General features: G+C 43.2%; 7 protein-coding genes across 15 annotated transcripts; 6 read left to right on the top strand and 1 right to left on the bottom strand.

The window, feature by feature from the left end:
* Window positions 1–234: 234 nt before the first annotated feature.
* rad54l2 (RAD54 like 2) lies at window positions 235–14,995 on the top strand. Of its 8 annotated transcripts, XM_031568369.2 has the most exons (23): window positions 235–384; window positions 830–896; window positions 2,123–2,351; window positions 2,674–3,037; window positions 3,903–4,156; window positions 4,892–5,047; window positions 5,351–5,622; window positions 5,971–6,153; window positions 6,664–6,797; window positions 7,103–7,299; window positions 7,810–8,152; window positions 8,583–8,760; window positions 9,080–9,304; window positions 10,464–10,582; window positions 10,935–11,053; window positions 11,295–11,394; window positions 11,682–11,887; window positions 12,048–12,223; window positions 12,433–12,629; window positions 12,942–13,126; window positions 13,385–13,474; window positions 13,705–13,797; window positions 14,023–14,995. In XM_031568369.2, the coding sequence occupies exons 3-23, from the start codon at window positions 2,180–2,182 to the stop codon at window positions 14,937–14,939; spliced, it is 4,680 nt and encodes a 1,559-aa protein (XP_031424229.1). In that variant the 5' UTR covers window positions 235–384; window positions 830–896; window positions 2,123–2,179; the 3' UTR covers window positions 14,940–14,995. The 8 variants fall into 8 exon arrangements, with proteins under 8 accessions (XP_031424229.1, XP_031424232.1, XP_031424234.1 ...); XM_031568372.2 differs by lacking the exon at window positions 830–896 and having other exon boundaries at window positions 3,903–4,147; XM_031568374.2 differs by lacking the exon at window positions 830–896 and having other exon boundaries at window positions 5,390–5,622.
* Window positions 14,996–15,625: 630 nt separating this feature from the next.
* On the bottom strand, window positions 15,626–18,917 carry LOC105903399 (transmembrane reductase CYB561D2). The gene is made up of 3 exons (XM_012831153.3): window positions 18,425–18,917; window positions 17,980–18,017; window positions 15,626–17,836 (listed from the first exon to the last, which is right to left on the bottom strand). Exons 1-3 carry the CDS (start codon window positions 18,549–18,551, stop codon window positions 17,333–17,335), a joined length of 669 nt encoding a protein of 222 aa, XP_012686607.1. The 5' UTR covers window positions 18,552–18,917; the 3' UTR covers window positions 15,626–17,332.
* Window positions 18,918–22,475: 3,558 nt separating this feature from the next.
* Window positions 22,476–29,283, top strand: rassf1 (Ras association domain family member 1). The gene is made up of 7 exons (XM_012831154.3): window positions 22,476–22,962; window positions 23,673–24,450; window positions 25,118–25,242; window positions 27,361–27,465; window positions 27,667–27,958; window positions 28,288–28,403; window positions 28,535–29,283. Exons 2-7 carry the CDS (start codon window positions 24,141–24,143, stop codon window positions 28,682–28,684), a joined length of 1,098 nt encoding a protein of 365 aa, XP_012686608.2. The 5' UTR covers window positions 22,476–22,962; window positions 23,673–24,140; the 3' UTR covers window positions 28,685–29,283.
* A 1,948-nt stretch (window positions 29,284–31,231) lies between these two features.
* tusc2b (tumor suppressor 2, mitochondrial calcium regulator b) lies at window positions 31,232–33,279 on the top strand. Its single transcript, XM_012831159.2, has 3 exons — window positions 31,232–31,480; window positions 31,714–31,834; window positions 32,128–33,279. Exons 1-3 carry the CDS (start codon window positions 31,332–31,334, stop codon window positions 32,191–32,193), a joined length of 336 nt encoding a protein of 111 aa, XP_012686613.1. The 5' UTR covers window positions 31,232–31,331; the 3' UTR covers window positions 32,194–33,279.
* A 6,311-nt stretch (window positions 33,280–39,590) lies between these two features.
* Window positions 39,591–48,863, top strand: hyal2b (hyaluronidase 2b). The gene is made up of 4 exons (XM_012831156.2): window positions 39,591–39,860; window positions 40,497–41,478; window positions 45,451–45,540; window positions 46,688–48,863. Exons 2-4 carry the CDS (start codon window positions 40,534–40,536, stop codon window positions 47,075–47,077), a joined length of 1,425 nt encoding a protein of 474 aa, XP_012686610.1. The 5' UTR covers window positions 39,591–39,860; window positions 40,497–40,533; the 3' UTR covers window positions 47,078–48,863.
* A 1,016-nt stretch (window positions 48,864–49,879) lies between these two features.
* Window positions 49,880–53,065, top strand: abhd14a (abhydrolase domain containing 14A). The gene is made up of 5 exons (XM_012831158.3): window positions 49,880–50,026; window positions 50,517–50,795; window positions 50,936–51,051; window positions 51,415–51,650; window positions 51,950–53,065. The coding sequence occupies exons 2-5, from the start codon at window positions 50,533–50,535 to the stop codon at window positions 52,130–52,132; spliced, it is 798 nt and encodes a 265-aa protein (XP_012686612.1). The 5' UTR covers window positions 49,880–50,026; window positions 50,517–50,532; the 3' UTR covers window positions 52,133–53,065.
* Window positions 53,066–53,155: 90 nt separating this feature from the next.
* Window positions 53,156–60,186, top strand: LOC105903408 (aminoacylase-1A). 2 transcript variants are annotated; one of them, XM_012831160.3, is made up of 15 exons: window positions 53,156–53,283; window positions 53,747–53,890; window positions 54,404–54,468; window positions 54,659–54,763; window positions 54,864–54,958; window positions 55,148–55,224; window positions 55,458–55,547; window positions 55,940–55,996; window positions 56,140–56,213; window positions 56,637–56,686; window positions 56,868–57,012; window positions 57,265–57,333; window positions 57,838–57,917; window positions 58,616–58,676; window positions 59,120–60,186. In XM_012831160.3, the coding sequence occupies exons 2-15, from the start codon at window positions 53,761–53,763 to the stop codon at window positions 59,282–59,284; spliced, it is 1,263 nt and encodes a 420-aa protein (XP_012686614.2). In that variant the 5' UTR covers window positions 53,156–53,283; window positions 53,747–53,760; the 3' UTR covers window positions 59,285–60,186. The 2 variants fall into 2 exon arrangements, with proteins under 2 accessions (XP_012686614.2, XP_031424256.1); XM_031568396.2 differs by lacking the exon at window positions 53,747–53,890.
* The last annotated feature ends 762 nt before the right edge of the window (window positions 60,187–60,948 follow it).

Here is a 60,948-nt window from a genome sequence, read left to right as displayed (position 1 = left end):
TCTGCTTGCTCTTATTTTCTTATCATTAAGGGAGGTTTTTTTTTATTAGTTAGGCCTGTTGTAAGTAGATTTGGAATACTGTTAAGGCTTCTCCAGATATCTGGGAATAGAACAGAGAGCCAGATCTGAGGAAATATGAAACTACAATATAGGCTATTATTGTATTAAAAATCCCTGGAGCGTTGTAGCCTGCCATGTGTCACACCTAAATTGTCCCTCGTCCTCCGGAACCTTACTGCTGAGTGTGACATGTATGCAGGGGACAATTGTTACTGACGACCCTGGAAAAAAAAAACTGAAGGAAATTTCAGAATCCAGTGATTATTAAAAAATTGACTAATGATCAACATAGAATAATCAGACTCTTCAAAGGGAGTGCAAAAGGTAGGGGTTCCGCATATCACGTTGTCGGTTTAACCAGGTAACATTACAGCAAATATAATATAGTTAGCTAGGCTAGTATGTCTGTTTTTCAAGAGAGCCATCATTCTCTCAACTGTGGACAATAGACGATAGCTAGTTAACAAGGTAGCTATGCTAGGTAGCCAGCTAGTTAGCTGAACTCCAGAGCTGCATCGATGCATTTACGCGGCTTGCAAACAGCTTGCGTCGACTGAGTGGTGGTTTTTGCCAGAATATTGCCCTTCACTATTACTCAGTATTGATTTCCAACGGATAATCCTGCTTTTCCTCTGAGACTGTTAGCATGATGCTAGTGAGTGATGACATTAACGTTAGCTATATGCTGTGTATAATGTAAGCTAGCGTTTGTTATGTAAAAGACTGGCTCTCTTTAATTCCGGATGCAATGTTTACGTTCATCACTTAGGTTAGCGTGACACCAGTGGCACATTGTATGGACCTAAATTAGCATCCAACAAAAATAAATGAAAGAGGTTAGTGATTTTCAAATATAATTTATTCCTTTGCCTCCGCCAGGCAGTAGCCTTGCACCCAGGGTCTCATTTGCTGATTACATATAGGCAGTTATGAAACCGCTCTAAATAACTTGATGTTCACGAGAATTCATATTTTCTCCCGTAATGCCCTCTTCCTCCGCCTATTTCACCCAACTGTAAGTGTTCTAGCAAAGACTTAGTAATGGCCAATGAACTCATAGTTGTAAAAAACGCTTCGATTTGTGAAATAATCAGAGAAAAATTACACTGACAAAATGTAGACACGGATACTGATGCGTGCACACATGACCAATGATTTTTTTCGTGAGAATGAAAACATTTTCAGTTGGGTTATCAATTTAATCTCGATATATAGCTGCATCAATTATGATCTCGAGAAAATGACTTTGAATGCCAAGAATAGAATGCAGGTAACATGTAATTTAAGGTACTCTTCACCCCTCGCCAACCCTCCGCCTCAGCCTCACTGCTTAATGCAAGTCCTCAGTGTAGCATATGTATATTTCATGAGTAGTTGTGCAGGAATGACTGAATAATTAATGGTGGACATTCATTTATTATAGACTCCCATCCCCCACTCTGTCTGTGTACAACAGGAGTCACTATTTTGTAAGAACTTCAGGAATGAAGCCTAGACCAAGAGTGTAGGAAGCTGCACAATACTGTACATTTCTGTATGACCGCACATTCAGTAACGGGCCCTGACACTTTTTTGGCCCACAATCCTAGATGGCAGAAACTCCCAAAACTATGGGAAATTCTGAAAGATTCATGTGTTGGATTAAAAAAAAAAAAACCATGTAATATTATTAGTGATTATTAGGTCTGATCCTGATTTCTCCTCACTGAGATGGAGGAGGAGTTACCGTAGTAACAGAGGAGCCCTTATTCAGCCAGCATGGCTACCGCTTAGTATCACACCTAGATGATATGAGGATTGATGAATAGGGAGCACAGGTCATAGGCACAGCTGCTTCTGTGAGTGTGTGAGTGTTTAAACAAGTTGCTCCTCTCTCTTTGAAAGCATGCATGTTTGATTAGCAACGAATAGGTACTTCGTTTGATGGGTGAAGAATGTGAGATCAGCCCTTTTGACAGTAATGAAGAACACGTTCTCACCAGGTTCCATTCATTTTTTTTGTGTGCTGCTGACCCCGTCGTAGGTGTTTTAGTCTTACTGAACTTCTCTCTTTTCTCTGCAGTGCAGGTAATCCATGGGAGGATGTGCAGGTAATGCTCTGTGAGCTCTGTGAGACACCATGTCTGAAGAGGCAAACTCAGGCAGCGACCTGGAGCCTGGCCTCAACAGTGAAGAGGAAGATATGGAAGAGGAGGAGGAGGAGGATAATGATGATGATGACGAGGAGGAGGTGAATGAGACGGATGAGGAAGATGATGAGAATGACGGGGACGATGAGGAAGATTCAGCTGGTAAGTGGAGAGATATGCAGAGGGTAACTAAGACAAGACCAGACAGACATTTACCTACATGTTTCTGTAGGTGTTCCTGCAGTGCTCAACATTTCTGTGTTTTGGGGTTTAGTTTGACACTAGTGCTGCAGAAGGAGGGATGAACCAAATGTTGTGGTTGTCTAAAACGAACTCTGCTTTGTTAAGATCAGACTCACAGCTTTGTCTATATTTCCCATATATTACAAAGGGAGTTTGTGGTAATGTTTTTCTCAGTCGCTAGTCTTTTCTCAGACTCTCTTGTCCTGTCTGTCTGTCTGTCTGTCTATTCATCTCTCTGTAGATCGGCCCGGCAGTGCCAAAATTGACAATGAGGAAACTCAGCAGAGGGCCACCCAGGGCACCCCTCCACCTACCTCACCACACGGGAGCTCTTCCTCCAGCCCTCACTCTCAGCCCCCGTCTCAGCCCCCGTCTCGGCCGTCCTCCAGGCCCCCGTCTCGGCCGTCATCCAGGCCCACGTCTCGGCCGTCCTCCAGGCCTGCGTCCCCGCCCTCATCCAGGTCCTCGTCGCGCCCCCCCTCAGCGTCAGGCTCCCAGTCCCCCTCCAGCCCAGAGAGCCGCTCTGGCACCCCGACCCCCAGCGAAGACACCAAGAAGAGCGCCTCCAAGCTCTCCAAGCCTGCTCACATGAGGAGGAACATCAGGTAACGCATACATCTGAATGTTTGCATCTAAAATGCCATGCCACACCTCAGGACATAATAGTTGTACCTGGTGAACATTGAGGGGGGAATGCCAAGTTATGGAATAGGGTGATTTCGATCTAGTCATGGAGAAATTACTGCACTTTCTAACATTGTGCCATGAAGTTGCACAATGCTTAGAAACTGCTTTTCTTCTGCACCGAGTATCAGAAATCAGTAGTTTGCCTGTATGTTTCATACCCATTTCCCCCGTGTTTGTGCGGTCAGGAAGCTGTATGTTTCACTCCCATTTCCCCCGTGTTTGTGCGGTCAGGAAGCTGTATGTTTCATACCCATTTCCCCCGTGTTTGTGCGGTCAGGAAGCTGTATGTTTCATACCCATTTCCCCCGTGTTTGTGCGGTCAGGAAGCTGTATGTTTCACTCCCATTTCCCCCGTGTTTGTGCGGTCAGGAAGCTGTATGTTTCACTCCCATTTCCCCCGTGTTTGTGCGGTCAGGAAGCTGTATGTTTCACTCCTATTCCCCCCGTGTTTGTGCGGTCAGGAAGCTGTATGTTTCACTCCTATTCCCCCCGTGTTTGTGCGGTCAGGAAGCTGTATGTTTCATACCCATTTCCCCTGTGTTTGTGCGGTCAGGAAGCTGTATGTTTCATACCCATTTCCCCTGTGTTTGTGCGGTCAGGAAGCTGTATGTTTCACACCCATTTCCCCTGTGTTTGTGCGGTCAGGAAGCTGTATGTTTCACTCCTATTCCCCCCGTGTTTGTGCGGTCAGGAAGCTGTATGTTTCATACCCATTTCCCCTGTGTTTGTGCGGTCAGGAAGCTGTATGTTTCACACCCATTTCCCCTGTGTTTGTGCGGTCAGGAAGCTCCTGAAGGAGCACCAGCTGGAGGCCGTGACGCAGGCGGCCCAGCAGGAGGAGATGGAGAGGCGGCGGCGGCTGGAGCAGCTGAGGAAGGACTTCCCCATGGCGCCCGTGCCCGGCGAGCCCCCCACCAGTGAGCCTACCCTCCACCAGTCACACACACACACAGTCCCTTCAGTCAACGCAGCGGCTCCACCACAGCTCACAGACCCACTTTACACCAGCTCCGTCCTCCCCGTAGAGGGTATGTCTTGTAAGTGTGGTTCATGGCTCATTTTCTCTCCGAGCGTCCTGTGAAACGGCTGTCTGAGAGCCTTTTTTACTTTAGCTGGATAGGTTGTAGCTTCAGCTAACCGAAGCACAGGGTTAGGCAAGTGAACACTCCGTTAGAACATCTAACATTTAAATGCCTCACACATCACATATTATAACGTTTCTTTCACACACCAAATAGATATGTTGACTTTGTCAAGGAAAAAAAAAAAAGAAGTTTGTTTTCCAATCTATAGATAAATATCCATGATGTTCTATTCTTGAAAAATATCTCAACTTACATCTACACTCCATGTGAAATTGGAGGCAGGTTAGAATGGCACCTGAGCAGCGTTGCCATATTTGAGCAGCGTTGCCATATTTGAGCAGTGTAAACAGAAGAGCTCATATGGTTTGTAACAGATAATGGAAACTCATACTTTGACTACTGGCCGAAAATTGAAGTCACCTTGTAGAACATATTGTAGACAAACATAGGTGAGGCTATTCTTCCCCTAGTTTAACGCGCTGCTTTGATGTTCCACCTGTGTTGTTCCAGTATCGCCACGGACACCACACCTTAGCACAGACTCCAACTCCACTCCTTTTGTCCATATCTTTGTAAGTTTCCTTGCTTTACCCATGAGCCTGTTGGCTAACTATCTCTCTCTCTCTCTCTCTCTCTCTCTCTCTCTCTCTGTCTCTCTGTCTCTCTCTCTGTGTGTGTGCCCTCCAGCTGAAAGCTTGTCTCAAAACAGTGAAGCCCCTAGACCATTGTCTGCTGCCCGAGGGGAGGTGATCTGTCTGGACAGCAGTGGAGACGAGGGGGACGTGCCACCTCCCCCCCAACCCTCTCTGCCGCTCCCCATCCTCCTCCCCAAGCCTAGAGATGGTGAGATACATTCATGCTCAAGAACACCTGCCTGTCATAGTCAATGCCTCGAGGACCCACGTGTCTGAGGAGTTCTCTGAAAGCCATGCCGTCTGTTGATCGGTATTATACAGTTATGCACGTTTGTAAAAATGCAGTCTGCCTGGCAGTGTGAAAGTGTAGCTCTGGATGTCTGCTCACTCATGGATCTTTTGGAAACGTTTCGTAAAAATAATGTTTTTGTGGACTACAGCACTTCAGACACTTTCGCTAATGGAAAACTGCACACCCTAACGCCACGGTCTGTTTCTGCTCTTCTCTCAGTCTTCTTGCCGTCTCTTGTCCATCCCTACCCCTCCTCAGACGTGATCGAGTTGAGCTCGGACGAGGACGACGCCCTGCAGATCAGCAGCGAGTCGGACGACGAGGAGCGCTCCGGCACGCCACCTCCGGACGAGAGCAGCGGAGCGCACGCCAACGACGCGCACAACCAGCCCGACCCCCAGGGCAACGTGCTGGTCAACATGAACCACCCGCCCGAGGAGGCGGACCTGTACCTGGCACCACAGTTGGCCCGCGCTGTCAAACCCCACCAGGTGACCACAACCCGTCCTCACAGTATGGTGGTAGCGGAACTAATAATGGCCAAACACTGGGGGCCCCTAATTTCATTGACGGGATCTTGCTCATGGTATTAAATTAGCTTTAGTTCATGTGCAGTGGACTTTGCTTGTTGCTCGTGGCTCGTTGCCTTGTGTCTTGCCAGTCGCCCATTAATGAAATTGGTGTGTTTTGTGCCATCCCTTTAACCTTTCACTTGACTTTTGTTCTCTTTCAATTACTCTTTCCCCCTCTCTTTTACTCGTTCCTCTGTCCCCTCTCGGGACATTCTTAATCTCTCCTTTTTTCCTCCGCTCTCCTTCCTCCCTCGCTCCCTCTCTCAGATTGGTGGGATCCGGTTTCTGTATGATAACCTGGTGGAGTCGGTGGAGCGCTACAAGAGCAGCAGTGGCTTCGGCTGCATCCTGGCGCACAGCATGGGCCTGGGCAAAACCCTGCAGGTCATCTCCTTCGTCGACATCCTGCTGCGCTACACCGGAGCCCACACTGTGCTCACCATTGTGCCTGTGAGTGAGCAGGCCACGTGTGTGTGTGTGTGTGTGTGTGTGTGTGTGTGTGTGTGTGTGTGTGTGTGTGTGTGTGTGTGTGTGTGTGTGTGTGTGAGCTTACCACAAGTGTGTGTGTGTGTGTTTTTTGTGAAGTTTTTAGTTTGAGTGCGTTAGAGATTCTGAGTGTGTGAGTAATTGTTTAATATGACGATTGTGGTGAGTCATTTGTAATGGCATGGCAGGAATTTCAAAGATAGTGACTGTTCCTGTTCCCATAGTAACATGATTGGCCCCAGCCTTCTCAGCTGTCTTTCTCATTTCTGTCTGACTTTTCCCCTCCCTCTTCCTCTTCCTCTTCCTGGCTTCCCCTTTTTCTCCTGGTCACTCTCCATGTCTCTCTATTCTTTCTTTACATCTCTCTTTCATTTGATCTCTCTGGCTCATTCCCTTTTCCCTTGCTCTTCCTCTTGTTCCTATTTCCTCCTCCTCCTCCTCCTCCTCCTCCTCCTCTTCCTCTCTCCACTGCAGGTGAACACACTACAGAACTGGCTGGCTGAGTTTAACCTCTGGCTGCCGACCCAAGAGAACCTACCCCCTGACACAGACGAAAGCTACATAGCCCCTCGCGCCTTCCGAGTGTTCATCCTCAACGACGAGCACAAGTAAGGCATCAGCACACACTCACACATGTACACATTCCATGACTACTTTGTGTTGCATTAATTCGCCATTGCCACTACTTAGCACTGACTAGTTTCAGTTACATCTAGCAGAGCAGGGACAGATGGGAAATATGTATAGTGTAACTCACAGTTTGACCCTCAAAGTTCCCATAATCATTTGTTTCTTATTTTGTTTTTTTTTCTTATCATGCGATCACCAAATGCCAATATGTAATATGTACATTTACAGCTGACAAAAGAAACGTTTTGGTTTGTAATTTGTATTCTCTTCTTTGTCCTGTAAGAACCACTGTTGCTCGGGCGAAGGTGGTGGAGGACTGGAGTCGTGACGGAGGCGTGCTGCTGATGGGCTACGAGATGTACCGCCTGCTGTCCCTCAAGAAGAGTTTCGTGACCGGGCGCAAGAGGAAGACTAAGAAGCCAACCGGGCCGGTCATCATCGACCTGGATGAGGAAGACCGCCAGCAGGAGCTCCTCAAAGGTCAGCGCAACAATCGCTCGCCGCATCTGTGTCCGATCAGTTCAGTCGGGCGACACTGTAATGTTTCATTCAAATTTCATCACACAAAAGACTCCCCACAAACCTTTACATTTAGTTATTAGTGTTAATAATTAACATTTAACTAGTAGTGATGAAGTATTTATACAAATGTATGGAAAAGTACTAATATTAAAATATTCTGATTGTATGCCTGATGTGATGTGTTCATCCCATTGTATTGGCACCTACTACTCAGGACACCTCTTGTGTTCTACACAAGTCTGTCTTCTACAACTGTCCACCAATCATAGTCATTAGAGAGGTCTTGTCTTCAACTGTTCACCAATCACAGTCATTAGAGAGGGCTTGCCTTCAACTGTCCACCAATCACAGTCATTAGATAGGGCTTGTCTTCAACTGTTCACCAATCATAGTCATTAGAGAGGTCTTGTCTTCAACTGTTCACCAATCACAGTCATTAGAGAGGGCTTGTCTTCTCCCCACCTGCAGGCATTGAGAAGGCCCTCTCACGGCCCGGGCCTGACGTGGTGATCTGTGACGAGGGCCACCGCATCAAGAACTGCCACGCCAGCACGTCCCAGGCGCTGAAGAACATCCGTTCGCGGCGGCGGGTGGTGCTCACGGGCTACCCGCTGCAGAACAACCTGATCGAGTACTGGTGCATGGTGGACTTTGTGCGGCCCGACTTCCTGGGCACGCGGCAGGAGTTCAGCAACATGTTCGAGCGGCCCATCCTCAACGGTCAGTGCATGGACAGCACGCCGCAGGACTGCAGGCTCATGCGCTACCGCAGCCACGTGCTGCACAGCCTCCTGGAGGGCTTCGTGCAGAGGTGGGTGATACGCTGCGCCGCACCGCACCGCACCGCACCGCACCACAAGAACACATGCCTGAGGACACTAAAAGTAAAAACGCTGTCAAAAAGCAGCACTCACCCACTAACATCGTTACTTTGAGCTTTGGAACTTAGGGCACTGGAAAATAGTAACTTGTGGATCAAATGATTGATTAGCTGAACCCCTGACACATATCGTAATATTGGCAAGACTAGTCATGACACACACACACACAGCTCCAAAATAAACAACTTGATTGTTTTTTTTTAATGTTATGTTCTCTCGTGTCAGGTACTTGAACACATATAACACTTCTCCTTTCCTTGTCATTAAAAAAAAATCATCCTGTTCATTCAGTCATTGCAAAATATCCACTATGTGTACCATTGTGGGATTGTCTTTTTTATGTGTTTTTTTTGGCGCCAGGCGGGGCCACGATGTGCTGAGGAATCAGCTGCCGGACAAAGAGGAGCATGTGATCATGGTGCGTCTGTGCCCCCTGCAGAGGGCGCTCTACATGGAGTTCATGAACCGCTTCAGGGACGCGGGCAACAGCGGCTGGCTGGGCCTCAACCCCCTCAAGGCCTTCTGTGTCTGTTGCAAGGTGAGTGCCCTTTGTCCCTTTCTGCTGCCAATTAGGCCATTTGGAGTTCACTTGTATAAACGTGGATGGGTTGGACATGGCTTTCAAAGTGCTCCAACAGCATGGTTCACTTTTTTCAAACTTTGTTTCCCTTTGTAACCATCATGCATTTTTAATAATGAACCAGCATGAAGTCTGGCAATGCTGTGGGTTCATGTTTCCTGTTAATACCAATATGCTAATTCAAATATGCTAGTTTATTCAGTAGAGCTTCAAGGTAGCCCTGATATCTTTTGCTGTATTTTACCAACCTGGTCTTACGGCTGTTCTCTGTCTTCAGATATGGAACCATCCAGATGTTCTGTACGAGACACTGCAGAAAGAGAGCCTTGCTAATGAGCACGACCTGGACTTGGACGATGTCAGTTCCCCTGGTAACGCCCGATGTGCTGCCCCTGGTCTGAAGGGCAAGTCTGGTGACTCCGCTCAAAGCAAAGGGGGCTTGCCTGTGCTGGGCATAAACCCAATACAGGAGAGAGCCAATCAGGTCGTCACCTATGAATGGGTAAGAATCACTTGGACCAATTAGGAAGGTGTTGAAGTTGACTGGTTGTCAGGTTAGCATTCTCAGTTCTCAGAACAATTCTTTTGCTAAACCATTTCTGGGGTATTGTTATTGTTTGTAGCAGAACATTAAGCTGCAACAATGCCAGTATGGCTATGTTCACACTGCAATTCTTAGTGCTCAATTTGGATTTATTGTTCAGATCCGATTTTATTTCGTTTGGCTGTTCACATTGTTTTTTAAATGTGGCCAATGTCAGATTCAAGTGTGGGCTGGTCATGGTCTTGATCTGACCCGCATGCGCGAAAGAAACAATATCGCCAAAGACGTCAGACGTCAGCATTTTGTCCTATGGGAAAATGGAGGCCACTGAATTTAACGGTTACGGGTTCATTTGTAAGTTGATTTGCAGTGGAAACCAGCACATTTGTGAGCAAATGATTACGAGGAGGATGAGAAAAATGGCTTTTTGTGGGGCAGTGGCTGCTACTTCTGTACGGAGGTGTTTCTGTACGGAGGTGTTTGTGGACGACCTCCATCGCAGCTGTTGTTTGTATTTATCGTGTGACTCCCACCAGCGCAGAATTGAGGCGGATGTCGATCTAGAGTGACGTTAAAGTCGCATGAATTCCGAAATGACTGAATGTTCAGACTGAGGTTGCATTGCAATTGGAAGTGGCCCAAGATCAGATTCAATGTGATTTGTGCTGTTCACACTGATGTGTGGCTATGAGCGTGGACATATGTAGACAGCACTAAATGCAAGATAAGGATTTCTTATATGAAAATGTTTTGTTATGCTATGGTTTATTTTGCCATTTTAATTGTGTGTTATGTATTGCCTTGGGTGAGGTATTGCTGTAAAATATTTTCATTACAAACACATTTGTTTTGGATAGTCTTCATCATTAGAATAAAGCTAAGTTTGAAATGCGAACCATCAAAGCCAGGTGTGGCTAATTTGCTCCGTCAGACAAATGTGTAGAGTTGAAGGGTTTTTTTATGATAAAAACGAAATATGTTATTTTGTGTATAATCAATGCCAGGAGAGGAACTTTCATGTAAGCTGGAGGGGGTGTATATTGACTTAAAAACCACATGAAGGTCTCATCAAAAACATCACCGCAGGTTGCTAATCTTTCGTCCTTCACACCCATAGGCAAAAGACATCATGTCAAATTACCAGCCAGGTATCCTGGAAAATTCTGCAAAGATGGTGCTGCTCTTCCATTTGATTGATGAGAGTGTAAGCAGAGGAGACAAGATTTTGGTGTTCAGGTGAGTCTATGGTTTCTGTGTACTGTGCCGGGCAGTCTAGTGACGAGATACATTAGACTGCCGTCACATAGCACACACACACACACACACTCTTGTATGCTTTAGGCACAAACCAGGAGTGAGTGCAGTAGAATGTGTTTGATCCAATCCGAATTCAGCTTGAGGTGTCAAATGCAAGACAGTTATCTTACGCTCTAGCCAGCGGTACATCAGGAAGTACAATTGACATATCTAGGTTCGCTGTTTGAGGAACTCTGCAGTATGTTTCCTGCATATGTCCTGTATGACTGTATGTGAATGTTGAATGTGTGTTTTGTTTCATGTTTTGTATTGTGTTTCATGTGTGCACCAGTCAGAGCTTGTCTACACTCACTGTTATTGAGGACTTCCTGTCTAAGAGGCCGATGCCAGCATCCAGAATAAAACCTGACAGTTCCACTCAGAACTGGGTCCGCCATATCAACTATTACCGTAAGATTTACTGGACTGCAAGGCAATTTACTCTGATTCTGATTCTCTGTGAGAGCTGTTTATCAATTTTGGATACAGTACAGATACAGTGTTTTTTACTGAATTTGGTAAGACCGATATGTTGCTGGTTTTACTTTATGGAGGATTACAGAAAGGGTGTTATCTCCTCTTCTGTCCTGAGATTGGAGTTGTAAAGATAAGCACCATGTTAACATGATGGGTGACTCTCGTTTTCTGGTAGGGCTGGATGGAAGCACCTCAACTTCAGAGAGGGAGAGACTCATCAACCAGTTCAATGACCCAACAAACGACATGGCTTGGGTCTTCCTCCTCTCTACTAGGTAGTGTGCACAGACACACATACACACTCGAAAGCTGGACGCAGATGTACACATACTTCCTCTTATACACTCCTATATGCATGGTTTGTGTTCTCTCAGGCACACTGTCCACACACCAACACTTGTAAGTGTACACATCACCTTTTTTGATTGCTGTGTTAACGAAACATTATCGATACATCGTGCTTAATCATGGGCCCCATATTGTGTGTGACATTGGCACTCTGAGATTCTTCTGAATGAAGAGTGCGTTACAAATAAATTTAATTATTATTATTATTCTGTAGAGCGGGCTGTCTGGGAGTGAACCTAATCGGGGCGAACCGCGTGGTGGTTTTCGATGCTTCCTGGAACCCCTGCCACGACGCACAGGCTGTGTGCCGAGTGTATCGCTACGGGCAACGCAAGCCCTGCCATATCTACCGTCTGGTGTGTGACTTCACCCTGGAGAAGAAGATCTACGACCGGCAGGTCTCCAAACAGGGCATGTCTGGTGAGTGGCAAGCAGTTTGTGTTGTGACGTGTGTGTCTTTTCGTGTCTGAGTTTTTATTCGTATGCCGTTCTTGCAATCACTCGATTGTGTCTTCTACTCTACCCATGTGTGTGTATGTATGTGTGAATTTGCCCGTGTGTGTGTTTGTGTGTGCTACAGACCGTGTTGTGGACGACCTGAACCCTGTGCTCAACTTCACCCGACGAGAAGTGGAGTCTTTGCTTCATTTTGTGGAGGAAGAGCCCGACCGCCACCAGAACATTCTGCAAGCCCAGAATGAAATGGAAACGGTCATCAGAGATACCTGCCTAAATTTCCCAGAGTGCATCACCAAGGTACATAAAACACACACACACACACACACACACACACACACACACACACACACACACACACACACACACACACACACACACACACACACACTACTGAAAGCACACGTACACCCAGAAAGAAACTCATCCCATCGCGAAAAACAGAAATCCATCTGCCCACTGGCACCCCATCTTTGTCTCTGACCCCACGCTCCTGTCATCCCAACCAGCCGCCCTTCCAGCACGAATCCCTGCTGATGGACCGCAAGGAGATGAAGCTCACCAAGGCTGAGAAGCGTGCCGCCAAGAAGAGCTACGAGGAGGAGAAGAGGGCCTCCGTGCCCTACTCACGGCCGTCCTACGCACACTACTACCCAACCAGCGCACAGAACCTCAACAACATCCAAGCCTTCAATCAACACAACTGGTACCAGATCACACACACACACACACACACACAAACACACACACAAACACAAACACAGACAAGCACATGCATACAAACTTACACACACATCCATTTGAGCAGAAAAAAACACATACATATATATATATATATATATATACCCCCCAATCCATAAACAAATACACATATATGCACTCACATATAGTATGCTGGCAAACATGAAACACATCCAATACATACTGTACATACAGCACCCACAATCACCACAAACCTATGGACTGTGATGTAACCCAATCATGACCTTTGCCCCCCTCCGCATCCTTGCTTCCTCAGGCGCCCCACCATTCGTTCAGATGAAAAGCCAGTGGCGAGCGTGCGTCCAGTGCAGTCCACGCCCATTCCCATGATGCCTCGGCAGGTATCGCTGGGAATCCCTGGCTCCAGCTCGGGCATCAACTTCCCCGTCAACTACCTGCAGAAGGCCGGTGTGTACGTGCAGCGCATCATCACAACCACCGGTAATAACAACGCCCCCCCGCTAGCTGGCCAGTGCAGTCTTGCTCCTCATTACACACACATCTGTACACCTGAAGCATATAACAGACTTTCCACAGAACTGCCATACGTGATACTGTAGGAACACACTTCGGGGTGTCATTTTACTCACGGTTTACCCAGTGTTATTCCTAAGGGACGAAAAGAACATGGAGATTCTGAGCTTCTGAAAGCTTTTTCAGCATTGGGTACTAGTATGTGGTTTGTGCCCGCATCCATAGACATCGTGATCCCAGGGGCCAACAGCACCACTGACGTCCAGGCCCGGATTGGAGCTGGAGAGAGCATTCACGTCATCAAAGGCTCCAAAGGTATGGTCAACATATACACAGTCAGTTGGGCCATGCACTGGATTACCAGTGCTCACATAGAGACACGGAAACACTGATTGGATTAACTACACATGCTGTTACAGTTGTCAAACATAATCTGAGCTAAATAATTATTTTTTTCAAAAAGTAATAATTAATTCATTCATATCAGCTGTTGTGCTTGTAAAACTGCGGTCAGCTGCAAACTATGTGGCTCCCTCTGCCTCTAGGTACCTACATCAGGACCAACGATGGCCGCATCTTTGCCATCCGCTCCTCGGGGAAGAACAGACCTTTACAGGCCATCACCAGCATGGCCAGAGGTACAGCGCTAGGAACCACATGATGCCCCATGCTACATGTAGAGGGTTCCCTAGTGTACCCTTCAATAGAGATCATCAATGGGGAATGAATGCATTTAGGTCCCTGCAGAACATCTCTAGTGATCTCACTGTCCATCTGTCTGTCAGTCCACCCCTGAATTTGATTGATTATCATAGAGGTTTTAATGATTACTAACCTGATTATTGCTGATATCCATCTTCCAGGTTCCCAGGGAGGCTCGTTGCACTCTGTGAGTAATGGCGGAACGTCGTCCCCAGAGCGGAAACAGCCCTCCCCGTCTCCCCCGGAGAGCCCGGAGATCCTGCGCGAGCTCCACCGCTATGAGGAGACGGTTGCCATGGGAGATGAACTATCACCCCCAGACAGGGGGGAGATGTCAGGTGATAACAGGCGGCAGCACGGGCAGACAGCAGACGCCTACGGCTGGCCAACACCTGGCACAGATGAAGGAGACTTGCGCGGCAACAAGAGGAAGTGGTTCCAGAGGCCACACGGGGGCAAGAGGTCACTGGGGGCGTCAGAGTTTCCAAGCTTCCCCATGGGCGGTGGCGCCGACGGCGGCGGCATGGGCTTCCCGTCCGTGGGGCTCAACCCGGCGCTGCTGGGGACGCTGGGTCACATGAATCACTCCTTGCTCGGGGGCGGCGGGGGTGGTGCCGGGAGCAGGTCCCAGTTCGGAGACGGACTGGGGGACCTGCACTCCATGTTCCCCCCTCCATCCTCGTCCTCTGGGCCCGACGCACTGGGCCTAGAAGCCACGGGAAACGGACCTCTCCCCGGCTCCTCAGCCTTGGCCTCCACTTCGGCCGCCTCTTCCTCATCCTCCTCTTCCGCTCTGCCGTCCTCCTCCCTCCCCCCTTTCATGCTCAACCCCAGCATGGCTAGCATGCTATCCGGCGGTGGCTTCCCGTTGTCATACAACCAGTCACATTTCCCCGGCTCCTCCTCCTCCTCATCTGCTTCGTCCTCCACCACCCCTGGCTTCCTCTCCCACTACCCCTCGGGCACCTCCAGCCTTCTGGGCGCCGCCCTGGCCAGGCCAGACCTTCCTCACTCTAGCATGGCAGAAAACGGAGGTAGCAGCTCGGACGACGATGTCATTGAAGTAATGGGTCAGTGAAACCAATCCAGTAAAAACAATTGGAGATGCGCGCGCGCACACACACACACACACACACACACGGACACACACGGACACACACGGACACACACGGACACACACGGACACACACGGACACACACGGACACACACACACACACACACACACACACTCACACACTCACACACACTCACACACACATATATACCCAAGTGGGGACCAGCAAGACAAGAAACACTGAAATGCACACAGACTCCTTCATCCAAAACTCTGACCAAGAGTGTCAGGAGAGAGGCAGCGGTTCAAGAGTCGGAGACATTCTTTACATCACACCGTAAGGGACCATTTGCGCTACTAAGGGTTTTTTTCCACATAGCCCTTTCTTCCAGCTCCTTCCTGTTCTTGTCAGACTGGCTTTGACCACCGCGCTGCCCGCTGCAGCCACACGATGCTGTGGTCCGAACAGCCCATCTCTGTCTCTCTGAACCATTATTCTCCACCATGAGGAGTTTAGTATCATTAGTTGTCGGGTAGGTACTGTAGCATCACCTGCTGAAATGGAGAATTAGGTATTATCTATTGACTTTATTCATATTTTGAGGTAAAAAAAAAAAAGTGAGTGAGTGGTATAAGACTCATTTGGGATCATGTTCAAGTATAAAAAAAGACTTCTTTTAAAAAAAAAAAAATGCTTAATCAAAGAATGTACTTTCATGTTAGCCTTTATTGACATTTTGGTGAGGGATTAACATCTTTTGGTTTAAACATCAGCCTTAATTGGGACACTGTTCTGTTTTTGTAGTCTACAGTTGTGTAGCAAGTTCTGTCCCCCTTAAATCACCATGAATGTCTAGACTGTTATTTCTTTGTACTATTTGTTTAAGGGTTTTAAAGATATTGTGGGAAATAGTTTTTCAGTCAAGTAATGGTGATGCATTTCATGCCATTGCTAGAAAACTTGCAGCTTCTGAACTTAGCACCCCTCCATTAAGGGTCTGCCAGTTAAGTGATTTTTTTTTTCTAGTTATATCAAACTCCTCCCACAGGCTGCTTTCCCCTAAAGTATACTCATCGTTCAGTACAAATCGTTACATTGACATTCAAAATATTTCTTTTCTATGTATTGATGATATTCATTTGTTACACATGACCAGTGACGATATCTGGTTTTTTTTTTGGTTGTCTCTGGGTACAAAACAATACCTGAGTTATTTATTGAAAATTGTGGAAAGTTAATTCATTTGTATTTTTTTAATTTTTGTACATTATGGTCCGATTTTTTTTAAAGATCCCTCTTTGTCTTAACGAGTCCGAGGGGTATTGGATGGTGATGCGTGCCCAGTCAAAGGACCTGTTAGGATTGTGAGAAATACCACAGCATCCTCCTGACAACTCAAGGATGTCAGGAGGAGCCCCATAACTACACTAGAATGACGGCACAGGTCAACACATTTTATACTGAATTTGTCCATTCAAAATTGGAAATAAAATGGGGTAACCCGAAACCCCCAAAAGCCTCGTCACGTTTCCTGAATTAAGCACTGTGTATTTAGAGTGTGTATGCAGTAAACACAAGCCATGCGCTCCCAGCCCTAGTGTGTGTGACCTTTTACTGGGCACTAGTGTCATCTGAATGTGCTCCACTGTGGAGGTAAGTCTAAGACCAGCAATCTGTGAGCTGCAGGCCCTTGTGTCAGGCCACAGAGGAAGTGAGAGAGACGGGGAGAAACTGGGGTGGGTTATGCCTCACTTGTTTAACCAAGAGGAGATGTCCAAAATGATGTTTTAACTAAATAAATCCTTCTCTGCTGTATTCAAGTTCAGTTGCTAATGTCAGTTTTGTTAACAGTCAGAATCGGCTATACAGGCCACAGAGAAATGTTTAAATGCCTTTTAAAATTTGTGAGGGCAGCTCCTTCAACCAAAATATTTAGGATGACGGCTAATTGTAAGTCCAGCCTAAATATGCAGACACCAATTATTTTTCATAGAAAAAATAATTACTGTACCAAAATGAACCTGTTTTAACAAACTGTACAAATAGATTAACAGAATACAGATACACAACAGTAACTTCATTCTGAGCTATTCTCAGCATTTCTCACAAAAGATTTTTTTTTTAAAGCAATTGGACATCTTTGTTAAAATGCATGTTGAAAATAAATAAAGTTTTTTACAACATTGTCCCATGGTCAATACAGAGATCTCTTAATATGTGTAAGAAAAACATGATACCGATAAAGACATCTCTAAATCTCTGTGATCTAAAACTAGCATGAACATTATCAAAACCAACAATAATGCCTGATTCCACAAGGTAAAAAAAAAAGCCCTTGCTTTTGTGGAGACCCATTTGTAAAACTCCCTGTCAAAAATCGAGTTGTAGCCAACCTGTACATACTTTGGACATCTTTCAGGACTGCATTTGTTTCTTGGCCAGATACGCACTAGTGACCTGGCTCATGATCACCAGTGCACTCAAAGAGGGGCAGAGCATCGCCAAGTACCAGGCATGTCCATTCACCGAGCCTGTGAACCACGCAGACCAGAGACCCAGGACCAGACTTCCGCTACCCAGCAGGTATGTAAGGAGGCCCGTCACAGCATGGTAGCGCTTCATCTTAGCCAGCGACCAACCCTTGGCCAGTTTGATGTAGATCAAAGGTAGGGCGGCTACGGACTGGACCCCCACAATTCCCACTGTGACGATGCCCACGAGTCCATGCCACGACGTAAAGTGGGGTTTGTCATTCAGGTATTTATTGTAAGAGATGGCACTCAGGCCAAGGCAGGCACAGGTGACGCACAGGCACTGCAGCACCCAATGGATACGGCCTTTGGTCTTGTGAGAAAGTTTTCGGACAGGAGAAGAGTGCGGGGAGAAGAGTAGCACCGCTTCAGTCATGAACAGGGAAAACTGGGGAAAGACAAAAAAGGATGTGTTCAAGCGCGTGGCGGTTCCTTCAGGGCAGATCTGAGTACAGTAGTTTACATCTGTTAAATATGTAATGCATTAACAGCCCTCTCCGAATTTACAACCCTGAAATGGATTTTACTTACCGCTAGTGTCATCAGAAAGGGATGCCAGGAGAACAGACCTGGTAAAACAGAAAGGGGATTCGATTTAGTGTAACTTGGTGACAGTTTAAAGTTACTTACTCTTAAATTATTATTCTGACAGCATAGCTGTTTAGACCACGGACATCCTGGTCCACCTTTTTTATGTCTACAGGTAAAACTGTGTTTCCAGTAGGCTATTACTGCTCTCTACATGCTTTCTTGTTTTGTTTCAGGCCTTTAATTGCATTTTTTTTTTTTACTTTCATGTGATGTGTAAATGCATAAAACCCTCTGTAAAAATGATATAACACAGAGAGTGCACATGAACATTGAGATACAATGACTCCCTAAAATCACTATAGTAGAGGTATTTTGAATTTTGTATACAAATTTGCACACTTGTAAACAAGAGTTGATTCTTCCGTGCGTGCACTGCACTACTTACTAGATCCAGGTCTAGCCAACACTGCTATGAACACAGTGAACCCAGCGGATATAACATGAGTGAGAGACCCGAATAAAATCCTGGTGAAAGCATAAATCCAAGGTTCCGACTGTACCGACTGTGTCATAGCGTTCGACTGAAATAGTCTCTTCAGTGGAGTTTGATAGCAAAGGCTACTGCAGTTCAACAATCGGGAGGAAGGCCGGTGCCCTCATTTAAACCCTCGAAACTAGACGCATCCGTGTCGCTGAATAGGCTAAAAACGATACTTTCGCTGTTGCACCGACTTAAACATTGTCCATTATGCCGATGAAACTACTATATCACTATTTTCAAATACTAATTTTGCCTGCGCATGGATTGCTTTACGTTTCCGGTTCTCCGACGTTGACTCCTGCTGACGTGTGCTGAGCGTTGTTGAGTTGTGATGTTGGGATTAGCGCAACCCATCTGAGTTTGAGCCACTGGGCAAGTACTGGGCGCAATAGAGACACTGTAGAGCGCGACCTAGTGGTTAATGTTGCGCATGGTGAAAAACAGATTCAGGGTTCCTGACTGGTTGATTTCTCTAATTAAATAAATAATAAATAAATAAAAAAACATTTCGACGTAGATATTGCGTGGTGGCCATGGTAGAGGTTTGCGCTACACTTACCCTTCTAGTTGTTGTTGTTGTTGTTGTTATTATTATTTATTTTTTTTTTTCAAATATAATAATTTCAATTCATTATTCATTTCAATATAGTTTTCAGTCGCATATCAAATTCCCTGTACAATAATGTTATTTACAATAGAATAGGCTTCTTGAAGGTACCTTCACATTTTTATTAGAGGGAGGGGTTAGGACATAAGGAAGGGAGGAAGGAGAGGAGGATTGAGAAATAATGGAAATGAGAATCACCCCATGAAATGCAACTACCTATTATACTATTCTAAACGGAAGTGCAGGCGATAGGAGACTTAAAAACCGGCAAGGAAACCAAAGATACACCTGACTCCATAAGATTGCTACAGTATTTACTCTGTACCTAGCAGGTTTGCTTGAACAGACACCCTTTGCAGATGTGTAGATGGTGGAAGTCAGGCGGTAGGGTTAGGGGATCCATGCTCAGACTTTGCTTGGGGCCCCTGTGTCCCTAGAAACATCCCTGCACCCAGCATAATCACACAAAATGTATTAGCTGCAATAAAAAAATAATATAATTTCTTACACTATTAAAATGAATAGGAAAAAAATAGACTAATTGACACAGAGCCTTCCTGTCACTTTTAGGCGTCGGCACAGGCACTGCCTTCATAATATAAAATTGGAGGTCAGATAAAAAAAAAATAGCTAGCTAGATATTTGATGGGAAATGTGTAAGATGTCCAAAGGAAGCTCTCTGAGTCTGGACAAGAGTCCATGCACTGAGAAAAAGGAACAGACAACATCTGTCAGAAAAGAGCCGTAGGTGTGTGGCTGCACGGTTGCCGTCTTATGGTTGAGTGGTTACCCTTACTAATAGAAAATCTGATGTTATGTAGCTGCATGTCCAATGCTGCAGATGTTCAGTGAGTAGACCATTGCAGTCGCCACAACTCCAGGTTGCTTTTATGCAGCAGTTGTGCTTTAATGTTATTGAGGAAATCATTGTAGCATTAAAAGTATGAAAGGCAATGTTGGAGAAACCAGCAAGAGTAGGCCATAACTAGATTTTGAAAGTATACAACCAAAAAAATCCTAGCCCCTCCAGAACGGTGCTATAGAAATCAAGTGTATTATTATCATTGAAATTAGAATTTTTGGTTGCACTTTCTCTGCCATTCTTCTGCACCTAGCTTGCTAGCTTTAGCAATATGTCTGCCTTTCCTGCAGAGTGTGTGCAGGTTGGCTTTAGGGTGCACTCACACGTACCCGTTGTGCTTGACAGTGGGCTTACCCGACACTAGGGGCTGTGTTGATAACGCAGACGTTTATAGCAAGATAGACAGGTCAACAACCAATCACTCCACTATGAATTACAGACCGTTGTGTAACTTCACCAGCAAGCTGTTTAATTTGAGGGTAGTTACCTTGCTAACGTGCTAACATTACATAATTGGCTCAGACACCTCGCAAATCACCTCTTTCACATATTTTTTTAGTTACAATAACGGGGGATTGTACAGTATCTATTTCTAGGCAACCTTTAAAAAAATCTAAGCAAAAAAAAAAGCCATCTTTTTTTTCCAGTCTTGTTCTCTTTGGATATTAGCATAAACATGATTTCATTAGCTAGTGCCTGCGCTAGAATATTTGTTGAGCGAGCCAAACGGAACTTTAGGAGATGTGAGAAAATGTAGCCAAGTGTGAGCATACCAAATTTCCAAATTTGAGTGGTTCCTGAGAAATGTGTCAGTTTCAGCGCATCCAAACAATATAGTAATGATTCACTCAGTGGCACCACTCTACAAATGAATCGTAATGAGAGGGAAATGCTTCTCCTAGAGGCCAACTTGCCATAAAAATGTGATATTTTGATGGTGACATTTTTGAGCTATTGACCAAAATGTGCTTTAACCATAACCCACTTCAGGGGGTGCAAGCATGAAGGGAAACCCACACCTAGGGACACACACACCAGAAGAAGAATACAAATACTTCAACAAACACTATAAGCCTGTGTGCAGTGGCGGCCATTAGAGTGTTAAAAACAGTTTTGGATCAAACAATTTGAAGCAATTGAAATTGTGGCTGAAATAAACTATGATTAAAAGAATCAATAAAGTGGATCTCAAAGCCTATGTCATGGAAGCCATGAAAGTAAGTATACTCAGAGTAGGCTGATACAGACCCTTTTTGTGTTGCAACTAGAAAACTAGGTTAGAATATAGATTGTTTAAACAAATGCCCCAGAGTAAAAAGAATAATTGGGGAATGCATTGACCGTACAAAATCAGACATTCAAAACCAATTAAAACATTTTTTCCACAAGTAGGAATTCCTCCCTTCCTTGTGACCTGTGGCTTGCTGCCAGACAGCCGATGTTACACAGAGCTACTATTATCTGTGGCTGTTTTGTTGACTTCCAGACTAAGTCTTTCCTTTGATAAAAAAAGTCAACATCCGCTTATAGGACACATTCACCAGGGTGTTAAGAAGGGACAGCAGGTGGTGAGGTGGGGCAATAAACACGGAGGTCTTAAAAGCTGGAGAGACTGCTGCACAACTTATATGAGGCATGCTGAAGTGCCAAGCTCATGGAGTATCTGTTCGTTTTGCCCACATTCTCTTGACATGAAATTCTAATTGGCTGTGCTCATTAGAGTGGTTGTGTTAAATGCTAATAAACTAGCCAACACTAGTTTTGCTTATTACAGTATATCTATTAAATGTATTACTACCGCAGTATATTTTGGCTTAGGAGGCTTACCTTGGTAATTCACTTCAGCAGATAACACAACAGTAACAAATAAGAGAATGACTCTCAGTGACTTGGTACCATAACTCTGACCCTCCTTTTTGTGCCTTAAATCATGGCACCTGCTAACTGTTCATGCTGCATTGGTAAAAATAAGACAATGCATGGGATGTTTTAGTTGTTGCAGTTGTACCTCTTTTCTGTGCTTTGCTGCAGTTCATGCTTGTATCCTCAATAGTGACATTCCATTAACTTGAACTTGAAAGTGTATTGCAAGGCAAGTCAATTCTGTCAAGTCAAATGAAGTGACAGACTCAGCCCATAGAGTCTGTCTAGACAACGGTGTGTTTCTTCTCCCAAGCGAGCCTATTTGTACTTCAGTATACACCTACCCACCAGAAAGACAGTGACAACCTCAGAATTTCAGCTCCATGCATGGAGAAAGGTGAGGAAAAGATCCTTTCAATTCTGCAAACAGAACAGCAAGGACTGTTTCAACTGGTAATATTGGCCACAATAAGGGCCATAAATCTGTCTTGCTTTGAGTCTGGATAAAACAATTTTGTGGACACAGTATAATGTCAAAGTAATTTCAATTATAGTTGCCCTTCAAACCGAAGCATTTTGATTGCTCTCAAGTAGCCTAGATTCACTATATTTCACAGGATTTGGCTCAGTGAGGGAGGTGGTGGCAGGAGAGCTGGAAGCTCTTTCCTGCATGAAATAGGACAGCCACTGAGGGGAGATTAGCGACTAATCTGTCGTTTGACGTGCATGCGCAAAATGCTCGACACACCAAGTAGGTTGGATGGATGGTGGGTACCAAACCTGCTGTGTCTCTCGTCTCTTGTTACCAACACCTTCGAAGCCTAAGTGTTCTGATGGATATCGACGATGGGACTCTCTAGGACAGAAGCATAAGAGGAACCAACTAATTTCCAAACTGGGTTTCAGGAGCGTGTTATGTCAACTACAGCTGAATTCAAGAACCAGTTAAATAAACAACCGATTTGCCTGAAATTATTTCACAAGGAAAACGCACAAATGAATGAACGCAAAGGATACCTCACTGACGAATTTTAACCGTGTTGAGGCGATGTATTTTAAGGCTTGGCTCACATGGACAGCGTGGTGGTGACCTAAATATATGCTATAAAGGTTTGTTAAGCTTCTTGTCATGCATGTAATCTGTTGTTTTAGATTTACACTGCGCAAATTCAGATATCGGGCATTCTTTTAAAACTGTATTCTCAAAATGGTCGGTAGAGAACAGCTAAACTTTACAAAGATTACTTTTATATTGTATTCAGTGTTCAATCCTAGAAACAGGTTCTATATCTTCCTTACCCTAAACCAACTGAAATGTCATGGGAATGTAATAAAACGCTAATACTCCACAGTTCTAGGCAAACTCCTTCAGTTTCCAAGTGACAAAGTTACTTAATTGAGCAGTTGTTGTGCTTTCGCGGTGCCCCAGTTGGCATGTCTGTATGACGGCAATCCACTTTTCATTCCTGTCACCCAATCAAGGGTCGCGGTCCGGCTGGCCATAAAAAAAGTGATTACTTCTGCGCGTCATTATTTTACCGTCATAGTTTGCGTCCAACGGGCTGAGTGTGAGTGTGCATTTCCTTGACCAGGTGCGTTTGCCCGTGTGTGTGCATACGCGTACCACATGCTAATACACTAGCCCTATATTGTATTATTAAGATCCTGATATCTTAAAAGTATAATTTCTCTTGAGATACAGTAGTCACAACTCAATTGCCTTGTCTTGTCTTGTTGGGGATTAAAATGAATGGCTCCATCATTTAATCTTACAGAATTGCAGTGCAAACTTAATCCAAATCTCCATGTTTATGTTTCAGATAATATAACCAGAGGATGACCATCTACCATGAAAACACTGTTCCTTTGATCTAAATGAGGGAGCCAGACAGAAGTTCAATTAAGCAGGATAAAGTCAATCCCTAAAATGGACAACATTCTGTTAACATCATAAGCTGAACACACAGTTCCAGACTTCACACATTTACTTTAAGCCACATAGGATTCTCTGTGATGATCCGTTAATAGCCTTTAATACATTGCTGACTCTATGATCACTGCCTCTTAGTTTGGGTGTTGTTCAATACAACACGTTTCCTGTAACCCTTCAGTTGGCAAACCTCAGGGTGACTTAGAATGGAGCCTTCAACATTTTTTCAGTGTCCAAGACATTGGATGTTGACAGCCAGAACATAGGCATATATGTGTGCTGTCCTTTACCTGTGGATGACTGACAACGACAGGGTCCCATGCTCTGGTCATGCCCATCAGCATAGCTCAGTCTCAGAATGTCAAATTGTGAGCTCATTGAGCTGAAGGATCTCACCTTGGTTGATGGCATTGAGCTGGCCCCCCCACCACCTCCGGCCCCAACAGCCCCTCGGACGCCAAGGCAGGGTCGGGCAGCAGAGCGCCCGATTTTAGGTGCAGTGGTGCGGCTGGTGGGGGACAGCGTGAGGGTGGAGGAGCCAGCCTGGTTCAGTGGACAACCAGCAGAGGGTCATGACTTCCAGCCTTGTAGTCAGGCACACCTCTCCTGGTGTGACCTGTGTGGAGAATTCATCTGGGGCCTGTACAAGCCGAGTATGCGCTGTGTCAGTGAGTAACTGGACCATCCAAAGTATTACTGTTTGGCTGTTTGCTGAGGTTGTCATTTTCAAAATTTGTATTAGATCTGTTGCTATTGTTTTAAAGCTACGTACTGTCAAAGACATAGCTGTCCCCACAACTCACCTTACTGTATCACAACCCTGGCATACAGTTAGTTCCGTGTTGTACTGTAAAGAAGTTAAGTTTCTAGAGAGATGTACATGCGGGGCATTTGTGTGTATGTGAGTGGTCAGCCATAGCAGAAGGGTCAGCTATCCTGATAGATGCAACCAGAGCAGAATCTCTTGTCCATTATTAGATATCTGGAAACATGTACAATAATATATTATCTTTGTTAATACTTTTTTTATATTTAGATAAGATCTTGTTAATGAGATAAAAGTCATTTTGGAGAAATGTTACAAGTGTATGGTCAGCTAAACCTTTGAACACCGGGGGTCTCTGTAAATCATGTTTTTTTTTATATTTTCCCCTGTATCTGTTTAGACCATATATTAAAGCCCGAACTGATATATGATATGTTCATCTTTACATATATTCCCAAAATATCCCCAATGACTCAACTCAGGCTCATCCATTTTAGATATTGTGTTGAAGTTACCCTGTTTTTTCATCCACTTCTGTTCCGTTCACAATTTATCTTCTTCTTCTGTAGACTGCCAGTATACTTGTCATTACCGCTGTCAGCCCTTCATACAGCTGGACTGCTGTTCCCATAGCAGTGCCTTCTTTGACCAGTCTGACCTTTCTGAGGAAACCATAGAGACAGATACAAATGTGGTAAGAATTATCTAGTGGAGAAATCCCATATAGCTTATGTTGGTCCTTTTTCTGTGTTCAGTGTGGGAAATGATTCTTCATAAATGCAAATTCACAGGCACATTACATACCCTGTTGCACTGTTACACAGATGTGTTTTCGTTCGTTCGTTCAATTTCTTTTACCTTCCCTTGACTAGTGGGGGAAGGGTATGGGATTGACATGGTAACTCCTCTGGCTGTAAAGCGCGGTTTTTCTATGTACCATATGCTCACATGGATTTTATTACCTAGGCCTACGTCCTCCGGCACTGTCAGCGCAGCAAGAACGGCATGCAATTTACGACAGGGCAGTGAGGAGAGGTTGCTAAGCAACTTCACAATAAGCCAGCTGTTCATCTTTTTTGTTCAGTCTGCACAAAAGAAAGCATCCTAAAACTAAGATGATGTCCTTTTTCAGAAACCAGTGTTGCTGTTGCACTTTTTTTTAGCATAAAACGTCACAGCACATTAAATAGCCTACAGTTCGTAAGCTCAATCACCTTTTGTTGTGTCTGATAGGCTGTTGCGGTTATTTGCCCCAGGATAGGCAGCGGGGCAAGACACGCTGTCAGCCAATCCGGGTGGGATTTCGCGTATCCTTATTCATCAGCTGTCAAGCACGGGTACAAAATAGGATTCACGCAACATACACACCAGTATAAGGTAGTTCGCATCACAAGAAAAGCGTAAATGTAGTTACTTCTGAATTCAGTGGAGTTTTAAAAGTAATTTGCTATGAGGCCACATACTACAGTCCACGTTATTTATCCAAATGCTACAGAGCTGAGACATCAGTGGATCCAACGACGACTTTCAGCAGGCTGCAAAAACCTTTTTAGTTATTCGGTTTTCCTCAACTGTCATTGGTAACAATGAATGGAAGTAAGACCGATTGTGCTGAACACATTCCATCTTTTGAGAAGACATGGGGCAGCACAACAAGCAGCGGCTACTGCAGTCAGGATGATTCTGACTCGGAGTTGGAGCACTTCTTCACAGCACGCACGTCTTTTTTTCGTAAACCAAATAGACAGGTGAGGAAAACCGACCTAAAAAAGAAAAAAAAAGATGTAAATCTTTGCGTAGAGTTAAACAAGCAGAGTAGCTCCATACAATGTTATTACATAGCCTAATATACAGTTCTAATTTTGTTCTCTACATTTGACATTAAGTAATGGTGAATTTCACTGCGACTTCAGCACAGAACAGCTGTTAATTGCATGTTGGGGGAAGGTGGTCTGGGGTCTGTCTTCTCTGTGTAATTTAAATAATAAATGCACATGGTCACTTCATGGTACTAGCCCTGGCTGCTTAACTACATTAGTATGCTTCAGCCACTAATGGCTCAGATGGCCAGGCCCTGGCTTTACCCAACAGCTTTGTCCTTTGTTAAAATGTATAACAGCCTACAATATTGCTTTAAATCCTTCAAGTTGATTATTATTTTCTCTCTTTCTTGTTGGTCTTAATCATTTGAATAGTCTTATAATTAGTGACACAAGGCTTGATGCAATTCATGTGTAAAATCTAATGTCAATGTCCTGGGATAAGCACATCAGTTACATTAACCATGATTATTTCACTGTTGTGTTTTGCATTTTGTTAAGTTAACATGTATTGTAGTCAAATCTCAGTTAGAATTCTAGCAACTTCCAGATTCGGTTTCTGCTGGAAATAGCCCATCATCTCTCCCTGGCTGAGTGTGGTATTTTTACTACATGGGACCTGATCAAATCTTTGCTCCTGATTTAAGTTGGGTTATAAGTCAGCACTGAAAGAACTCAATGTGATTGTGTTCAATAGCCCACCTAGCCTATAGTCAGGTCATGGGCAAGAATTGTATACATTTTTAGTTAGCTTACAGGAAACGTCATGGGAGAGGATGCATTTGTGTTTGAAAGCCTACGTTCAGTGTTGCATGTGTATCCAGTGAGGACCTCGCTGACTTCATATGAGGCACGAGACAGGGGATCCCAACTGTTCCTGTCTTCTTGAATTTGGGGAGTGGGAATTGGTGCCCCCTAGTGGTATTCATCAGGACAATCTCCTGTGGGCTGCTATTGTATATGACCCGAATCTGCCTTTCCCTTGGTTTTAGGATGAGCAGATTGAGTGGGGGAAAAAGGAGCTGACAGCCACTGACATTCAGAAGAAGGTGAAAGAGTACAATGCTCAAATCAATGGCAACCTCTTCATGGTCCTTGTGAGTAAACACAGAAGCTACCAACTTGGATACATTTCATAATTGTTAATACAGTGACCAAAGTCCTCCTAAAGGAAGACCAAATACTGTTCTCCCGCAATTGTGACGATAAGTAATCAAACACCAATATGATGTATAGATGGTGTTATTAAGCAAATGTATTTGACCAATTTCTCTCTTTCGCTTCTACTTTGTGTTCAGAATCGAGATGGCTCCTACACGGGCTTCATTAAGGTCCAGTTTAAGCTGTCACGTCCTGTGTCTTTGCCCCCACCTCGCCGTAGCTGCTCAACACATGATGGTTCTTGGCAGGAGAGTGAAGGGACAACGCGGCGAACGTCCTTCTATCTGCCGAAGGATGCAGCCAAGCAGCTCCACATCAGTTCCCGTACGCGTGCCCGTGAGGTTATTGAAGCTCTGCTTAACAAGTTCACAGTGGTGGATAATCCTGCTAAATTCGCCCTGTTTGAGCGTGCTGAACGGCAGAACACAGGTGGGAACCACAGTGTTATCATCCTGAGAATATGGTGGTTTATAGTGACATGATGCTATGCATGGTGCATGGTGCTATTACTCAGTCAGATTATTGAAGTAAGAATATCATGCAGCAGCCTTGATACTGTCTTTATTCTTCACGGTATTACCACATTACTTTGTTTAAAAAAACATTTTCATTATGGATTTCATGTCAGTTATTTGGGTAGGGTTCCATTTTAATATTCACAGTAAAAGATTTAAAGCGGACATTTTACAAAAGCAGTTTCATTCCTCATGATTAAACATTAACAAAATCTTTGGGGGAAATGTACTTTTTTCCCTCAGTTTACTTGCGTAAGCTAACTGACGATGAATGCCCTCTTCGGCTGCGTCTGTGCGCGGGGCCCAGTGAGAAATCCCTGAGTCTGGTGCTCAGAGAAAATGAGACTGGAGAGGTCAATGTGAGTTTGCTTTACAATCATGACAATTTCACCAATGAACCATGTATTAGAAACTGTCTTAAACCACAGGTAGAAATTCCTTACAGAAAAAGCAATGAGTAGCTAAACTGTTCTTACTGTTGTCTACACAGTGGGATGCTTTTACCATGCCGGAGCTTCACAATTTCCTGCGGATCCTTCAGCGAGAAGAGGAAGAGTACGTCCGTCAGATTGTCCGGCGGTATGCCTTGGCCCGTGAACGGATGAAAGAGGCACTAACCAACATCACAGCACCAGGATGAACATGGTGCCAGCATATCCCAGCATGTGGATGGCATCCAGTAGTGGCTGGATGTGGCTGTCTACCCCCAGAGACCCAGAGACTATGTCTGAGCAAAACAGGGTAGACCAGTAACAGAAAGGTGCGGAACAACAGCACAAGAGAGTCGAGTGAAAGGGGAGACTGTACAAACTGAGCGAGGAGACTATGTGCATAATGCTCTTGATGTGGTTGATAGCCATTTGAGACCAGGAATATTGACTCTTTTTGTAAATAGTGAATGTTAACAAAACAGGTCACCACTTAGCACTGTTATGGGAACTCCAGACATGGAAAATGTTCTAATGGAAAAATGTACTGTGGAACAAGATTAAATAATTTAGATGACAGAATATTTAAATACGTTTAGTTTAGGTTTATTTAATTTTTCCTGTTTACAGTGTGAAAACTACATGATATACTTTTTATTATAATTTTAGATTTTATTATTTTGTCCTTAGGCTGATAAAATAATGTATTTAAGTTACATTTATCAATTCAGTTCATACACTGGAAAATGTCAGGCAGTGACAAATGATCTGTTTTGGGTGTTTTAAAGTTAATAAATATTTTTAAGACGAACTTTTCACAATTCAATATTTGAAAGAAAAAACTATGCTTACTGACAGAAACATGCGGAAACAGAGGAGATCTGAAAGGTAGAGACAGTGTTTTTTTTTTTATTCTCATAGTCCCAAAATAATAGCATAGCTGAAGGATAGAGTTGGCAATTGTGTCTTCTGTGCATCTTGATACTTAGTTTGAAGTGTTCTGTATGCATTTGTTGACATTTTACAGAGCACATGCCAACAAATAGTGCTGAAACTCAGAAACAAAATGTATAGTGGAGATATTTAATAATAATAATAATTTATTTTATTTGTAATGCACTCTTCATTCAAAAGAATCTCAGAGTGCCAAGAATCTCAGAGTGCCATTTAGGAAACAACACTTACATAATCATTAAACCTTGAGAATAAATTTCATTTCTGTAACCCAAAATAACTTACTCCACCTTTAAAGATAAACTGAGATGTAATACATAAAGAATATGAGAAAGGGCAAGTGAATTGTTTGTTTGATGATAGTAAGGAAGACTTTTAGATTTAGAGAATGCAGTTTTCCCCCAATAGATAAAAAGTTCCTAGGGTTCCTTTGCAAGCCATAGGGATATAACTGTGTCTAGGTAGCTCAATAGGCCTGCACGGTTTAGATTCAAATTAGTTAACTTAACCATGCGGGCTAGTTTTTGAACCCTGCTGCAAATAATGGAAAAACTCCGTGGATGGACAAAATATGAACTAAACGGACATGACGTAGAGATGACGTCTCCACACATCCTGAGTGTTGCAGCGCTTGCAGCTGAGAGCTAATGTGGAAATTGCTCAGAAGGCAGTTTTGAACAATTTAAGTGTGATAGCAATAATTTTGTGGAATATCTCAGTCGTGTTTGATAAAGGAGATATTTATTATTCACTGCTGGTAAGTGTCAATGGAGTACAGTCACGCTTCTGCGCATAAATTGGAGAAAAAAACTGGAACTCGCCATCCTCTTTAGTTGGCTAGATATCCTAGCTTCTTTGGTGGCTACTTTAGCTAACTACAGCTAGCATGACAACAACTAAATATGTTCATAACATCGTGGGGAAACCTGCCAGCTTAGTAGCATTAGGTTGTCTGCAGTTACACAAATGCCTAACAGTGAGGTTTATAAGTGGCATGTAAGGTGAAGTAACATTAGTGCCATAGAAATTCAGCGGGCTTTGATTTTATGTTAAAAACGTTGGCTGTTTTCATTTATTCAATATTGCGACCGTCTCACCTTTCTGTCTGTTTCGTTATGCCAGCTAACGGTATGTTAGCCAGTTACCACTAGCCGCCTGGCCCAAGGCAAAGCCCTTAGCTAAAACATTATTATTTAGAAAGACGAAGCTTGCTAGTGTTAGCTACTAAGCTAGCTATGAATACATTAATGCTATGGGAAATGGCTTACTTTCCTACTTAAAGTTGACCTGAGAGCTAGGTAACTGGCCAGTAACTTAACTAAAAAAGGCTGTCCTGTCATTGTCAGCCCGTCTTATCAATACATTCGCTAGGAGAAACGTTAGCTAATTATGATAGCAGTCTGTCAGAGCTAAAACGTATTACTACAACAATTGTTGATGACAACAAATGCGTGGAAACTCTAATATGAAATATCCACCGCAGAATAAAAAGACTTCAACTACTGCTCCACTACTAGCGATGTGGCCATCGAGTGAGCAGAATTAGTCAGTGAAACTAGCTTGCGAGTTAATTAGTCTGTAGCCTTGTTGACTCAGCATGTAACCTTAGCATGAATGCAAAGTCAAGACATTGTTTATGAAACGTAGCAGAAATGTAAAATAACGTTACAAAGCGAAACACAATAAGCCTTGTTTGACATTATTGTGTGAAATGTATTTCATGATTATTGGAAGTGTTTTTGATTCGATTAGACAAATCTATTAATGTATGTTTGCACTAATTTCGAGTGTAACGTGTTTTTCAGATCAAGTTCCCGAGAGGAGACACAATTTCAACCGGTGTTTTGAATTACATTTTAACATTGAGTGCTCACTGGCCAAGAAAATAATGTCCTGTGGTTGAAAATGGGAGGCAGCGGCTCCAAATCCAAAAGCTATTGGCCCTTCTCTGGTTCTGGCGGCATTGATGAACAAGCCAAAGAGGGAAATGATCAGCCACTGGCACGTCCGCGAAGTTTTAGGAGTGCAACACCCTTCGTGTTTACCAGACGAAGGTAAATATAGCCACAGAGCTAGTACGAGACGCCAAATGCTAAATAAAAACAAGACACACGGCTGCATTCTGTACCCCTGATTTGAACTTGCACAGTGGATCTTCACTGTCATTTGTTGCACATAATTAGGCTAGTTCTTTGTATTTGTAAAGGTGTTCTTTCATGTACAGCTTAATGTCATCATTGTTAATGTGTCATTGATGGTTTATTGATTAATGGCTGTGTTTACCCAGCTCACTTTACTATGATGAAGATGGAGACTTGGCCCACGAGTTTTATGAGGAAACTGTGGTGACAAAAAATGGTCGGAGAAAGGCCAAGTTGAAGCGGATCCATAAGAACCTTATACCTCAGGTTTGGGACCATTCTGTTTGGCTTTATGAAGTGCTATGAAGTGTTGGGGAAGGTCTGGGTTTTTGACCCCAAAATTAGCCTCTATTTACTATTCCCCAGGAGGAAAGAAGACTGAAATTAGTTATTTTGAGCCCTATATCTAAGGTGAATTAAAGTGCAAGGGATCTTTTGTTCAAATCTGTGACCCTGTCGTTTTAGCACATGACCTCACTCTTTATTTATTCCCCCTTATGCTGTCTCTTTTTTTATGATTATCTACTAACTGCTCCGTCATCTCCTCTTCTTTTTCAAAGGGAACAATCAAGCTGGATCACCCTTCCATCCATGTAGATTTTCCAGTAGTACTCTGTGAGGGTTGACAAAGGAGCAAACATGCTACAGACCATGTAGATTTCACCAATATCCCCTGTCCTCTTTACTGAATCCCCGCCCCCACTGTGATGGACACTGGCAGTGATCTTTCAGAGAAGAAGAAGAAGGACTCCTCTGTTCGGTGTGGCTGGCTGACCTGGGGCATGCCGAGCTCCCTGCATGTAGACTGTGACATGGGAGAAAGCTAAAGCTCTGGTATTCTGCTCATGGAGACCGAGGATCTGTGAACACTGATGGACTGACTCCTCTCTCCCTGCCGTATCTTAGATACATATTGTTAGGCGGTGTGTATGTGTGTGATTGTTAGACAAAAGAGAGGAAATTATGTCGCATTGATCCTCTTGGCAGGAACGCTGTGCTGCACACACTATCATTTTTGTCTTGCTCTATTGAATGTTCTGGAATGCTACATTGTTTTTTGGAAACCCTAAGAATGTATGGAAACAGTTTTTCCCCTTTGTCTAAGGTATGTATGGCCATTTCCATGGTGAGAGTTCTGTGCAAGGGATAGTTCCTGCCAAAGGTTCTAGTGTCAGCCTCTTAGGCAACTAGCTATGGAGTTTACTTTGGTCAGGGCTAAGGATCTTTGGTCAGAATGCCTAAACTCTCAGCTGAATATAAGATGTCCTTCTAGTTATGCACTTTTTTTAGTTTTTTAAATCGTGCATGTTTTTCTCCCATGAACTCCTTGTAACATCATTTGGATTTTCTGGCAGAATAGACAATCAGTGGCAGGAGATGCTGTGCTGCATGATAGCAGGAAGTCTTGTCAGAAGTCTTTTTCCCCCTCTACCCCTGGCAGCCACACACACATGTGTAGAGAAGTCACCAGAAGACTACATGAGCAATGTCACTGCTCTGTTGATATCTATGTAATTTGGCAGAATTCACTGTTTTATTTATTGTACCAGTTTCATTTTGTGTTGCATTGAATTTGTAAAAAGAAAATAACCCTTAATACATGTTTCACTTAGTGTCCACATTTTTGCAGTAGGGGAGGGGGGAAAAGGGTGTCTCATTGCATGTTTCTTGGGTACAGGAAAGCATTAAAATCTGCAGGACCATTACATCAAGAAGTGTGATGTCATGCTGGCAGTTTCCACCCATTAAGGATCCCAAGACCATACCGAGAGCAATCTGGACCACACATACCCCATTTCTTTTTTATAAACGCAAACATCAAGAACTTGTGTTGAGGAACAAACATCTTGTTCACTTGCTATTTTATGCCAGGCAAGAATATTCAGTTGAAATACGCCTAAACTCTCAGCTGTATATAAGATGTCCTTCTAGTTATGCACTTTTTTTAGTTTTTTAAATCGTGCATGAACTCCTTGAAATACGTTCATTTGGAGGAACTGTATTTAAACAAAGGCTTGAGTATTGCGTTTCGTTGAACTTGAAGATCTTGCCAGGGACTCCTTATAGTAACTGCTCAGACCACTAGGGGTCCCCGAACCATCCTAACTTTTATTTAATGTATTATGTTCCTTATTCAACCTCACAGGTCACATAACCATTGTTTCTAATCGTACACATCTTTTGAAGTCTGTGCATTAGCCTGTATTTGTAACTGTCATCACTTACCTATGAAATGAGTCTCAATGCCAATATGGCATCTTAGTTCTGAAAACAAAGTTTTGAAAACTTGCCATCCTCTCCATTTTGACATTCAGTGCTAATTTGTCTTCTTACCTGCCCTCACTGTAACCCCACTCCGTATTTGCCAAGGGCTGAAGTGATTGGCCCATTTTCTATTAGGCTGGCTGCTTTAACCCAATTGTGCTGGCTGACCAAGCAAAAAGCAGCAAGAATGGTGTGCCTGCAAAACACAAACCAAAACATTCAGGGAGCCCTGACCTTGGCCAGTTTTTAGAAGGTGAGAATTTAGGAAGCTCACAGTTGGTGATAGTCTGGGTGACTGTAAGATAAATTCAGTTTAGGTATGAATTTATTAACATTTTATTTATATTAACAATGTATGCCCATTTAACCAGTATAACTGAAAAGGCAGTTGGAAACGGGCCTAAGATAACATACAAAGCACATGCTTTCAAGTTTAGGATGACCAGTGACATAAATTCCAAGGTCATAGGGCAGCCTGGGCAGGAGACAGATGAGATAGGGAAACTATCTGAAGGAAGGGAGTGGAGATTCACAGAAACTTAATTGTCAGGCCAGAAATTACGACTGAAACATGCAAGTCACAGAGAGGCGTATACGTGTGGGGCCCAGAAAGTACCATCAGTGAAGATTGGACTTATAAACCAATTGTGATCACATGTAAAATTCAGAACGCCTTCTCCAGCCGTGGGTGACAGAGCCATTGTGAACTCTGCATCTCCGGCTGAATCTTGTCCAATCTTAAAACCAGTAAACTCAACTGTATCAAACCAATTGCTACGTGTGGCGGTCCGTTACTCTGTCTTCTCTGTAATCCAACACGCAGATAATTAAAATTTAACAGTGACCCAATGTCCCTTTTTCGGCACTTCCATTTGTCTTTTAGGAACTTGTTAACTGCCCACTCCCCCTTGGCTCGTACCCACTGGGTTTCCGCTATTAAATGGCAGGGGTGAGAGGGGATATATGCCCCCCTGAGGCCCGGAGAGGAAGATGAGTGTTTCTAATCTACTAATCTCAACCAGATGGGTCTCTGCTTGTTTGTGTGGAATGTTTCGACGCAAACACTGAATGCACTTGTAGCCCCTGAAAGATAGATGTGGAATTGAGATAAAGTTGTAATCAAATGTGTTTATTGCACTTGGGAAGAGACCGTATAGCTTTCACAATGCAATAGTAAGAATATACAAGACATTATTTTTGGGAACAGCATGTGACAAGGATTTCAGATCAAATTAACAAATGTACATGTATTGAAAACCACACAACAGGCCAAAATTATTTCATCCCTACTGTGTGGTAATAGGGTCTAATCAAGGAGTGTTTGTCTGATGACTTGCAGATGGCATGATGGCCTGCTGTAATTTCTAGTACCCTACTCTTTGCAATGTCTTTGAACTCTACGCAGACTATGCAAATGTTGGGACATTGTGGTCTTGTTTTTATTAAAGCAGAGAGCAGATGCAGCTGGAATATAGTAGTAGAACCATTTGGAAACTTGCAGCCATGATATACCTTCACCTTAGTCATTTATAATCTTCATTTAAAGCATTTCTGCCTGACTCATCACATAAAGACTCATATCAGAATACATGATAACAGGATTCCATAAATGTTGATAGACAGGGAAAGAAACAATGGAAAGAGTTTGACCTTGGTCTATCATGCCCTTGAACAAAGAGCTATGTTGCTCCAGAGCCGACATGCTGCAGTCTGGTGTTGACCTGTTAAAGCAGTCCTTGAAATGTCCCTGTTGTTTGTGGAGGGTCTTCCTGTTCCCCCACTGATGTGATAGTCCGGATGTACAGAGGGGGCATGAAGTGTTAGTGACCCCAAGAGAGGATGTCACTGACGTCCAGACTCTTGCGGAAAACAACCCTCTCGTCATGGAACACTCGTCGTCTGAAGAGGTCTGTTAATTTTTGGTGTTTTTCTTTGTGCAGAAGATTATTGTGTGCCTTTGTGTGTGTGTGTGTGTGTGTGTGTGTGTGTGTGCATGAATGTTGGGGATGTATTACCCATCCTCCATGGGAAAGAGCCTTGTTTTCTAACTGTGTTATTGCCTGGCTCAAAGGATTGAGGTATACTGACACATAAGCCTCTCCCTTTATTGCTTTCTCCTGGTGTTTGTTTCCCTGGGCCGCTGAAAAACAACATTTTCCCCAGCCGCACAGCTTTGTCTGCTTAGTCATGGAGAAAGGTGAGGCTGAGTGCGAAGGTCATGTTCTATGTGCACAGCGCTCTGTCCCTCTGGGACGCTCTCGTACAGCATCACAGGGAGGGGCATGGGGGGGCAAATGAGAGGGTTGCAGTACAATTGCTGAGGATGGCATTCTGTGCAGTTATCATTCTCATTGGGTGGATGGAGATCCCCTAATACTACAGATCATGTGGATACAAAATGCAGTTTGTGTCCTATGACTGAATTGTGGGGCCAAAAAAAATCAAGAAGCAACGTAGTCCCCCAGTCTCTCAGAGTACCTATTTTAAAAATATTTAGGAAAGCATTTTAGATTCCTGGGTAAAAAGTATTTTTTCCTTCACTTGGTCAGTCATGTTGCATGATGTATTTTTACATATCCTGTACTTAAAGACCTCTGTCCATTAAGACAGGCCTAAACATAAGCTTGCTGGCCAGAACAAAACAAAATGTGTTTTAGTGTACCTTTAACTGAAGTTTCTGCTATAACATAAGCCATTACAAAAGTATTAATTGGGTATAACATCTTTCAAAGAATGGAACCTTTTGAGCTGACACTGTTCCTGTGTTTGTCTGGAATCAGTGCAAGTGTTACTACTATCAGTGCTATTGGTACTAGTGATACACTTACACAAACCCTCATTCACCCTAAACTGAACCACGATGATGCCCATGGCCCATACCAGTGGCCACCTCAGGCATGTGGCCAGGCTGGCGTGTGTGTGCGGTGCCGTACAATAGGAGCCTGGGAGTCCTGTGAGGCTGTTAAAGACACAGAGCATAGAGCTCTCTGTCCTCATCAAGTCAAAAAGGAAAACAACAAGTTTCACTTAACCCCAGACAAACACAAGAGACCTCACAGCACACTCGTACTCATACTCCTCAGACTATTGAGAAGATGGGTGGTCCCTGTCAGTCTGCTGGTTTAATGGTTTAGCGTCTGGTGTCCACAGTGTCCTAGGCTTTCCTTGAAACTTCGTCATTGTCAGCTCTTACATGGCTCAGAGTTTCCACAAAGAACAACCCACATGACTGAAAGTTAGCATGACAGGAAGGTACTGCTGATGGGAGGTAACAGAGGTGTGGACTCTCTAAGGCACTGATAAGTGTGGACACTGGCGTTTACAGAGAGCAGTAGCGATAGGTGAGTGTGCTATGAGCAGAACCTCCTGAGAGAAATCACCACTTGTACTTGCTGAAGACAAGACCCGACAGGACAGCACAGCACAGGACAGGACAGGACAGGACAGGACAGGTCCTTGTTTTGGTGAGTATATGGCATGTCATTATATATTTATGAACCAGCTTTTTCTGAAAACCATTTCCCTTATCCATATGTTTTCTTAAGGTTCTCTTGTGGGCCAAATAACATTGACAGTTTCTTCAAGTGTACTTTCTGACAATCATTTATGTGAGTATTAATGCAAAGGATGTTTCAGTATTTAACAGGCCATTTCTTGCAGTTTGCTGTTGTATGCTGTGTGGCTTTAATTGATAAGAAACAACTCACTACAGTCACTACTTTTGTGATATTTTTCCCTTTTTGTTAGACATAATAATGCAGTGTACTTATACAGAATGTTCACATGTCATCTGAAAACCTTAAAGAAACCACATATTCATTACAATGCACACTAGGAGTAAGACCAGTTATATATTCAAGACATTTTCTTCCAAACATTTCCTTGTTAAACAGCTGTTCCTACTTGCGATTGTGCACACACACATGAAACACACACATAATTGTCGTAACAAAAATGCTTTCCAGAATATACAGAAATGACCGGTTTCCGCCTTCTCTAAACACCCAAACACTTCAGCACTTTGAAGTTTCTTGGTCATTTGTACCTTTGTCACCATCAAGTCAATACACTGCCTTGAATTAGAAACAGGCCATGTGCTTTATAACAGCCAATATCATTTTCAAAGACTTCAAAGACAACCTCTGTTCCTGAAGCTGCGGGTGGCATGTTTGTGCTGGCATGTGGCCTCCCTCACTAATGGCCATAAAGCCAATAACGGTCACCGCAACAGTCACCTGAATGGCCTCTGGAATTTCACACTGGTGTTTCTGAACATTTCCATCAACACTCATAATAGTGAGGTGTATGGCGCAACCTCTGTCAGTGATGTCAATAGCAGATACCCAAGAGCAAATAAGGAGACTGAATGTTTGAGTGTGTGTTCAGAGGGGTTGGGAAAGACCGGGTTTGGGGAAGCTACTGAACGAAAAGCTCTGCAAGCTACCAATCACTTCACACTGGAAGAAGATGAACTACAGCAAAGCTACCCTATAGATCTAGTTTGATTAACTAAAGCTACTTCAAACTACTTTGTAAAAAAAAAAAAACAATGTACATGTGATAGGAAATTATAACAAAATTTGATACAAGAAATTCACATGCCAGCAAAAAATGCCACTCAATTGAGATTATTGCTAAAGGTGCACAGGTTAATGTACCAAGCAGGAGTACTCAGTTAGCTTTGTGGTGTATCCATGATAATCTGACTGCAGCAACGCCCACCCTTTTGTACGTGATAGAAAAAGAGGGCAGGGCTGGTCAAAGGGGGCTCAGTTACAGTCCAGAAGCAATGGTACAATTTTAAAATATTCCTTACCTTTTATGATCCAAAATTGTTTGTAGTTTCAGTAGTTACCTACACAAAAATGGCATAAAAAGCAATTTAACTATTTGAATCATTATGCAAGTATGAATGTAGTTGAAGTACCAGCAAGCTACTGCAAAAATACACTGGTAAAGACTTATTTTCTCAAAGGAAGAGGCTCCCTCTTTTTTTGGCTGAGCTGACACAAGCACCGGGTGCACTCATGAGTCAACAATAGAGATGAAAGATTAATAAGGAAATGAGTAGCCAGGAATGTCAGATGACCATTTGAGTCACAGCACTTTTGACACTTTCTTTCACAAATGAGTTACATCCTGTGTATAAAGTGTGGACAAGCTTACGCAACAGGCTACTGTATTCAACTGTGTAAATTGTCATCTATGTTGACATTCTATGATACACTTTCTGAGCTCCAGTTCTTCAGTCACACATGAAAAAAATGCCCGGCATTACAGCATTATTTACAGGCCTTCGGCCGGACATTTCACAAAAAAAACATTCGTCTGTAAAACAGTCTTCGTGGAAATAAAACACAACATCGTGGAGGCAAATGACCAGGCACGCCTATCAAAAATATGGTAAATGGGCCTCTCTACATGCCAGAGATGAAATACGACCTCAGTCGTTGTAGTAGCAGAGTAGGCTCCGCTGAGTCCACGTTAGATGGATACTCGCTCCTCCCCAGCAGTGAAATCGGTGGAAGATACAAACTCTGTGACAAATGGGGGAGATGACCACTATGCGAAAACGAGTCAATCAATAATGTATGTTGTAACGCACACCGCCATTAGGAAACGTTCCCTTTACGTACGAAAACTGACTGCATCACTTCCAATACGTGCCAGTGCATATTTCTTTGTTTAGTGAAATTAATAACAATACAAAAACAACACTCGCCCCTTTTCAAATGGGCCGGCCTAAGGCCAAGATTCTAACACAGTGATACACTCTAGAGAAGGTTCCCTTCAAACGTTTAGTCAGCTATTCAGTTCGCAATGAGTAAGGGGCGATACGTGCAAAGAATCAACACCCAAACCCGTAATTTAACGGTGGGGTAGACTTGTGGAAAAATGTGGATCCGCGTCCAAGAGAGTTTATCAGTTCAGAAAGACAAGTTTTTCGAGGAATGGAATCTGGGTGTAATTTTGTGATCGATGTGGAGCCAAAGTGGAAGCCGGTGTCCGGAGTTGGACTATTTCCCAGGTCAGGTTTTTTTTTTACGAAGAACTGAATTATGGCACATGAATTTGGCTCCGGAATTGAACTCTATTTTCCGACTTTAAAATGCTGAAGTAGCCACAATGTAACAGTGCGCTGAATTCTGAGAAAGTTATTCGCGTGGTAACTTGGAGCGCATGGTGTCTGTTGCTTTCACGCCGACTAGCACACACCAGTGTTTACCTTGGTCTCCGCTGGACAGTTTCACTGAAACGCAGGCTTTGTTTGACCTCACCTGGGGGTGCATTTGTGCTAACTTTGTACACTTCTATCTGCTGTATTTGACTTTCTTTGACCAAGAACTGATTGTAGGCCCGTTCAGAGTTTCCTTTGTGTTGCAGAAGTTTCCTCACTAGTGACGTTTCACAGCAAAATATGTTTTATGTGTCATAAGGTTTATGTGTCATGACCGAGATTCTGAGGTATTAACTATTTTTACCAGTGGGTATTATACTTGCTTTAAACAACGCCCTTTGTTCAAGTCTTCAAAAAGACGTTACATGCTTTTTTTAATAGTTTTAAAACAGACTGCTGTTATGTCATTCAAAGCTTTGTTTGTTAAGATGTCAAGTCATGTAATGAGGTAAAACAATCTAACAAGCATATCTTCTTTCTTTGCAGGGCATAGATAGTGGCTCGCAGGGGAGGGACGGTGGTCATGCCTCACTTACTTGGGTTCCTGTCTGGCCAGGAGCTGGGGCTGAAGCTTCTGGTCTTGATTTCTCTCTGGCATTTTCTGTGTTCAGAAGAACTGAAGGCAACAAGATGGCCCCTCTACTCCCAGAAGCCTTTGATCTTGGCCTGGAATGCCCCCACCGAGGACTGCACCCCTCGACATGGAGTCCGCTTCCAGCTGAACCAGTTTGACATTGTAGCATCGCCCAATGAGGCCTTCGTCCGTCAGAACCTTACCATCTTCTACAAAGACCGCCTGGGTATGTATCCATACTATGAGCGTGATCGGGTGGCAATAAATGGTGGCATCCCACAGAGTGCCAGTCTCACTCGCCACTTGGAGAAGATGCCGGATGATGTAGGCTACTACATACGTGACCGCACGGCAAAGGGCCTTGCTGTCATTGACTGGGAGGAGTGGCGTCCTCTGTGGATCCGTAACTGGGATACCAAGGATGTGTACCGGAACCACTCACGACGCCTGGTAGCCAGGAAGAACCCAACTTGGACACCGGACCGCGTGGCTAAAGTGGCACAGCAGGAATTTGAGCTGTCAGCCCAAAAGTTCATGCTGGAGACCTTGCGGACTGCCAAGAGCTTGCGGCCGGGGCAGCTGTGGGGCTTCTATCTCTTTCCTGACTGCTACAACCATGACTACCGCAGCGGACTGGAGAACTACATGGGCCGCTGTCCAGATGTGGAGATGGCACGCAATGAGCTGCTGCGCTGGCTGTGGACGGAGAGCACTGCACTCTTCCCCTCCATCTACATGGCTACAGCACTCAGCTCCACCCTTTCTGGACGACAGTTTGTCCGCAACCGAGTGAAGGAGGGCATGCGGCTGGCATCAACGGGTAACGGGACAGCGCGGCCTGTCTTTGTGTACACACGACCCACCTATGCCAATGAGCTGGTGCTGCTAACAGAGGTGAGAAGGGAACACTTGTGGATACAATAGGTTTAACACCAGTACAGGATTTAATGTACTAGGGAGGTAAACTTTCTCAAGGTCTCAAGGTATTTTGTCTTGGGAGGTCAGGCTTAATAAGAAGTATACTAATTTGGCTATGTAGAGCTGATACAGACATTCCCGAGGAGAGCTCTTGCAAGGGAGAAGCCATCATCATTAAATCTTCTTCAGTATACCAATAACTTAAGAAAATCGTTTTTTAATAAAGTGATATTGTATAATTAGTTTTATGCAAGCCTTAAGGGATTTTTATGCTCAGAAATGGATCCTTTGGATTTGGCATCCTAAAAATCTGCAGCTGTTTTACCAATTGCTTAACCCCTATGCTGATTCATGGGACTGGTATGGCAGTGTACAGTCTACGTAGTCATTGTGGTCACTGTGCTTGTGGAACACCAGATTCAGTTGCTGCCATTGCAAGTTGCTGGAGATAAAAGTGCACATCACCACAATTATGTCACCATCTCTCACTCAGAAGGACAATGAGATCCCTCCTCCCCGTCCTCTGTGAATCAGAGAACATTTTGGGTAATTCAGGGCTCACAAGTGAGATTTGTAGTCAGTAAAGACCCTGACCGAGCTAGTTTCTGTCCTGCAAATAACTCTGGAATTGTGCTCCCAAGCAGTGACCTTTCAGCTGTGAAACTGTGAGGGGCAAGATGCTGATATTCTGGAATTATTCATATTTCAGAAGCTGGGTGTTGTGGCATATTTTTCCTGGCAGTGGTGAGAGAAGGTTCCCTATGGAACACCAAGAGCAAACAGCAACGAACAGACTGACATGTCAGGGCTAAATATAGAATATATGCTCTCACACAGACATGCCTCGCATGTTGCAGTAACAAAGAGACTGTGTTTTCAGGAGTTTCTGGTTTCGAGAATCAATATCATGTCCGTTGATGTCTTCTTGTACTGTCTGTCTACACTTTCCTACTAAAACAAACCTTTTGGTGGGGTATAAAAGTTGTAAAGAACCAACCAGTTGCTTGTTTAAACCTTAATAGTTCATTGGAAATATAAAAGGTGAGGGGGTTGTTGTGGATGGAAGTTAAGACTCACTGCTGAGAACAATGTAGAGCTCTGAGCAAAGCAGTGAGGAGGAAGGAAGACTGCCCCCCCCCCCCCCCCCCCCCTTCATTTAGCTGTTTAAGTGTCCCTCCAGCTGGACCTCCATGGGTTTGGCATGAGTCTCTGAGGGAGGAAAGGCAGAGTGAAATGAGGTGAAGAGAACGAGGAGTGAAGCCGTAGGATGTGTAGATTGGGGAGGAAGGAAATAGTGACTCAATGTTTTCAGTGGTGAAATTTCTTAAAACAGCTGTGCCAATTTAGTGCACTGATCATACAGAATGCTAACCCACAGACAGATTGGCCTTACCCAACAGATGCCTGTTGTAATACAATCATATCTTCTCCAACCCCCCTACCCCATTTTAAAACACACCTTTTCTTATTTGAAAAAGTGGTGGGCTAGTATAAGACATTGGAAAACATTGCATAAATGTCAATGTTCAATGAATAACACATACAAATAAAATGTAGTTACCACATGTGTTACCACTGGTGACTGGTCACTTAACCTAAACAAGAGTAAATTAAACATGATCTCTGCATCCCTGCCTCCTGACATGACAAAACGTTCATGAGTCACTCCAGCAACATCAACACATCGAATGATTATTGACAGTTGTGCTTTGCATGAAATGTCGGAGGTCTCGTCAATCAGGCAAGTGAAAAAAATCTCTTTAATCTCTTAAAATAAAATTGTAGTAGCAACCGCCTCAATCAGATCAGATTTTTTTTAATTTATTAAATTGGCAGCCAAGTCATCATCGTCTCAGTTGCCTTTATTATCAGAATATAGCCTTTCATCATGCCCCCTGAAAGCAAGCTCCTGTCGACAAGAAAATAAAGTTGCACAATGTCAGTTCTTCCTTAGCATAGTTGTGCTTTGCTAATTGGAGTCGCAAGCCCTTGTCGATCAGAGCATCTCACTCCACACTAACACCCCACAAGAGACATAAGTTAACTGAACAGCTGACTGATATCGCTTTCTTGTGTAGTTTGATGGATTGATTAAGATTTCATCTCATACATCATCAAATCCATCTCTAGACAACTTTGTACAGCCTTTACCTACAGCAGCATCCTTGAACATCACACAAGGCCAACAGTAAAGGCGGTTTGTCAGTAGACTCCCCCTTAACCAGTGTACCTTGTCATAAAACGAGCAATTGAAAGGTCTCCTTATCCTTTTTTCACAGGCCCTGGTCTCCCTTCCGCTTTCACTCCTAATTTCTCCTCAAATGAAAGCAGATTAAAAATCATGTCAATGCGGTCAAGGATGTTCCTCACTCCATCACCACAAACGATGGTCGGATCCATCCTGCAAAAATGTACTGGAGCAGCTAGCTAGTGATTAGCTAGTAAACCATACCAGGGGCGACAGTGGGTAGAGAAGTCGTTTAGTAATCTGAAGGTTGCTAGTTCGATTCCCTGTTGAAGCGTCCTTGAGCAAGACACTGAACCCCTAATTGCTCCTGATGTGCAGTGTGCCATCAGTGTAAATGTAAAATGTGTATACATTGTAAGTCGCACATATGTAAGTCGCTTTGGATAAAAGTGTCTGCTAAATGACTAAATGTAAATGTAAATAATACCTTCGTAGGTTAGGCTTGGCACTTCAATCAATCAATCAATCAAGCTAACAATAATCTTCTTAGCATGCGCTAGCTCTTGCAGACCAAATTAAGTTTGAAAATGCACAGATAAATAAAACAAAACAACAATCCTAAAAAGATTTCCTCAACTAGACCAAAAAAAAAAGTATGGCCAACAAAATGGCCATACATTGTAGGTTAAACAAATTATGTATGTTGTCTGTTCATGAAATTTCCACAGCTCTTTCCAGTTGCCATTCTCATCAACAAGTGAGAAATGATGGCTGATTAATGAAGGCAGTGATTGGTCGGAGGTTTTCTCAAGGCAAAAAAAGGACTGCGAAGTATCAGTATTTTAGTGATTTGAAGGGAATGAATTGGAATGATTCAAATTGGCAGTGGGTTTTGATCGTTTTTTCAGGACTCACTGATCAGATTTGCCTTATGACCAAAAACTGTGGCCTTACATGTAGCATCTCAGCTTTGAGCAAATATAGGTTGAAGTACAATGGATGATGCAGTTTTATGCAAGGCCCTGTTTGGCATGTTCTACAGTCGAGATCACTGTGAGGTAGTTTAGAGGGCTTGTCCAGATATGAGTGTCTGTGAGAGTTACTCATGTGAAATGTGAAAGTGTAAATAAGATAGGAAATAATGATAGAGCTAGAGAGAGGCCCAGAAGTGGGGTAGAGGAGATGGATCCGCTGAGCTGGGAAGATAAATTAGATGTTGCCAAGCACCCAGTTCGTCACTGTTGACACTCCCATCTGACAGCCCCTCACATAGACACTGTGGGTGTGAGTTGTATGTGAGTGTAAAAAGGGCAATGCCTTGTGGTGACTTGCTGTGAAATCTATGCTGTGTGTGAGAGTTATGTATTATATATGTGTTAAATCAACAGCCAATCACTGTGTTCTTTTCAGAGTGTGTGTGTGTGTGTGTGTGTGTGTGTTCAAAATTTCAGTCACTAAGATTAATTTCTATGCATGAGTGTAATATCCCAAAGGTTTGGCTCTGTGAGCAATTCCTAAGTGCATGTGTAATCTGCTATGCAGAATGGTATGTACAGACAATGACGGAGAAAATGATACGATGAAGACATTTCTTCCATATCCGCTATGAGAAGATGAGGTGTGGCACACTGGTCAGTTAGAGAATTACTGGGGTGTGAACAAGAATGTTGATGCTTTCCTGGGTGAGTCAAAATTCTTAGCAGATCTGGATTGAATTTTATGTGTGTGTGTGTGTGTGTGTGTGTGTGTCTTTGTTTCAGAATGACCTGGTCTCCACTGTTGGGGAGAGTGTATCTTTGGGGGCAGCAGGAGTCATCCTCTGGGGTGATGCTACCTACGCCAGCAGCAACGTAAGACTTCTGGGGGGGGGGTTAAGAATGTTCTATAAACCATAAAGGCTACTTTACTTGCTATAAAGATCCTTTGTGTGTGTGTGGGTGTGTGGCTGCGTGGTTGCATCATGCAGTTTCTTCAGATCTTGTTTTTTTCTAAGAAACCTCTAGTACTCACTGAACAGTTTTGACACTTTGACTGGTTTCTTCCTCTATTTGTTTTCAGTGGGTTTGGACAATGTTAAATTAGAACTTTATTATCAATCTAAGTTATCTAATCTCAGGTAGCTGAAAAGAAAGAATGTATTTATTATTATTCAAAAAAATGTAGGCCTAATAATAGATTTCTTATTAATAAGCAGCATTGTTGCTTGAATAATAAGTTGTAAGGACATTATTTAAAGTATGATGAATGAAGAGGGCCTAGGCTACTTGCATAGGCAAATTTGGTTTAAAATGTTTCGTACTGTATACTTGTTCTTGATACGGTTACGTTTAAAAAATAAAATAAAATAATGTTTTTACCAATGATGTGTGAAATACTATTATGAATGACATAGTCTACCCTTCATCATGACCAGTCATGACTTCATCACATATTTAACATGTTTAATACTGTAACCTGTAGGCCTACTCTAGGTGTGGTACCACGCTACTATTTTCGAATGTATCTGACAGATAATGCGTTTGTCATGACAGAATGCCGTATGTTGCCAGCTTCTGAGCAATCCACTACTACTGCCTAAGTGCCTCCAAAATTTGAAATGCTGTCAGTTTGGGAGGGGCTACGCTCCCACATCCTCTCTCAGCTCTCATAGCTGGTAACTGGCATGCACCAAACTGCTTATTATGCATGCTATTGAAGTCAGGCAATGTTCTCTGAATGTCATCAATCCCCTAATGCCTGGAGTCAAGGGCGTGTGCAAGTCTCGCAACTCTTCACTTTGACAGTGAAGACGTCATAGCCCTCAGAATTACTACAACTTCTCTTAAATCTTACAGGATTTGCAGATAGTCTTGAAAATGTATTGGCAATCATGAAAAAATGTGTTCTGTTTCATTTCAATTTAAGTGGTTGGGATTCTCCCATAATATGTTGTTGATTTTGAGCAAATCTCTCTCTCTCTCTCTCTCTCTCTCTCCCTCTCTCCCTCTCTCTCTCTAGGCCAGCTGTTCCAGGCTGAACGCATACTTGCGCGGGCCACTGGGCCGCTACCTGCTGAACGTTTCCACGGCAGCGGAGCAGTGCAGCAGGGCGTTGTGTGGCTGGCGTGGCCGCTGCCTGCGCAGGAACGCAGAGACGGACACCTACCTGCATCTCAGCCCACTGACCCACAGCATCCAGGAGCAGGGCGGCCGGCTGCTCGTGCGGGGCCAGCTCGGAGCGCAGGACCTGCCGAGGCTGCGGGAGGATTTCCAGTGCCAGTGCTACACTGGTCACCGAGGCGAGGACTGCTCTCTAAAGGAGCCCGGGCGCAACAGAGCCTCCTCGGTCTGGCGTGTCTGGCTTCCCAGTCTCATACTCCCACTCTTACTGCTGGCACTGCTGCATTAAGGCCTGGAGCTAAGTTTGGGTGGAAATGTGGAGGAAGACAGTCCTCTTAACTCTCTGTGATCGGGGGGAAGATTTAATATCGCTCAGGCCAGGAGTAGTGGGTCCCTTTTATGACGTCAGAGGGAGAAAGCCATTGTGCGCCCAACCACACCTGTGACTGGCGAGTCATTCAGAACCAAAGAATGCCAGATCCCCCAAAAGATGGAAATACCTTGTGAAAATGATCTGCTGTGTGTGTGTGTGTGTGTGTGTGTGTTAGAAATGATTAAGAGTACTTTATAGTCACCTTAGTACCTTTTACACACTTTGGTGAGTTAAGTGTGTGTGGTTGTGTCTGTGTGTTTGTTTCAGGATGTTTTTCTTAAGGCCAAAAGATCCTCTTTGGGGGATCTTCATCTTTCCCCTCATTTTCCTCTTTGGGGGATCTTCCTTTTCCATAATTTCCCTGTTAAAGGGATCTTCATCTTTTACCTCATTTGCCTCATATTCAGATGAGCTACAAAGTGAGCCAAATTCAGCCATGCACCCATGAAACCCCTGCACAGAGGCAGCCAAGTGCGCAGGAGCCAAAACCTCAACATATACCAAAGGAGCTACGCAAGAGAGCGGCTTCCATCCAAAGGTGGCAGGGTTCAGTTCCCTACTTTTTGTTCTCTGAATGAAATGTTTGGCTAATGGTTTAGACTGTGCAGAGCACAGTAGACTGTTGAAGGGACTATGCTATATGTTTTTTTGTTAATAAATAATAATATTTTAAACTCTGAAACTATTTCTGAGCAGAGCAGACCTCTTCGTGCAACTTTCCATGTTTATCTCTCAGTGGAGAGAATCTGCAGCAGGAATACACTTTTAATTCGTCCTCAGATCACTTATCTTTACAGCATTGCAGTGTCTTTATTATGAAAGATTTGGATCAAGAGGTAATACATTTGGAAAACAAACACCGATGTGGTCCAATGCAGGATAAATCTGTGTATGCTGAATACTGTGTTTCAGTATAGTAGTTAGTATAAAATTCACATGTAGCTGAATCTAAAATTACAGATATCTAATATATATGTTCAGTGCTGTGTTAACTTGCCTTCAGGTTCATCATAATTTAGTTTGGTGCCTTGATAATCCAAATTGCAACACGTACCTTGATTACACAGAGATAACTCTAATGAGTGCTTTTGAACTAAAAAAGGTTATGCAGGTATCCTGCATTTATATTTTGCAGCTTTTAAAATCACCTAAAATATTTGACAGATTTGAGATCATTGACATAGTGATCATTTGTGTATGTCACACCAGTGTACTGCTTAGCTGTAGTAAACGGACTGAGGAATATCGCCCACACACAAATATGCATACCCCTTGAATTTAACATTTTTACTTAACTTTCAGTTTAAACACGGTTAAGTCCATGTGCAATCCCAATTTACTGTACAAGTTCAGCACAAGTCATAACCTCTGTTTCAATTGGTCATGAACACAGAATATTCTTTTTGTGTTTTATTTTTTAATTTTTTATTAAAAAAACTTGAAATGTAAAGAGGTTCAGCACACTTTTATTGTTTTTGTTAATTTGCTAATCATGCTGTTTGGTTTTTATTACCTTCCAATGGAAGATTTATTTTTTTGTAGACTTTTTAGATTTGGTCAGATATGATTGTGTTGATATTTTACCACCAGCATTGCTTATGTGTCGTTGCCAAGCAGCAAAATGTATTCTGTTTTCACCTTGGAGCCTTCTCTGATGTGTTGGAATGGAACAAAATAAATGTTTATCTTGATGGTATTTACAGTAAGGTCTACTGTCCATCCTTGGGGGGCAAGTAAGAATGAGTTGATGTATATTTAAGTGTTAGTCAAGTTGGCAGTCAGATTTACATTTTGAAGTATTTGCATTTATTCATAACCTTGGACCAAAGTGACTCGTATTTCAGCAATCTACATGGACTTCCTCCTATAATACGGCAAGTCACAAGTGCTTACCTCACCTGAGCTGACCTCAGCCTAATTTGTTTCATGCCATCCAGTATAAGGTGTCTCATAGTTATATAGTTTCCCTCCATTCAGTATTATCCAGGCAGAAGTAAGACAGAATGTCAAAATCCAAGGCGAATGAGAATAAGTGAATACAATCTGTGGCGTCAGACACAATGGAATGGCATGCAAAGTATTTATTTTTGAATGAAGGTCTTGTCATTAAGCATAAACTCAGGATAGTTGCATGCAGTTGTTCTGACTCAGAGGGTCATACAAAACCTGTATGGGGGGGGGGCGATCAGAGCGTGCCAAAAGCAATATTCTTGGGTTTCAAGTACAGAGAAAGCCTTGTTTCATAACTCAAACCAGACTCTGAGTCTCTCGAAGATTCTTGGATCTCTTCAGCTCACCCCCCTCTGATAACGACCCCCCAGTAGTGGACAACCGTTTGGTAACTATACACATAGAAACACTATGAGCAATTGCGTTGTATTATGTTTTTTAAATGTACATGTTTCTTGGAGGGTCACTGGGTTTTTTTATGTGGCCAGATTAGATGAACTATTGCAGTAAGATCACCTCTTGGCTGATTCCCTTCTGCCCTGTTAACATGAAGCTTATAGGTAGGCTTTTTAAAACCACACCATTGTATAAAAGTGTATAGTTACTATACCACAGTTAGGCCTATGACAGAGTCTGTTAAAAAAAAAGTTATCTGAATATTATAAGCACGTTATATTGTATACAACTGTGTAAACTTATGCATAAGGCAGTGTTGTTGCCTTCCGGAACCATTTTAATGACAACGTTTTCAACACGGCGTCTTTATACTGTAGTCAAACATTAGCCTTGGAATGTTTTGGTGCTAGCCATCAAGCAGAGGATAACGTAGGCTCACAGATGCCAAATGGACGTCGTCTTCAGATGAAATACTGTTTGCTTTTGATGGATTGACGTCCCGATCCTCATAACAGGATTGTAAGATCATTTTTTGCAAATCATTTCTCTTGCATTACAAAAGGTTGACAAACCTGCGCAATTTTAACTGTAAACGTAAGAGATGACCACATACATATTCTGCTGTTCCCTCAAGTCTGCATAGCGAGCTAGCTAGCGATTGATGATTGTCAAACAAAATACACTTAACTGTTAGAGCCCTACAATCCTGAGGCAAACAAAATAACATATGTAACGTTAAGCAGTTGGTATCTAGTAGTGGTCATTCTTTGTACCTACACTAACGTTAATACTTCCTTCGACATAATGGCTTGTAAACGTCATCACTGCATACAGTTGGCGAGGAGCTAAGATGCTCTGAGGGTAACGTTAGTCAATTTGATGTGAAAAGATTTACGTTAAAGAACGATAAGATGAAACCTAACTTAATCTCCGGTGAGTCACTTAGTTAACTTTGTCGTGTCAAAGTTCATAAGGCAAGATAATGTTTGTTGTCAAATTTCTCTTTCAGGTCAGCATATGTCACGATGAGTTTTTTACGCAACCGCCTCGTCATATTGGGGCTGGTATTATTGGCTACTGTTCTGTTGTATCTGCTTCTGCCGGCCATACGCCAGGGAAGCATGGAACCGTCTCTGGACGTCCAAAGGATGGGGCTGTCAGTAGCCACTCCACCTCCGTCCTCGCCCATCAATATTACTATCCGGACTCGGCAGCTACCAGGGGACCCTCCGTTATTTTTCAGAGAAGCTCTACCAGTCGATGCAGCCGGAAGGCAAATCTTACCCAAGTGAGATTAATTCAGGCTTGTCAGTACATGACCTACTGAGAGATGCAAAACAGTAATTCTCACACAATTTAACGTAGTCAAGAGACTATGTAAGTATGTACAGCTGAGACTACTATTAAGAACTATGTCTGCCATTTCAGGCTTCAGATTGTGTTGCTGCATGGTCAGGCCTTCACCTCCAAAACCTGGGAGGAGTTGGGGACTCTGGGTCTCCTTGCTACTAATGGATACCATGCCTTGGCTTTGGACCTGCCAGGTACAATGAGCTTTTTAAGTTGTGGTGCTAAAGGTGGTGAACATTACGGATGATGATGGCAAAACATTGAAAGCTCGTCTGAAAATATAGCTCTAGGCATCTCCTCATTTTACAGCGTACATAAATGTATGTGTGTATGTACAGTGCTGTTTTGCTTCAGTGCATATGGTATGTAAATACAGAAAGAATGTTTACCCTTGTTTGTTTTAGACTTACTTTGTAACATGGTTTAACACAGGAGTGCCATGTTCTCCTGGACAGGCTCAGTATTTAGTTGCAGGTTGTAACCCTAATCTGAATAGTATAGCAGTGCTGTAACTAACCTCTTGAGGAATCTAACATTTGTTTCTGTTGTTTCTTCAGGATTTGGAAATTCTCCAGACTCAGAGACAGTGAAGACAGACCAAAGCCGCGTTGAGCTACTGCGAATGTTCTTGGAGTCACTTGGGGTGCGCACTCCAGTTCTGATCAGCCCCTCTATGAGTGGGCACTATTCAATGCCCTTTCTCATGAAGCACAGCACACAGTTGCATGGGTTTGTGCCCATCGCTCCAGTTGGCACTCGCAGCTACACCCCGCAACAGTATCAAGCCATCCAGGTGAGCTCTGTAGGTGGTGGGGATCTTTTTGGTTTGGGTTTTCCCTTTTTTTTTGATTTTGTGATACCCTCTAGTATTCTGAAAAAAAAAAACTGATCTAGAATGCCAATCATGTGGGTGTGGGGGACAACACATTTCTTCAGTGCATAGCCTCGAATGTTCTTTTAAAAGGGATGTTTATTTATTTGTCCACATTAATGTGTTCATGGTGCAATAAGTAGAATTAATGTCAGTGAGGATTGCAATGCTGCTGTATCAATGATAACGGTGACCTTGTCCTTCGCTGTGTTTCTCCCTAGACATCAACACTGATCGTCTTTGGGGAGCTGGACACTAACCTGGGGGCTCAGTCCCATAAGAACCTGCTGCAGTTGCCCAACCACACCGTGGCCAAGCTGCAGGGGGCACGGCACGCCTGCTACATGGACAAGCCCCACGAGTTCCACCTGGCCTTGCTTGATTTCCTTAACAAACTAGACTGAGATTGTGATAGAGCCATGTTTGAGTGAGGAGGAGTAACAGGTGGAGAGACTGAAGAAAAAACAAATGGGTGGGGGTGATCCGATGGGCCTTGGAGGATGAAGAAGGGTGGGAATTTTCATTTAGATTTGACACCCTGAACACTTCTCTCGGTGTTGTGTGGGACATATTTATGCTCTAATGTTCCATCGTTCTAGAATCACTGTGTCCCATTGAAGCAGCAGTCATTAATCATGTTGTGTTACATAGATTAGTCCCATGTTGCAATATTTTATTCATTTATTGAACAGTTTAGTGTAATTTCAGAATGCTGGAATGTGAAGTGAACTCTAAAACTAAATATCATCCTCATCGATATTAAGGGGTGTATTATTTAAGAAGAATTGACCATCAGAGGTTGTTCTGCTTTATGCAGTGATGCCTCTCACCAAACAGAGAATGCAGAACCGTAAAGAATGTTAGAGAATGTGTCACAGCGAGAGCATGTGACCAAGTTTTGCGTTTAAAGCACAATAGTGTTTAATAGTGTCCTCAAACAAGTTGTCTAGCAGTATTGATAGAGATGGGAGGGTACCCCATTCTTTTCTGCAATAGATTTTAACAGAAGACTGTTTTAACAGAATATTTATTGAAACAATGCAAGCTGCACTGAACTGTTGCTTAGATCTGAAATTGACCATATTATTGCCTGGTTTATTTAAAAGCTTTATTTATTATCCACAACATTTACCACATTACAGGAGAAGTGTAATCTTTGAGGGGGGCAGCTTTTTGTAATTGCAAATATGACGTTCAATGGTGGAAAAAACAATGTTGAAAAAATGTACAGATGTACAAATGTTATTGTAAAATGTGTTTTCATTACCATCGCTTGTCATCAGAGTTTTGAAAGACTAAAGGTAAGGGAGTTGATCAAATAAAACCCTCCTAATGTAGTCTTGCATCGTACTTGTGATTGACACTGCTCCGCAATATTTGGCCTACCTAGGATATCATGTAGTGTTAAGCCCTCTGGTGTTGTTGGGTTTTCATACACTACATACAGAGTCTCTGACAATGATTAACATCGACGAGTCGTACATCGACTACATGCCCTGTTATATTCATAGGGTTAAGTAAAGGCGAAGTTTGTTCGGTGTCAGAGTCTGGCTCGGTAGGTAACGTTAAATCTGCTGCGGGGGCGGTTTTTTCTTTTAACATCACTGCCATTGAGTCATGTAATATTGTATAACGGTGATGAGTCGAGAGTAGTAACATGTCAATGTATTTGCCAAACGACCCACACATGGAAGTTGGTTAACTTAGCTGTCGTTAGCTATGTTAGCTAGCTCGCTAATGTTTTGTATACACGTAGATAGCCTAGTCTGAGTCCACACAGTAACTTAACGGCATCATCCTAAATACATGTCAGTTAGCTAGCTCTTATTTGCCTTGTTGCAGCAGTTTTCTGACAACATTTAAGATGTGTGCAAGTGCGACGTTACCTGTATAGAGAGGGATAACGTTGGGTTTATCGGATCAGGAGGCTAATCTCAGTTTTTCTATCAGTGCGAAGACATGAACTCTTTCACAGGCATGTACCATTCCTGGCACATAAATCGATTGTATCTTCTTAGGTGTTGGAGTGAGTATGTTACCCGATAAAGATGGGCCAAGCATGGGCGGTGGGACCCAGGGCACTGAGGGAAAAGAAGACCCTTCTGTGACACTCTTTCGGGAATACCTGCGACTTAGGACAGTCCACCCGGCTCCCGACTATGGTAGTTAATTAACCTACCTATATTTCTCAGGGGGGTGGGTGGCCTTATTTGAAAGAAACATTGAAATGGGACTCAACAGCATCCGTCTTGTAGATTTCAGAACCCAGAGAAATGCGTCTGAAATGATAGATCAAAGAGAATTGTTGTTGAATGTTATCCAAGTGATAAACAGAATTCATGCATAAATTATTGTGGCATTGTCTCTAGCAAAGGACTTGAAATACATTTTTTAACGAAGTTGTAAAATCAAAGGTTTGATATTGATGTACAAACAGATCTCAGAAGCTACAATCTGCTAGTGAAAGTGAACTCTGATCTTGCACTCTTGACTCCTGACTGTTTATTATCTTTGAGGGATCAAGGTAATGATTATGGACTTGGCTAGCAGACAGGCAGGACCGTCTGAGGAGTCTGACTAGCCCTGTATGGATACACTAAGCAGCCTGCTATTGTTGTATCTGCAGTGACCTCTCAAACGTGTCAAATACTTATTTGTCAATTGCCTGCTTGCAGATGCAGCCTTAAGGTTCCTTGATCGCATAGCCAATGAGCTTGGCGTTCCGATGAAAAAAGTGGAGGTATTACTTATCTACAATACATCTGTAATACTGCATGCATTTCCCCCCTACACCTTTCATGCACAACAGTGCCTTTTAAGTCTCCTCTACCTTTCACATCTCTTACCCTGTCCATCTCTGCATGCCTCTCACTGCCCTTCCATGGTCTGTTATCTGTTAATCTGTTATGTGTCTGACATGGTTTATTCAGGTGTGCCCTGGCAGAGTGGTTGCCATCATGACATGGGTGGGCACCAATCCTGCCCTGAGGTCCATCCTGCTAAACTCTCACACAGATGTTGTCCCTGTTTATCAGGTATCACAATTTTGGCCTTTTTCCCCCCCTCTTTTCTGGTATTAAAGACAGATCCCTACCGCCACCCCCTAAACTCTGTGTTTCTACTCCACAATCTCAGGAGCATTGGAAATATGATGCGTTTGGTGCTGTCAAGGACACAGAGGGCAACATATATGCAAGAGGGACACAGGATATGAAGTCTGTTACCATACAGTGAGTTAAAAACTTTGCTTTCCCAGTGGGAATTCCATAAATATCTGGGATTCTGCTCTGAATCTTTTTTTAGAACCATACTTCTTCCTAAGAAGATGAAGTGAGCCATCAACTGGTTTAGCTGTCATTGTCTGGCTTCGTTTCTGTCCTTGTGAAATTTCACCGGTTACTGTTGGTTGGATGTCTCAGGTACATTGAAGCCATCCGGAGGCTGACAGCTGAAGGGAAGAGGTTTGCTCGCACCATTCATATGATGTTTGTCCCAGGTGAGCAAGAGAGTCATTCTAGTTCCATCCTTGTTGGACTGCACCTCCATATTCATACAGTGACAAACTTGTGCAGTAATTTATACAGCAACAGCTTATGCAGTAATGCAGCCAAGACTTCAGTGCTGGTTAAATATTCTGTAACATGAGAATTGGATGGATATGATGTGCCTACTTGCATGATTGTATTAGCAGTTGTGCTGTAATTCGTTACCAAATCTACTGAATTTCAGACGAGGAAGTAGGAGGCCACAAAGGAATGGAGACTTTTGTGAAGCACCCAGAGTTTCAGCAGCTGAACATTGGCTTTGCACTTGATGAAGGTATAACTCAAAGTTCTCATTCCGTTGCAGCACCCAGACGCCCAAAGCATGGTAATGATTGTTTTTCGGTTAACGATTGAGGGTGCTGCAGTGAAATTTCTGATGTTAGACCCATTTCTAAAAAAAACTACTACTTTAAAGTCTTGGTCCTTGATGGAATCTTCTGATTCAGGTCTGTTAATCATTAACAGTCCAGTTAAGCTAGTAGCTCTTCATACACATTTTGCATGTTTACAATCAGGATAAAATAGATACTAAAAATAGATCCTCCACATCAGAATAACAGATCTATTCTCCAAGGAAACGTTGTGTTTGTGGCTAATCTCTTTCCTGCCTTTCCTGATCCTAGCTCATTGTGTTGCATGTTTGCATGACTGTTTATGTACTTGCAGGTCTGGCTAACCCTGAAGAAGCCTTTACTGTATTTTATGGGGAGAGGAGCCCATGGTGTATGTACAGTATTGGATTTAACACTGTTTTTAACACTGTTGCCTTACACTATTACCTTTTTCTGGGACTACTTTTATATGCCTCTCTAACTTTGTTTGTTAGTGGACTGTTAAATGTGTTTTTCATTGTCTTGCTTGGTCAGGGATCACGGTTCGCTGCCCGGGTAGTCCTGGCCACGGCTCTAGATTTGTGGAGAACACTGCCGCAGAGAAGCTGGTGAGTCTGCATTCATAGCCTGCATTCATAGACTGTAGCTATAGGTGAAACTGAAGTCTGAACTCCAAAACCACTTGGCAGTTGGCAAGCTGTAGACAGGAGAGGACTAATGTGCTCTAGCCTCCATAGAAAAGAATGAATATTTTGAATGATGTGTTATGGGCAGATAAAGGTAGTCTTGTAGTTGGTCTTTGTGCGCGAAATCAGTGGGAGGAACATTAATGTCTTAAGTCTTATCTTCCAATAGAACAGCAGTAACACCAAGTCTAATCCAAATGACCAAATCGTTGACTTAACAATGGTTACATATAGTTGTTTTTCCACATTATACAACTAAAATGAAAATACTGGTACGATTGTTATACTCTTGACACGTGTATTGACTACAATGCAATAGCGGCCATATTTGTGCACTATTCTCAGCGCAAGATCATCAACTCCTTCCTGGACTTCAGAGAGCAGGAGAAGCAAAGGTAAGACACTGGGCTTACTTCATGAACATGCATTTATTCCCAAGCATGATTATATATATATATAAAATATATAGTATTATTTGCTTAAATTTAGTTGTGGTTTTTCTTTAATACCATTTAGTATAATGAGTGCAGTCTAACTTGACCTGAAGAATGTGACTGTGTGCGATTGGTGTTACAGGTTAGACATCAGTGAGTGCTTCACATTGGGTGATGTCACCACGGTGAACATGACCATGGTGAACGGTGGAGTGGCTTACAATGTGATCCCTGCTGAGATGGACGTCAGCTTTGACATGAGGATTCCACCGACAGTCAACCTTCTGGTATGTGTACACAACTCACAATGATCTCTGATCGATGATCTAACGTAAAGCTTCGTTACTTTAGGCATGCCCACACCTTTACAGTATAGTGAAAGGCTGATAGAAGGCTAAAATGTAGATCACTTTTGAAAATGCAGTTTTCATTATATTGATTGGTCTTTTATGTAGATCAGATATAACTGTTCAAAAGACATTGTCTGTGTAGTTCACACAAAGAATTGCTCCAAAATATTGCTATATGGTCTTCCACAGGAATTTGAAGAAAAGATTAAAAAGTGGTGCCAGGAGGCCGGTGAAGGTATCACGTATAAATTTGCCCAGGTTGGTAAACTGCCCTAACTAACTGTCTTGCACATGTGTGCTATCTATATCCTGTATGGCAATTTGCCAGGCTGGTATACTCAATGGAAAAAGCTAGTAGCCACATTGATTTAACTTTGTACTGCATAGATTCTGAAGAATCTGTACATTTAATTTGAGTTGCAAACTAGTTATTTCATTTCAGAGTTTTCTGCCCCCTCTTTGGTAGTCATTTCTTTTGATTGAGCCATGACTTCATAGTTCATAGTCTCTTCATAGCCATCACTGTCAGAATAGGGATTTAGTAATGGACAGTTTAGTTTTAGCAGAACAGTGAATTATTGTAGACTTCAAACTACAGTGTGCAAGACCTGCTTATCTAGGTAATGCTAGTCAGTCGGTGAACATCTGTGCACCTGTAATGAAGCTATGGAAGCCTAGAATAAGGGTGGAAAGAGCCATCTGGGGTGATGTTGTGGACATGTTTCTGGCTCTCAGGGCATTCTGGGCTATTTTCCTCCACAGAAACACATGGACCAGAACACAACGTCCACTGAGGACAGTGACCCCTGGTGGAACACCTTCAGCTCCACCTGCAAAAACATGTGAGAGAAACACACACACACACACACACACACACACACACACACACACACACACACACACACAGTCTGATATAATTAATTTGGAAACACTGTTCATGACGTAAGAATGTATTAATCAAGTGCCTTATATTAATAATTACCTTGTATTAATCATGTGCTTATGTAAGCAGGAACATGGCTTTTCTGTGTTTCTGTGTGATTATTACTTAGATTATTAGGTGCTGAGCTATATGCGTAAGAGAAGGAACCTTCTGTCCATGTTTGGGTGAGATCAGAGGTGATAAGAAGGGTCAAATTGTGCCTGTCCGACCGTGTGTAAAACTGACATCCTTTTGCATGACAGAAAGCACAGCCGGGATGACGCAAAAGGACTTTTAGTCGAGCGTGGCTATTCTTGTTGACATTCGAAACATTTATAGCGCCGGAAATTGATCAATCTTAAGTATATAAACCCTGTGCGATGTTAGTGAAATTGCTTCACTTTCTTCTTTGTGCTGTGAGATGAGCCTGACAGTTGTTGCTGAATAAATATACTGATCTACAACTCCGAAGTCCTGAGATGACTTGAGTGAATTTTCACCTAACAGTCTCTATCTCTTTCCACACACACATACAGTCTCCATCTCATTTTCTGACACAACTTTGTCAAGACTGTCCAATGCTCTAATGGAATAAAGTTGCTTTTCTGTCTTTGACAGGAACATGACTTTGAAGAAGGAGATCTTTCCTGCGGCCACCGACAGCCGTTTTATCCGAGCAGTATGTATCTCAGATTTTTTGGAGGTTGTGTCTCTCTTATTCCTTTTGTCATACACAAACAGACTGACAATCCCCTGTTTTGACCTCTTTGCATATTGGATTTCATATTTTACCATGGTAGCTATTCTCACCATTGGACTGTAGTTGTTAATTAAATTGGGTGAAGTTTCAGACAAAAGAAATCAAATAAACGGGCAGAACACTGGCCTGTGCCCCTCTGGTAATGACTGTGTGCCTGTGCCCCTCTGGTAATGACTGTGTGCCTGTGTCCCACTGGTGATGACTGTGTGCCTGTGTCCCACTGGTGATGACTGTGTGCCTGTGTCCCACTGGTGATGACTGTGTGCCTGTGCCCCTCTGGTAATGACTGTGTGCCTGTGCCCCTCTGGTAATGACTGTGTGCCTGTGCCCCTCTGGTAATGACTGTGTGCCTGTGTCCATAGGTGGGTCTCCCAGCCATTGGCTTCTCGCCAATGAACAACACACCCATTCTTCTGCATGACCACAACGAGCACCTGAATGAGAAGGTCTTCCTGAGGGGCATCCAGGTGTATGAAAAACTGATACCTGCCCTGGCCAATGTGCCTGCTGTAGCTGGGGAAGCTTGAAAAGCTGTCCTGAGATTGTCCCCGCTGCTACCCCCACCCCTCCTTTTCCACATACTCTCTCTCTCTCTCTCTCTCCCCCTCCCTCCCTCCCTCCCTCCCTGGTGTTTGTCTAGTCTCCTGCACAGGTCTGCAGAAGTAGCAGCACCATCAGACCAGTGTCATTTAGGGACATGTTGCATAGTCATCGTGTGTGATGCGGAGGCCATCATAAACACCGGTACTCACGTCACCTGAACTTCCACCTGCTCGACTTCATGGTGCTGCAGGCCTATATTGCCTCTCTTTCTTTCTCTTTCTTTCTTTCTCTTTCTTCCCTTCCTCTTTTTCTTTTCCTCTGTCCTCCTTTCTACCCTCGGCCTCTCTCTATCCCTCTCCCTTCCTTTTCCCATTTTCCACTTCTACCGATCTGGCTGTCACGGCTCCGACAGCGATGTTGCACATATCAAAATCTATAATGCTAATCTTCAACAATTCTCAGATTACACCAAAGGCTAACTTGTTCAGTGAAAATATAAATCATATATGACATTGCATTCAATACTTATTCAGTTGCTTTAAGAAATGATCTCAGGAGTCCTTTTGGCACTAAAGTTTTTACTGAGCATTTAGAAGTGTGAGTGTCTTATCTGCAACAATGACAGAGAAAAGAATCATATGGATGCTTAATAAACAAACAAGGATTAATCAAGGTGCTCATTAAATGCTGCTAGACTCCATTTCTATCTCGTGATATCACCCCTCATTTCAATCCCCCATAACACCCATCTCATAATTACACTTGAGTTTGTAGATCTACTAGATACATGCTTTTTTTTATCAACACATTTCAGTGGACATCTCAGGCCCATATCTATTATAACACATTTGGAGGTCGATGGAATAAATTGAAGGACCTCTGTCAAGAGTGATTTTTGAACTGTCTGCTGTGCTGACTGCATAACAATACTGTGAGCTGATTTTGTTTTAGCACTGTTGAAATTAAGAAATAAAATAATTACATTTTGATCAAAATGTGGTAAAAAAACAAAACCTCTCTTTGTCATCTGTGTACTTCAGATAGGTGTCATAGTAACATGGGCAATACAACGACAACCACAAGAGGGCAGAGCAGCTCAGTTTAGGATGGCACAATCATATAATTGCAGGTCAACCACCTTCCATGAACTTTGTCCCAAATCTAACACTTGAGAGTTGATTTCTGAAGTGCAGGAAGAGGTTTGGATTATCTACTTTTGAGTTGAAAACATGAATAATAACTAAAGTAGGAAAACATTTAAGAAATGTTTTTAAATGTTATCATCTTCTAAAGTAAAAAGATGTGTTATGCTGCTATATATCTTGCCATGCTGCATATAAGGTTACACACCTATCCTGATCAACTCCTGGGCTGCATTAGGCGGATCGTTTGGAAAAGAGACAGACAATGGAGTCCCGGAGGTAGATAGAAAAAGAGGTTACGTATGGATTTGGGGGTGTGTGTGTGTCAGTAATACCATTCATTTGTTGGTAGGGACAGGTAGAAAGGTCTGAATGGCAATACAATGATGAATGAAATGATCAAGCTGCTCTATTATGAGAGGATTGTAATACCAGGGTCTCTTGTGCTCTCGTTTTAAGTGACACTGTCAGGATGTAGCCCTCTGCCCTCCCTCTTTTCCGGTAGG

The sequence above is a fragment of the Clupea harengus genome, chromosome 5, assembly GCF_900700415.2.
Source record: "Clupea harengus chromosome 5, Ch_v2.0.2, whole genome shotgun sequence".
NCBI classification, from domain to species: domain Eukaryota; kingdom Metazoa; phylum Chordata; class Actinopteri; order Clupeiformes; family Clupeidae; genus Clupea; species Clupea harengus.
This window is presented reverse-complemented; position numbering and strand designations above follow the sequence as displayed.

Excerpts from the sequence above, each read along its gene's own strand:
- rad54l2 (XM_031568368.2), top strand. The coding sequence starts at position 2,180 with ATGTCTGAAGAGGCAAACTCAGGCAGCGACCTGGAGCCTGGCCTCAAC. Across the intron at positions 6,798-7,102 it reads ATCCTCAACGACGAGCACAA|AACCACTGTTGCTCGGGCGA; the intron begins GTAAGGCATCAG and ends TTGTCCTGTAAG. Across the intron at positions 8,761-9,079 it reads CCTTCTGTGTCTGTTGCAAG|ATATGGAACCATCCAGATGT; the intron begins GTGAGTGCCCTT and ends CTCTGTCTTCAG.
- LOC105903399 (XM_012831153.3), bottom strand. The coding sequence starts at position 18,551 with ATGACACAGTCGGTACAGTCGGAACCTTGGATTTATGCTTTCACCAGG. Across the intron at positions 18,018-18,424 it reads GTTGGCTAGACCTGGATCTA|GTCTGTTCTCCTGGCATCCC; the intron begins GTAAGTAGTGCA and ends CTGTTTTACCAG. Across the intron at positions 17,837-17,979 it reads CCTTTCTGATGACACTAGCG|TTTTCCCTGTTCATGACTGA; the intron begins GTAAGTAAAATC and ends GTCTTTCCCCAG.
- rassf1 (XM_012831154.3), top strand. The coding sequence starts at position 24,141 with ATGTCAAATTGTGAGCTCATTGAGCTGAAGGATCTCACCTTGGTTGAT. Across the intron at positions 27,466-27,666 it reads GCAACCTCTTCATGGTCCTT|AATCGAGATGGCTCCTACAC; the intron begins GTGAGTAAACAC and ends CTTTGTGTTCAG. Across the intron at positions 27,959-28,287 it reads TGCTGAACGGCAGAACACAG|TTTACTTGCGTAAGCTAACT; the intron begins GTGGGAACCACA and ends TTTTTCCCTCAG.
- tusc2b (XM_012831159.2), top strand. The coding sequence starts at position 31,332 with ATGGGAGGCAGCGGCTCCAAATCCAAAAGCTATTGGCCCTTCTCTGGT. Across the intron at positions 31,481-31,713 it reads TTCGTGTTTACCAGACGAAG|CTCACTTTACTATGATGAAG; the intron begins GTAAATATAGCC and ends GTGTTTACCCAG. Across the intron at positions 31,835-32,127 it reads ATAAGAACCTTATACCTCAG|GGAACAATCAAGCTGGATCA; the intron begins GTTTGGGACCAT and ends TCTTTTTCAAAG.
- hyal2b (XM_012831156.2), top strand. The coding sequence starts at position 40,534 with ATGCCTCACTTACTTGGGTTCCTGTCTGGCCAGGAGCTGGGGCTGAAG. Across the intron at positions 41,479-45,450 it reads AGCTGGTGCTGCTAACAGAG|AATGACCTGGTCTCCACTGT; the intron begins GTGAGAAGGGAA and ends TCTTTGTTTCAG. Across the intron at positions 45,541-46,687 it reads CTACCTACGCCAGCAGCAAC|GCCAGCTGTTCCAGGCTGAA; the intron begins GTAAGACTTCTG and ends CTCTCTCTCTAG.
- abhd14a (XM_012831158.3), top strand. The coding sequence starts at position 50,533 with ATGAGTTTTTTACGCAACCGCCTCGTCATATTGGGGCTGGTATTATTG. Across the intron at positions 51,052-51,414 it reads CTTGGCTTTGGACCTGCCAG|GATTTGGAAATTCTCCAGAC; the intron begins GTACAATGAGCT and ends TTGTTTCTTCAG. Across the intron at positions 51,651-51,949 it reads AACAGTATCAAGCCATCCAG|ACATCAACACTGATCGTCTT; the intron begins GTGAGCTCTGTA and ends GTTTCTCCCTAG.
- LOC105903408 (XM_012831160.3), top strand. The coding sequence starts at position 53,761 with ATGTTACCCGATAAAGATGGGCCAAGCATGGGCGGTGGGACCCAGGGC. Across the intron at positions 53,891-54,403 it reads CCACCCGGCTCCCGACTATG|ATGCAGCCTTAAGGTTCCTT; the intron begins GTAGTTAATTAA and ends GCCTGCTTGCAG. Across the intron at positions 56,214-56,636 it reads ACACTGCCGCAGAGAAGCTG|CGCAAGATCATCAACTCCTT; the intron begins GTGAGTCTGCAT and ends CACTATTCTCAG.